At 37.5% G+C, this 72,089-nt stretch overlaps 1 protein-coding gene across 1 annotated transcript; it reads left to right on the top strand.

Moving 5' to 3' along the window:
• The first annotated feature begins 17,494 nt into the window (after nt 1-17,494).
• Nucleotides 17,495-51,366, top strand: MACC1 (MET transcriptional regulator MACC1). Its single transcript, XM_083860122.1, has 5 exons — nt 17,495-17,613; nt 37,152-37,266; nt 39,331-41,369; nt 44,132-44,320; nt 49,247-51,366. The coding sequence occupies exons 1-5, from the start codon at nt 17,611-17,613 to the stop codon at nt 49,457-49,459; spliced, it is 2,559 nt and encodes an 852-aa protein (XP_083716248.1). The 5' UTR covers nt 17,495-17,610; the 3' UTR covers nt 49,460-51,366.
• Nucleotides 51,367-72,089: the final 20,723 nt, after the last annotated feature.

Below are 72,089 nucleotides of genomic sequence, written 5' to 3'. Positions count from 1 at the left end.
GGTTTGTAGTAAGTTTACTTTTATCCATGGTCTGATTCTAAACAATAAAGACCAACACAGAACCATCCTCATGCAAAGCAGTAATATCATACTTCATACTTGAGAGATCTGCCTTCAAAACATTTAGCAGCTCCAGCTGGCAACTGTAACTGTTTTGGCACTGAGACCTCTGGAAAAAAAGGAGATAGCAGGATGAAAAACTGCGAAAGAAGACTAGAAGTGGAATAGTTTTCCTGTAAGTGGGAAAGTTTCCAAGGGTTACTCATACTGAAAACAGAACATTTTAATTGTATATCTAACTTGCTACCATCAGCTCTCAAGATCAATACTTCCTATTTCTGAGTGACAAACTGTCCTCACAAAGCACAATAGAACACTCATTTTTAAATAAACAAAACAATTTTTTTAAGACTGCAATTATTGCTGACAGACACTGCAAATGTTTGCAGTTCTGTTTAATTTCACAAGTGTTTCAAAACACATATTCCAGAACCATGGCTGTAGACTACCGATGGCCAATAGCCATCCCTACTGACTGCTGAAATACATACAAAAGTCATATTTTTGTGCTAAGAGTGCTGATTTTCCATGGGAAACCTGAAAATTGATAACAGTCACTTGTCTTGCATGGCACTAGAAAGCTCTGTTCAACTCAGAGTGGTGGAGATAGACAAAATATCCAAGAACCAAACATGCATTAAGGCTACCTTAACTAGTTTCCTGAGCATTTCCTTGTGGCCTGAAAATGATAATTTCTTCTCAATGGTCATTAGCAAAAGGAAAAGATGCTACAATTCACATCCCACAGAGGCTTGGCAAATGTCCTAATAAAACCATGTTGCTTCCACCTAATTAAGACCAGAGAGGTGATTTGTGTGCTCACTGCTCTGTCATTCTCCACTCCATTGAAAATTTACGTTCCAAAATCAAGGGCTTGGGAGTTAGGAAACACTGCAGCTAAATTGGTTTTGGTTCACAGTTATATTATCCCAAAGAATTTTTTCCTCTGTTCCAGGAGGCACTTTCTTTCCAGATCTTAACCCATGGGATTAATAGGTCTCAAATTGCCTTAAGGTCCTGTTACAAGTCCTTCCATTTTAGGAAACCCCAAATGTCCTCATTCTCTTCCTCTTCTCTGTGGGTTTCTTCTGGAGTATAATTATTACTACACAAGACAGCAGATGCAGAACTGAAACAGGTAACCTACCCCCAAGTATTTGTAGGCTTTCTGAAATGGCGCTTGCAGCTTTTTGTAGTGTTTCTGGCACTGATCAAGTGTGAACCCATGAGTTTTATCTTCAGTCAGTACTATGAAAAGAAAACAAAGAAAAGCTGTCCTGGAACAAGAAGAAAGGGGTTTTTTCTCCCTTAAGACAACATGTGCAGTCTGAACATCAAAGACAATGAATAAAAAGAAGCAAAAGGATACATAAACTCTGCTACATTAGAGACATCTAGCAACATCTCACTTGGATAATTGGGCGACATCATTAACAAAACCCACAGATCATCTGCATTTCATAGGAAGAAGGTATCATAGCAATGGAGCCTCAGCCCTTGTCATCCATGACTCCTGAAACTGGTGAGGTTACTTCAGCCTCAGGCTTCTGGACCACACTTCTTTGCCCATGGCAATGTCATGACTTCCACAAAAAACCTTACTATGTGCCTACTGTGTTCACCCTGTTTGGTAAGGAATGATATGTATGGCACCTAGTGATAAATTATGTTCAGCACAATACTGGTGCAAAAAATCAGTCTTCAAGTATTTTTTAGGGCTGTGTACTATTCTCTGCAGCCCAATGGGAATTTAAAGTAGGTTCTCAGGTCTTTTATAAATAAGACAAAAAAAGCCGAAAGGCTGCCTTATTATTAATCATTGCATGAAAATGAAAATTGTGTTATCAAGAGAGGTCTCTGTAACATGTCTTTTCTTGATGCATCTCACTCAGTTAGTTATCACATGGCCCTAGAAGCCTTTTTACACCTTTCATTCCATTAAAAGTTCTTTCATCCCTTTCTCTCAAACACTTCAGCTGTGTTAGCACAATGCTACAAACCATGCCTGGCCTGCTCTCTGTTGCTGTAGTATATTAAACCAGTCTTGGCTCTATAAATTTTCTTCACAGGCTTGGCCATATCCTTGTCTTAAATACTTTTCTGAAGTTTATGGGATCCTTCATTTTTCATGGATCGTAAAGTTAGAATGAACTGTTGAGGTATCTGTTTTCCCCCCCGCCCCTCCCCCAGATAAAATATTCCACATGATTCCTCTGAAAGAGATTAGGGACCTGCCCCAGGCTTATCTTACAGCTCTGCGTAGGCTCCTGCAGAAATGCCAGGCAAATATTTTGATGGAATACTTTCCTCACTTTCTCGACTCTTTCTTGCCTGTTGGCACTATTTCTGATAGAATCTCAGTAGTACAGACCTGTGTAGCAAATTACAGGGTTTATCAGAGGTGGCAGGGTGCCAGGACTGCTGGGTGCGCTGAAGGTCGTCACCTGCAAGCAGTTGCAGCGTGCAGCATCTCTCTGCTTCACTCTTAAAAAGCTCTGATCCTGGAGAAAACTTTGGAAGGCACAAACATGCCTAATTTACATTGCTTGCTTAATCTTTCATCTAAAAATACCTTGGAATGTGTGAAACAGAGATTGATTATGTTTTTTGTTTTATGTAAACAAAATCAAAACTTCATCAGGTTTTGGAAATTCTAGGTTTGTTAGAATATGCTTTATAAACTTCTCTTTTACTTCAGTTTCCTTCTTCAAGAGTATGCATTTTACGTATAATGACAAGCATAAAATTTTTATTTAAAATGTAAGTTCACTGACTGAAATATCAATAAAAGGAAAATATACTTTTATTTCTAATTGCATTATCCTGTTACAAGGAGGCTCTGTGAAAATGTACATGCTTTTGTGGTGATTGAGTACACTGTGTTTCCAGCCTTGTATTTCATAGGGAAAGCTGTGCTGTTTCCATAGGAAAAAAAAAAAAAAAAAAGGAAGTTGGCAGAAGAACATGCTCTGGAATAGAATTATTCCACTATCAAACTAATGTGAGTTTCCAAAAATTTCTGTGTGTGCGTGTGGAATAGAGCCCTGTTATAGCAGCTTTTTTATTGCAAAGCTTCAAAAATATGACTCATGGGTGTTTTGTCAGTGGAAATGTTTGTAAAATATGTTAGAATGTTATTTGTTTTCAAATTGTCTGTTCACTCTGATTTCAAATGTTTATATACAGATCACATTCAAGGATCTCTTGATTCAAATCATCTGAACACAATACAGTGTGGATAAAAACCACTTCATCACATTTTTTCTTCACCTTTCCATGTGATATCTGTTAGAGAACAGAGTCCATTTTTTAAAATAATGTGTGTTATTGTAGACGTTGAATTTAAACACTTTTTTGATTTTTTTCTTAAATATGACATCAGAAAAGCATGTAAATGCACACATCAATAAATGCAAACTTTTCAAGTCAAATATAGAACTTAAAACCTTTATGGTCAAAGGGTAAATTAATAATAAGGCTATCAGTACCACTGACCAATGAGTAATTGGAATAGAGTCTTCATAGGAAAAGTAAGAAAGAAAAAATTCATATTATGAATGTTATGATGTATACTTAAAGTCATTATGCATGTTGAAGTCAGAATTTTATTCATTATGTAGAATGACAGTAACATCAAATTACACAAAATCAAAATCCTAAACCTCTATGAACTTCAGAACTCATAGAACAATGCAAAGATTTTATTCTTTATAGGTGGACTACTGCTAGTCTTCATGATATTGACTGAAGAAAGGACACTTTAAAAAAAACAGAAGGGGAAGGAAAGGGACATGGAGAAAAATACACCTTTCATACTTCATGAATTTACCCAGATTTTCTATTTCTACCTGTTTTTTTTTACTTTATAGAACCACTGGATTCCTGGTGATGGAATGAAGAAAGGATAGTTCATTTCTGTTTATTTCATTGAAATCTTTTTCTTAGTCCTCTAATACATTAAATAGTGTTTTATGTCTAACAAAGCATTAAACAAACAAAAAATCATTTCAAATTATGATTTGGCAGCATATATTTATGTCATTTCTATCACTCTGGTTCAATAATGTTTCACTAATGTTTAGAGCTACAAAGACATATTTAATTTATGGTAATAGTGCTGCTTGTCATGAAAATGAACCTGAAGTATTTGGATATGTTCAAAAGTAAATAAACAGTAAGGAACTTTGCTTCGTTTTGGTTTGGTTTTTTCCTAGGCATAGCTCTTTTCACAGTTTTCTACTTTTCAAAAATCCAACATAAAGTAAAATGGCATTTACAGCCAGGCTGGTACTTACTGAAAGTTTGGCCAATGTTCATTTGGGAGCTTTGTGTGAGATACTTCTTAAGAGTGGACCTTGTGGTGAGGTTAGACAATGCTTGAAAAATCTGCATCACTTTCCCAAGATCTGTTGTGGTTTTAGGATGATTCATAAATAGAAGAAGAGATCAAAATTTTTAGTCAAAATGTCTGCTTAATTACTTTATTTGTCTTGGGAGTATTTTTAAGTAGAAGAATTTTTCATGAAGTTCCATTAACTTTTTTAAAAGAAAAAAAGGTTTGCTGTAAATGTATTTAACAGTTTTTTAATTTCTTTCTCCTCAAGTAGAAACCTAACTTTCTCTTTGACATTCTGCTGAATTTCAGATTACTCCATAAACAAGAGTTAACAGATAAATCCAAGTTCAGCTAGACAGTTTCATTTTTCAGGAGGTCTATATATTTTTAGAAATATCGTTAGTAGAGACTGATCAAAATAATGAGAAAATATAATGCTTTCCTGAAGATAAAATATATTTAAAATTGAATGTATTTTAAATACTTTAATTAAAAAATGGAATTATATTTCTAACCAAATGTAAACCTTTTTTTATTGGTGCAGTAATGGACTGTACTTATGTACCTGAAACAAATAAAAATAAAAATAAAATTGATCCTAGGAAAACAGTTCAAACATTTCATCAGAGATAGCTAAAGCCTTTTCTTCCATGCACCTCAGGGAAATGAAACCCTTTCTCTGCCCACCGTAATTTCATTATTTTTAGGGTTTTTGTTTAAAGTCTGTGACCACATGCTCCATCTCTGTGGTCATGCGGCTTTTAATTGAAAATAACTTCTGATTAAATGCATTTACTTGACATGAGTTCCCTAATCAGAAGAAAAAGTTTTAGGCACCAAAGCTGTTACTTTTCAAAAAACCACAAGGAATACCAGAGACTAGATAAGCTTTCAGTATTCAGTGGAGAAAGAATGAAAAAGGCAAATTGTAGCAAAATTCTATCTTTGTGAGACAAAGATCTTCATCTCAAGGCCACTGTATTAAATAACCCGAAGACATACCAGTCTCTCAGAAGCTGAGTACAACTTGTTTCAACTGCTTTTTGCAAGCGGCTGTGATCCTGGTACTTTACAACAACTGGAAAGGGGTAAAAAACAAATGTACAGTTCCAGTTACTCAAAATTAGACAACAGAAATAATGGATCTTAAGACTTGCAATAGTTTCTTGTAAATGATATCCAGTTATGGTAGATGACAGAGCAAACTTTCCCAAGAAAAACTAACTTTATTGGAGCACAAATGGATAATGACAACGAGTTCATATGGAGTCTTAAAGACTACTCCATGTAGAGAAGCTGTAGTGATAAAATTCCAGTATTTTATTCAGCCCTGAGACTCAACACTTGTCATGGAAGCTTCTGTAAAGGTTCCAATACTGCCGAGAGCTTGGTGACATAGGTAGAAAAATGGAGATGGCAAAGGCTCTATTTGCTCATTATAATGCCCATGCTTGGAATTTGGCATGGTCTCAAAGTGTAATAATAATATTATTGTATGTGACAACCCTGTGGAGGTTTAGAAAACTATAAAGTTTAATTCAAATTACACAACCAAGATGTTATTTTGCAGGCCAAATAAAAAAACAAAGAGTCATGACAATGATATAAGGAATTTAACCAAAAGGATAGCATATGTGTAGAGGAGAAATGGTTTTAATTTCTGAGCTGACTAGAACAAGTCACAATAGGAAAACTTGGACACATACAAAGAAAGAATTTAAAATGATTGTTTGAAATGATTGCAAAATTTGCTATGAGCTTTAAAAATCACCTTCTTTCATACCTAGTTATATGGAAAAATTCCAAAGACAGTAGATCTTTCTAATGCAAGTTGCAGCAAAAGAAGACAGATCTTATTTGTCTACACTCCCAAAACCTAGAAGTAAGATATCAAGCAAAGCTTAGCACCTTGTAATTCAAATGGCAGGACAGGCCTGCTGTAGGAGGTTTTTCAAAGTACAATTTCAGATTATGTATGCAATGAGGAGCACTCACTTGATATGTTATGCCAGAAGAGCTCCAGCTACAGAATCTTTGGCAAAGAAACAAGGCTAAAAATCTGTGAAGGGTGTAATTTCCGAACTGCCACAGACATTTTGGCAGGAATGATTTGTCAAGGGCAAATCCACCAAGGAGTTGTCAAGTGAGGAATTTTTGAAAGTGCCTAAGATTCCAAGGAAGACGAAAGTTCCAAGGAAAGTGTGTCTGACGAAACTAGACACTGGAATTCATCAAAGTATTATATGACATTTTCCCTTGGCTCATAAATACATTTCCCAATGTCCAGTAGTCAGTCAAACTTTGAACAGAAGTAGCACCAATTATAGAAGATCTGGTCATTCTGGTCATAAACTTAATAGAAACATACATGCAGACATCCTTTGGATGAATGGCTTTAAATGCAGCTTTGATTGGCAGATTTTATAATCTTATTAGTGTTTTCCTGTCACGTTTTGTCTGATGCAGTGCACAAGGAAGGTTCTGGATAATTGAAAGAGGGAAGTGAGATTGAGACCTGAATTGAAGGGACTGGTATCATGCAGCACAGTTTTGACCAGAGAAACGGGTCCTGGAAGAAGTGGTGCCACAAGAGCAGTCCAGCATGCTCTGCTATTCCGCAATTAAATGCTCTGTGTGCAGCTGTTCAACAAATAAACATTGGCAAAGGGCCCAGAATGAAGGCCATGCATGGCCAGTGCAGGAGATGTGGCCCAGGTTACCAAGGAACAGGAGCCTGGATTCACTCACAAGCCTCGACCTCTCAGTGTGTGGGGCGTGACAGGTTGTACCTGTTGCAAGACACTGTGACCTCACAAGGTTGTTAATGTCAGATCAGAAATTTGTGTATTTGTTCAACCAAACAGCTGCAGTGTCTGTATTCAAAAGCAGCAACGGCAGTAACAGCGGGCCTGGTGGCACTGGTAATGAACACTCTTTGTGGGTGTATTTAAATACTCTCTTCATCATAACAATCTGTGTCTTTGATCCACAATTTAAATCATGACTGAACTTGTATATGATGTTACATGTTTATGAGGGGAAAAAAATTATCATTTACAGCTTGCAGATGTTGAACAATCCATTTCAAGACGCTCATCAGGAAGACTAGTCTCTGAACCTTTTTTCAGTTTTGTTAGTTGTTCTTTTCCCTCATATTTAAAAGATTAATATTTGAAAAGTATTTTGCTATGATTAAACTTGTCCACTGTTAATAAAGTGAGATAATGATCCACTATTCCAAAAAAGTATTTTTATATTTAGAAATTAAGTCCAAAATGCCAGTAAACTGACCAAATGAAATGAGTTGCTAGTAATATAAAAGCAAAAATGTAGGGTTTTATACGTGCAAGTATTTATGAGCATTTCTTACGTCCTTTTACATCTGCATTACTGTAGTCTGTATGCTTTGTTGAAGTATGGTAGCATCACTGTCCAATTCATGCATGCCTTTGAAGCTCGCCTTCTGCAAGAAATGCATGCAAAAACAATCCTCATAGATCCTCTGTGATCCAGTTACTCCAAACTATCTTAGACTGATGAATTTTGATGCATGCATTTACTGAAATGGAAGTGTTATTTTTTTCTTCCTGTTTTGAGGTAGTTTTACAACTCTTTTTATTTCTTGTTCCTACCTGAACTTGCAGCCATAAGGCAGCACCTCTGCTGATTGAAACTCAAAAGTTGTCTGAAGTCCTCAAAGTTGCAGCTGTTAACACCACAATCAGCAGAACTGCAATTTCATTGCCTCTGAATAATCACAGCTTCCTCGCTGCACTGGATTTAAAAACCAAAAAGATTCGTGTGTGACGCTGGAAGATGCCAGGTTAAGCATTGGTTGTATTATTTTGATGGAAAATATTTACTGAAACCACCCATGTAATTTTAAAAAGTTTAAAGCAGTTCATTATTTGATCTTATCTGCTCCTGTAGGTGTCAACAAAGATAAATCATTGCATTCAAACTGAAGGCAAGAGGAACAAACCTTGCAAGATTTTTGAGTGAGCACTCCCTCGAGCTAGTCAGTGCTCAAAATATTCAGTGATTTGCAGAGACCTGCCTTCCAGAACAGGTCCAATAAAGACCTCTAAACCAAATATTCTTCTATTTCCACATCTTTCAGTTAACAGGCATCTAGTGTACTGAAGCAATGTTCCATGTTTAACAGCTTTAGTAGGGATCAGATCCTCAGAAAATGCAAACTGGAATTATTCCCTTCACTTCAGCAGCTGTCCTGATTACTAGCAGATCTGGCATTATTACTTTTTTTATGACTGCATTCTCAGTGTATGCTGTACTTAAATCCTACTGTTTATTGCACCTTGTAGGTTTGCTCTAAGCTGGAAAAATCATTTTTAGTCAGAACCTTTGAAAGCCTGAGAAGAGAAACCAAGAGAAATACGATGTTACTGGAAGATGAAGTCAGAATACTGTCTTCTTGCATTTCCATTACTCCCATATTAGCAGCCTCAGTGCAAAAATGTCAGTACAGGCAGGGAGGGCTCAGCAGCCACCACCTCATGTGCTGCAAAAATGTCTGGGGTGCCAGCCATGGGTGGAGGGCTGCTGGACCAGTGCACACTGCTCTGGTGGTGTAGGCATTAATTACAGTCATTATGGTAATCAGAAGCAACTGAAGGTATTACTGAATAAGAGGTTCTTCTTTAAGCACCATGGGCACAGAGGTAACATGGCCCAGAGCTGGCCAGGTCTCAGAGTTACTTTTCAGCTAAAACGCTCTTGGCTTCCTGCCCTATTACTCCTAAGGGAGCCAGAAATGATCTTCCCTTTTGGCAGGCAACATCAAAGACCGTCTCGGGGCCTTTACGTTGAGCTTCAGGTTAGCCTTGTGAGGTCACTTGGGAATTAAAGCCAGGTCCTGCTTTTAAGTTGCAAGGATGACAATGCCAGGCCTTTTCTGAAAGGAGTGGGGTCACTGAGTTAGGAGTAATCGTGATGTATTCATACTGCATGAGAAATTCCTTGTTATAGGAGAAAAGTTCCAGTTACAAAAGTCTTATCAGGTCAAGTGGGTGTTGGTAGAGCTTTTTGAAAATTGCATTTCAGTTTTTAAAAGGTGAGACAGGATAATCAGGATGGTGTTACACTAATTGCTTGTAAAGCTGAGAGATACATACTCCAGAGCTCAGATTCTGGCTCAGAAAAAAACATACATATGTAATGTAAGTATGATAATACCGTTCCTAAAGAATAAAGCATCAAAATACATGGTTAAATACGAATCAACAACAACAAGATTAACTGATGTCTTGCTGACTCAAAAACCTGATTGAACACCCAAGTGAATACACAGCTGAACAGTTTCATTATCAGTGGTGAGGTTTTTTTCCTTTGCATTGTTATAAAAAGTTTTGTTTTGCTTTATGTGCACAATGAGAAATGGAGTGCTTTTTCCCAGGAAATGAATATGGAAAAGTAAGAACTCAGATGCACAGTCCTGTATCACAAATATGTGACAAAGGCATAGAAGAACTTAACTGATTAGAGTCACTATAAAATAAATATGATCAAATTATTTAAGGAAAATGCAACCAAACCAGTACCTTTTTAATCTTCAAAAATGATGTGTAAGTAATTGATGAATAAAACGTGATCAATCCAGGTAACTAATACAATTCTATGACAGTTGTAAAGATAATTTTTTTATACCACAGACATTATTGAAGGCCTAACTCCTATTTCTAGTTGTACACAACATTGGAAAGGTAACCTTTACACTTCTTTATCTACCATACCACACAGTAAATATGACTAATGAATACTTAACGTATTAGACATAAAGTACCGGATATGATAGGTCAAAAATGTTGTAACCCTAGAGTAATGTTTCTGTTATTGCAGATATATGCAGTCATTTGGCTTATTCTAACAGATCACATTTCAAGGATATGTCACAGTGAGCAGTACTATGCTGTTGAATTAAGGAGGTCAGGTGATTGTGAAAAGGGACAAGAAATCAGCTTTCAGCACCACTCACAATTTCTCCCTGACTTCTTATTTATCTACTCTTTAGACCACAGTTCATACAAAAAAATTGCATTTGCGTTTCGTATTAATACAGGATAAAGCATCCTTAAACTTAGGAGAAATGTTTTCTACTAAACTGAGGAACGGTTCTCAAATGGAGGAATAAACCCCAAAAACTAACTCTCACTTTACAATGAAGAGAACAATGATTTTGTGGGGTTTAGGTTTTCAGGGCTTATTATCTCCAATATTAGTGGAGATAAAATCTGTTTTAAAGGGATGAATATCTGATTTAGATAAAAATCATAATTATTATGCAATTGATAGATATTTAGCAAATAATTATTCAAATTGATAAGAAGGTATAACCCAAAAAATTGAATACCTTTGAGCCCTTCCAAAACTGCATTTTTATCAAGCTGAAGCAAAAAGGAGAAACCCAAGCTAGTAAGTACTTAATTTCAGCCTTAAATTGTATAAAGAATATGAAACTCTTATTATTTACATCAGTTTCCAACCCCTATCTAACATGAAGAAAATCAATTTTAAGCTTTTAATGGTGCTACGATGCATATTCAGATTTCACCCTGACGTCCTAAATCTGATTTTCAGAAGCTCCTTTCCATACAGCCACCTAAACAAAGGCTTGTCTTTCAAGGGCATCTGGTATCTCCTGACTCCCAGACTGAGGCACCCATGGCCAGATTTTCAAGTTCTTTACATACTCATTACTGAAAAACAGGTCTGTGCTGACAACATACACGGTCAAAGCGAGCCACCTACTACTTAATTCAGCAGAGCTGCTTGGGATCTACAATGAGATCAGATTCTGGCTCTTGATGTCTGTGTGCTCCTATGAGTAAGAGAAGCTTCAGGATTCACATTTCTTTTGAATTTCTGTTTTGAAATGGATTTTTTTTTCCTGTTAAGAAAGGAAACCTCTGGATTTTGTGCTTTGATTTCAGTCCCTCTTCCCTTTGTCATTTTCTGTGAGTATCTGAGGTCTAATAGTAGAGGAACTTTTCCTCCACAGATATCATCAACTTTATTTTTTCACTTGGATGAGCCTTTTCATGAAACCTAGTGCTCTACCCAGTCTGAGACTTCTGTGCCTGCATTAGGCTGAACTGGATCATGAATTCACAAACTAGTGGTGAGGATCAATTAGAGTCTTATATAGAAATGGCATGATCATATAGAGTCTGTTTCCTGAGAAAATCAGGCTAAAAGTAATAAGAAAAATCTTATTTTCTCCTTCTCTCATAATCAGCTATATTCTACCCCAATGTGGCTGAGTACAGTGTGCTAATAATTTCTAGAAATATAATACAAGAAAACCTGAGATAGAACAGTATTTTTCTCGCCTCACTTCTCAGTGCTGTTTAAGACATGCACTTTTTGACCCTGACCCCGATCTTTTGCCTGCAGATTTTTATTTACTGTCCCATGGAATATTTTCCTTGGTGACAGGTAGTACAAGTAAAGTGGGATTTAATGAGAAACTAGGACTGAAATAGGGTTTTCCCAACCTGAAAGATGTTAGTGTTTTGTCTAGTCTAATGCTACAGGAAGTGCCATGAGCTGCTGCTGCTTTTGCTTTGGATGTGGAGGCATCAGTTCAAGGACTCCAGGACTTGTCTCTGCAAAACACTGCCAGGGGGGTCTTTGCCTTTGTTTTACTGACTGAAATGGTAGGATTGTAAGCTCAAACTAAACATGTTAGCCTTCTTTTGAGGTTTCCTTGTACCTTTTTCCTGTAAGAATGGACCAAGTGAACCTTCCCTGCAGAGTGCTGCAGATTTGGCTGTGGGAGGGAGAAGTTTGCTAGTGACAGAACGAAAGGTATAAACAAAAAACCACTTTGTTTAATGAGCAGACTTTGCATAAAGTAATCTAGCAACTAACCAAACTAAACAGCTTTAGTTACAGAGAGGAAACAAATGTGTTCATGGTACAAAAGATATCTTGTGAATCTTTCCCTTGGGCACAAGTTCCAACCCCCTTGTTATTTCAAGAGAGAAAGAGATCTTTCTCTACTACTTTCAGGCCTCTTCCTCCAAGTCCCTTTTGGAAACCATATGCTCACCATTCAGGAATGTTCCTGCTGTGGTATTCTTCAGTCCAGTTTGCCAGCTATTTATCACTGATTGAATGATCCTCTTTAAAGTTCTGTTATTAAAATAAAAAATATATTCTCCTCTTAATATAATTTCATGTTCCATCAGCATTAATACATAGTATACTCATTCCTTCATTAAGATAAATACTAGAGGAAAACAGTGGTTTTCCTTGAGTTGTTGATATATGAAAACCAGAACAATTCTGTTTTCTGTAGAGCTGGGAGCTCTTTTTTAAAAAAACAAAAACCAACCAAATCTAACAAACAAAATCCCACCTCAAAAAAAACCCCCAAAATACAAAACCAAAACAAACAAAAAAACCCACCAAACCCAAAACCAACAAACAAAATCCAAATCCTCCACAAAAAAACAAACTCACATTTCAGTTCTAGGTCCAGATTACCATGGAAAAATGACTTTTTTTCCCCAGAGTACAAGCAGATCTAGTAAGTACAGATATAGCTTTTGCTGCTCAATATAGCATCTTCCTTACAAATTTCATTGCTGCACAGTGTTGTTTCAGTTTGGTCTGCTGCTGCCTTCAGCAGTTTCAGTACACACTTGTGCTTTGGCTGTAGCTTCCCATACTATGGTAGTCTTGCCACAAGTTCTATGTATTCATTAAAGACTGGTTAAAGATTTCTTTAAATCAAATCTTGATGTTGACTAAAGCCTAAGAGACAGCCTGCTGGGGATACAACACACTTTGAGAGCTGGTTTTTTCATGTTTAACATTGCCCAGAACTGTATCCTGCCCTTCAGAAACCAGGTAAAATCTTTCTGATTCCTTTGGTTCACTCTTTATCAGGAAAAGTGGGTTTGTCTGCCTGGGTGGAGTATTCATTAGAGTTTGTAAAGCATGCTTTGTTTTAGATATATGTGTTAGTGTAAGTCATATCTCTTAAGAATGTGACTTTTGGCAGTGTTTGATACTGGCAAGAGCCCTAATGTGATACAGGCAGGAGTGCTTTTGCTGGTATGGAATATACTCAGAGGCCTGGAATCAGTAAAAACAGCTAGAAGTACTTCTGCCAGCATTACTATATTATTAAGTATTTTCTAGCATAGACCTGTCAGAAGACCAGTTTTCAGCCCCACTTCTCTTGGTTATTAATTGTTATTTTATTGGGAGGAATGTCCAAGCTGCTACCTCATGTGTAAATATCTTTAGCTGAAATATTTTCTGCCAGGGAAGTTTTTCTACCATTTGCAGGAAGGGGTAGGGGAAGAATAATATATTTGACCATGTCTGAGTGGATTCTTTATATCCAGAATGTCCTGACATTGAACCTTTTTCTCCTCTCCCAGATGCAACCATAAATCATAGTGTAGTGACCACAGCTAATTTGTGTTGGAAATAATTATAGAGGTAACTGTCACGTAGCCTAGGGTTAATGGTGCCCCTCTTCTAATGTCTTGATGGGCAAGAAGTTTGTATTTGTTTTTTCATGAGCTTTAGGAACAATTGAAACAAATGGGATGAGAATTACACACAATGTAGAGTGAGGCCTTGGTGTTTCCCATTCTTCTGATAAGAACTGCAGCAAACAGATGCAGATCCAAGAGTATATGTTGCTTTTTGCCCCAGCTATTCCATCTGCTGCAAGTAAATAAAATATGTTTACACACAGAACCTTTGACCCTACAGTCATTGCTAGGTTTAGCCATCAAAATCTGCAGTTATTTAAATACAAAATCAGTGAAGGGGAAAGTATGGTTATATACTGTAACCAGACAAGAAGTGAAGACATGGCTGCCACTTCCCACATGTGTTATGTTACTTCAACCCAGCAGGTGACTGTTTATGCTCTCAGACTTTCCAGGATCCTGCCACCACTACCAGTAAGGTTGCAAAAGCTAAAGGATGTGGCTTGGTGGCATTCACCCACCTCAAAAGTGAGGTTAAGTATCCTGTGGTGTTGCTTTTGCCCTGGAGTTGGCAGCTGCTGGAGACCAGTTCTACTGCTGCACTTTTTCTGGATGGACTGACCCACCACATCTGGATTTCATCCAGAGCTTACCAGCTTCCAGACTTCCCATCTCGGAATTATCCTCATTCATTCCTCTTCTGTTCCAAGAGATTTCTCTTTAAATTCCACTGATTTCAATGACAGAAATATATCTGAAAAGTGGGTAAAAACTTGGCAAAATAAAAAAATCAAAAAATCCCCAGGCCAGCCTGTCAGCATCTGCTATTGGTTTTGTCTGTGTACAGCATGTGTGTACAACCAGTGCAGTTAATTAAACCTATGGAAGTGCTTATTAACTGTCCACATATTATTTAGCATTCCTAATGCCTAAGAATTTAAAACTCTTTCTGGAAGACTTTGCTCTGAAAATGAGTCAAACTGCAGAAAACTGCAGTGTCTCGTCAAATGAAAAAAAACTGTTGAAGAGTCTGGGTTTCTGAGGAGTCTGGAAATGAAAGATGACCCATCAGAACTGTTTCTAGAGTTGTAGCAGCTTATGCCGTGCTGTCTTTTAAATATCTGGTTTAGATGCCTTCAAGGTAAACTTTATTATGCAACAAGAAGTGGCAGACTTTAATAAATATGTGGGAGCTAATAGATGGTCACCCTTGTAGGGAAAACCCAGGTAGACTATGTTAATACTTGGGCCTTTTTGTAGTTAGGAGTTTTCCAGTGCCTGAAGGGATGCTACAAGAAAGCTGAAGAGGGAGTTTTTAAAGGAGCATATAGGGATAGGATAAGAGAAAATGGCTTTAGATTGAAAGAGAATAAGTTTAGATTAGATATTAGGAAGAAATTCCATGCTGAGAGGGTGGCGAGGCACTGGAACAAGTTGCCCAGAGAAGTTGTGGATGACCCATCCCTGGAAGTTTTCAAGGATAGATTGGTTGGGACTTTGAGCAGCCTGATCTAGTGCAAGATGTCCGGCCCAAATAATTTTATGATTCTATAGTTTTATGAGACCCAGAGATCAACTCAAATCTTGTAGATAGATGCTTTATGTGAGTCACCAGGGTCCCAACTGCAGCTTTATGGGTTCTAAACTAATTTTATACCTGAGAAACAGCTGGAAGGGATACTATTTTAATTGAGTTTTGATTCATCCCTATAAAAAGGGATGTTAAAAATCATCAGCCTAAACTTAAAGCCTTTCTGTTTAAGGTAAAATACCACTAATATTTTTTAAATTATTCTTTACTCAGGAGAATGTAATGCTAAAAACATCTGGCTCTGAAAACACTTCTACTTTTAACCAACATTTCTTTCATGAGGTAAGTGTCCATTCAGAGAAATGAAGCCTAGGAAAGGTATTTTACCTAAACAGAAATTTTAAAGAGTAGTCTGAGATAACAGAAAAGGGATTGAAATTTAGAGTTTAGGTCACCAAGGGCCTAATTTATTGTTAGTTTATATTAGTATGACAGTGAGTTTCAACTGGCTTGAGTTGTCATTATCATTAGAATTACACACATGTGATAGACAATATCTACCTCAAGAAAACTCAAAAAACCCAGAAAATGAAACACATAACAAAATTTAAATACTTGCTTTCTTAATATCTCTGGGTAAACCACTAAATGTTACTGGAAATTTTTACCTTCTCCTCCTGGTGTCTAACAGAGCTTATCTGTCCTACATTTTCAGTTACCAGATCTTGATTTTCCAACCTATGCCTTTAGAGAAGCAGTGGTAGTAGAAATCACCTAATTTTTCTGTAACTGGCAGTTTTAGCACGGAGTGAAGAACCATGTTATCTTACTCTAACATCCTGCTTCTGACAGCAGGATAAAGCTCTCTCAAAAATCCATCTGGTTGCTTAAATCATCTGGAGATGGGGCATCTCTTTTTTCATCTTTGTCACATACAGTGATGTGGGAAAGGCTATTTTCTGGATTGGGTGGGAGAAAAAGTGTTCAGTTCTCCTAATGGTGCTGTAATGGAGTTTATTTAGGGGAAATACTTGGCCATTTCAGCTTCATTTTTTTCAGGATGAAATTATTTTCTGAGTTTCATCTCACTTTGCTGTCAGATCAAACATAACCACTTGTTTTGGCACGTTGCTTATTTGGGGGAAATTGTCCACCAAATAACACTATTCATAAACAGCCAGGATTCTTCCTTTTTCCATTTTTTTTTTAAATCCTGTCTGAGTTATACTTCAATTTTTTGGATGCAGATTTAGCAAGCCTGTGAAACCTCTTTCCATGAAAGGGGGGGTTTCAGCTGTGAGTCTTTAGTGTCATAAATCCAAAGGCAGCAAATAAAAACAGGGTAGGCAAATCAACCCTTCTCCAAGTCCCTGTGACATTCCTGGCACGTGTTTTCTTATCTCTCTGTTCCTGTGACCTTTGTCCTTCTAAATGCTATTCTGTGAAATTCTTAAATCACTGAAAAAAAAAAACCCTGTAGTATAAGATAAGGGAAAATTTGCTATTTCCTAAAGGACATGCAGCTAAAAAGCAACATTTTCCTCCTTACCCAGACAAACATCTCTGTATTCCCTCCTGTGTAGATATGCTAGGCCACTGCCACCCCTCCTTCACTTGGTTCCTTATATTCAGTTGTCTGATTCTCTGACATACACAGAGATGCCTAAACCGGTCATACAGGTTCAAGCAATTTCAGTCACTGTATTCACTGGCAGTAAATCTAATTATTTCTGACTTGACCTTAATCAGAAGGCCACTCTTTGAACTCCTCCCAGAAATTCAATATATCTGCAACATGGTGTGTGAAAGTAGAAAACGCTCAGTCTGTTCCAGTGGCACACAAGGAGCACATGCTTCCTCCTTCTCCTCTGCTTATCTCTCTCCCCCCTAAGGTGAAACTTGCACACCACCTCTCCTGGTTTCAGGTGTAATCATAAACCAGCTCAAGGCAATTATGGGTAATGTAGTCCCCTGGTTCACGCCTGTCTGTTTGAACAAGCGGTGCCAGGTTCCTGCCAGACTGCACATTCCAGCAGGCATTGCTCAGCACTCCCGAGAGGGAGGCTCACCAGGTGTGCTCCAGCACCACCTGAACCCTGAGCACGCCACAGCGTCTCAAAGCCAGAGCAGGAGTAAGGGCTCCTTCAGCAATACTGATGTCTTGAACAAAAACATAATTTGGATCTAGGGAAAAGCTAATAGATTCCAGAATGGTGAGTTTGCTTTTTTTCTTTCAAGTATCTTTTGCTGCTTACATTTAAAATACGTTGGAAGATCTGAAATATCAGAGTAGTTTTTCACCTTGTACTATTGCATCACTCCAATACTATCTTTTGGCCGTTGCTAGTTAGGTCCAGGTGCTACTGCAGAAGGTGCAGAACTTATGTACATTTTGAATTGCATGATATTCTACCCTAGGGTGACTGGGCATGTGCAGAGAAGGCACTTGATAAGTGCTGGTGATTGCCTTTGCTGAGAGTGTAAATAATGGTGAACCTCCTAAAATTTTTAATCAGCCTTAAGCTCTCCTTCTCTGTCTTTTTACTTCTGTGAAACAAGCTGCTGTAGATCTGTGTGTGTGTGCGCATGCACTTCCATGGGGTTTGGTTTTTTTGCTGGTTGATTGGTTGGTTTGGTTTTATTGAAGCACTGTATGAACTAAAACAGTCCACACATGCAGCTGTTGGGTTGCCCTCTGGCTTTGTGAGTTGGAGATCAGAGCGGTGAACACCCCCTGACAATCCTCCCTATGAACAAGGCAGCCATTACAAATTAGAAAAAGAGAATTTAAAGAGCACATATCCTTCTGAACACTAAAATGTTCATTCTCTATTAAAAGAATCCTTGGAAGTTAATACCTCCAGCCTAAATGGAGGCAAGACCTATCATGCTGACATACCTTGAACCAACTGCCTTTATGGCTAAAAAAAAAACCAGCACAGCTGGTCGGTCTGTATAAAATAGAAAGATTTAAGTGAAAGACAGAAAAAGAAACAGTTCTTGTTCTTTTCCTACCTGTTATTACCACTCAGCTAATACCTCTTTTTTCTCATATAGTTGTACTTTTTTAAGACAAAAGAACAAAATTTTCACAGCTTGGGAATAGTTTTTGAGTGGTATTATTATGAAAGGGAAATAGGTGGCCTCCTGAGTAACAGATAGAGGGAAAGAAGAAGTGAAGGAATTATTTGTATTAGGTAGATCTTGGGAGGCACAAATTGCCCCACTGGCAGCACTTTCCCTGGCCCAAAATCAGGTATTTGACAGAGGTTAATTAATTCCAACACTGAATTTATACATTGAAAACAGTTGCGCAGTGTCTGTGTTGGGTGGGACATACACAGCAGGATTAAGAGCACAAGTTCAAGCTGGTTATTGATATATTAGAATCCAGAGAATGGTGTTTGCCTTGGGTACATTAAAAACAAGGAATACCCACATATATGTTCACTAAACTACATAGTACAATATCCTGTGGAAGTGTGTTCACCAGGCTAATAACATAGAGTAATGGAATCAAAGGATTGCTTAGGTTAAGCAAGACCCTTAAGAATATAAAGTTCAATCATTGCACCAGCACTGCCACGTCTGCCACAAAACCATGTCCCTGAGAGCCACACCTACACATCTTTTAAATACCTCCAGGGATGATGACTCCACCACTTCTCTGGACAGCCTGTTCCAAGGCTTGACAACCCTTTTGGTGAAGAATTTTTACATAATATCCAATCTAAATCTCACCTGGCACAACTTGAGGCATTTCTTTTTGCCTTATTGCTTGTTAGTTGGGAAAAGAGACTGACCCTCACCTCACTACAACCTCCTTTTCAGGTGGTTGTAGGGAGCAATAAGGTTCCCCTTGAGCCTCCTTTTCTCCAGCCTAAAAAACCAGCTCCCTCAGCTGTTCCACAAAATACTTGTGTTTTACACACTTCATCAACTTTTTTACCCTTATTTGGATTTGCCACAGTAATGTATTGTAATAGAAGGTTTATTTAGCATTTGAATATTTGGTTTAAGTTCTTGTGCTGTCTCACTTCCGTATCTTTCTCCTGTTATTATGAGAATGGCTAATTGTGTTCAATTGTTTTGTTCACTTTTTTGTTATTTAACATTTTTGTAACTCTTTATCATAGTGATTTCCCCCTTTGGCCCAGGAATATTTGTGTTTGGTGGACTATCTGTGAGAGATTTCTATGAATGGTATCCAAGAAACATCCTTTGATGTTCACTATCTCTGAATTTGGATGCCATTCCTCTCTATTTTTCAAAATAGATGAACTCAAGATCCTTGAGAAACTACATGTGTTCATGCTACTGTAGACTTTGGCACAAATCCCTGCAGGGAAGTGCACCCTTGAAACATAGATACAAAACATGTGGAACAAACACCAAAAAATGATACCATGCAGAAATATAAATCACACTGCTGTAAAAGTCAAAAGACTGGCTTTTTTTGGACAGAACAACCAATTAGGCAACCTAATCTGATGATCTCTAGAGAATGTCTTCCTGTCTGAAGAGCTGAGCTCTGAAGTAGTGGCAGCTGTAGTTCATTATATTTCTACACCACAAACATGGTGCATACTTGTAAAAATTTTTTTAAAACAATAAACATAGTTCTGCCTGGAACTATAGGCTCTTCTATCACTTATAGATAGAAGAATTCACTCCATAGAATTGTAATTTACCTCACAGATCCCACAATGGGAAATAAAACACGATTTGGAAAGATAAAAAAAACTACTAGAATATAATCCCTTTTCTGATGTCTATATGCTGCTGCTATTCCCAAATATTTAGTCTAATTTTACCTTAGATCTTTTTAACTTTTATGGAAGTCTTCTCCCTCTTGCCCTCTTTCTGGGATTATTTTCGGTTCATCTCCTTCAAGTCTGCAAATTCAGGAGAAAACAGTTGGGTTTTTTCAGAAACTGAATTCCAGAGTAAAGGTGATATCATACACTAATGGAAAGTGTGCACTTCAATTAGCCTTGCAATATTTTACCATCTTTTTGTCTGCTTCTCAGTACAGATGAGAATCAGTATCCCATTTGCATTTCTGCACATCCTTTTTAAACTGCTGAAGGTCATGCTTAAGCTTTTCCTAAGAAATTTCAACTAGATTAGAAATCAATGTTTATGAGTAATTTCCAATTGTTCCTTTGAGACCGCCTCTTCTTACCTACAACAAACCTAATCTCATGCTGTCTGATTTATTAGGCTTTCCCACAGTTCTTCATAGTCTGCTCTAGTGTTAATAATCTCAGTAATTTTGGTTTGTGAGCAAACACAGTCAAGTCACTCTCCACTGACTTTCTCTTTCCACTCTCCAGAATTTCCTCGAAGCTCCTATTGTGTACTTGGATATGTGAAGCTACTGCAGTACATCCCTACCAAGGAGCAGTGGTGAAGCTGAATCAGGGTTTTGAAATACTGAAAGCATCAGAAAACCGAGATAACTGTATAGCTTGTGGCAAGGGAGGTTTTGGGCTCTGGTTTGGTGTCCTTTTGGTGATGAGAAAAAGTTTTCAGGTTTAGAGGTACATGAAATTTAATAGGAGGTATATACTGATTAATTACTGTAAGAGTAGGAGTCCTTTTCTTGCGCAGCTGAACTTCACCTTGTAAGCTAGCCTGACCAAGGAGAAGATGGCTATTTGGCTGTAAACTATATTATATGCTGCCTCTCCCTTGCTGTGAGTGACTCTGAAGGCTGAAATGCTCTGGAATCCCACAGCCCAGAGGAGAATAATTGAGGCCTTATGTGTGGTATATGTATTTTTGTACAAAATTTGTATAAAAGACTTTAGATGACAATTATCTGAGTCCAAAATGTAGAGTAGACTATGTTGCAATTTTCTTCAGCTCTCTCAATGGGGAAAGGATCTTTTTGAATTATTATTGAGTCTGCTTTCACTGAAGACTCAACATACTTACAGATCTTTGTGTTCTTCTTTGTTGCATACATGTGACATGGAAAGCTGACACTTTATTTTGGGTAACCCCTTGAACTCCATTTAAGCGGGGTAATGGCTGTGTGCTGCAGAATGGGGTAGTCCCCTTTCTCATTCCCAGCCATTGTTTCCTGCAGGCCAGTGCAGGAGAGCACTGAGTCATTGTGCCTGGACCAGCTCCTGGGGACACCAGATAAGCACCAGTGTTGATGCAAAGGAGACATAGGACTGCTGTTTTCTGGAGCAGCCAGACAGCCAGCCACCAGTCAGATGGCATCCCCAAGACCAAGCTTAGCCTCAGGCACAATGCCACATGATCTCATTTCTTTTCTAATACTTTGAAACTTGGGAGACTTGACCCTTCTTCTATTTCAGGCTTGCTCTGAACTAATTCTTTAATCTCTCTCTCTCTACGGAGGCATATAATATTTCCCTGCGTTAAATGGGGATTCACAAGTATTTAAATTGATTAAAATGATCCTAAAGCATATTGGTTTATACTTTAATCTGCACTGACCTCTAGTTAGATATAATGATATAATTTCAGGTTTCATCTTCACCTACTAATAACTGCCAACAGCCTTGCTTGCCCATTGTGCCAGCCATCCTGTGATCAATGCCAAAGGAAGCGGCTCCTTTCCCCTGGCTGAATAAACTGTATCCCAAAACATTCGTGTAACAACTTGCCAAGGAGTTGTTCAAGCTCTCACCTGAGCCTACATCTGTAAAACATCCCAAAAGTTTTACAAGTCAGTGCAAAGCTTGTGACCCATAAGTAGCAAATCCTAAAGCCTAATTTCTGTCCTATGATCCTAAATGGGACCAAGTTTGGATATGTATTTACATTGAGAATAAACTGTTTCTCTACATGCACTAAGCTGCACAATTAAAAGGAAAGGACATTGTCTGAAATAACTTGAGGGAAGGACAACTGAGGACACTTTGAAGTGATTTCTTTATATTCATACATGATCTTACACAAGACCTCTGAGCCCTGGAGAAAAGGCTGTGATGTGATGGGTTCTCGGGTTAGTTTTGATCCACTTAGCTTTAGCAGGATCTCTGTAAAGGTGGGAGGTGTGGGGCACTGCAGAGAGACAGGAAATATCAATTTACTCATTGGACTGCCCTAATTCCTGTAGCACTAATTGTTGCCTGTTGTTATGTGTGAAATTACCATGTCTCGAACATGAGTAATGACAGATTGTTCTGCTCAGGGACTCCTTTTCTTTTCTTTTCTTTTCTTTTCTTTTCTTTTCTTTTCTTTTCTTTTCTTTTCTTTTCTTTTCTTTTCTTTTCTTTTCTTTTCTTTTCTTTTCTTTTCTTTTTCTTTTTCTTTTTCTTTTTCTTTTTCTTTTTCTTTTTCTTTATTCTCCCCTCCCCTCCCCTCTCTGGCTTGCACTGAGCCATGGATACAAATATGGCAGAGCAGAGAAGTTTCCTACTAATCAGGAAAATTTCCTACTAATCAGAAATTTCCTACTAATCAGGAAAACGTGTAGGAGAGCTCTTTGCACCTTGGAATTCCCTGGTGTATTTTGACCAGTAATGATTGTACTCTAGTCACAAAACACACAGCAAAAGGTCTTGTGTGCACTACTCACGTGCTTCCAAGGTAACTAAGAACTTCTCTAGACTTTTCCTCATCTCATGTAATAAATGGTAGCAGAAACAGAAGGACAATATTTTGGAAGTCTGAACTTAATGGAAGCTGCATCTTCCACCTCTGCAATGTTTTTTTTTTCCAATAATAAATAGTATCAGACTTCTAAGTTTGGCTACTATAAACCATTTTACTGTAAGGTCTTACTGTGTGTGTGTGCGCATGTATATATCAGTAATTTTCTGCTACATGTTATACATTGCTACAGTTTACTTGTATCTGATCTCTGTTCCTAGCTGGAAAGGGAAGACAAACACAGCAGTGTCAAAGGCTGCCAGGAGATCTTATGAATACCTGCCTTACTCCAGTTAATTGCCTTTTCAGGGTGTGAGCCCTTGAGAGAAGGGCCCTCGTGATTTTTATGGAATTATTTTCATCCCTTTGGTCTTACTGACAGTTCTCTTCCCATGGCACTTTCAAGACGTGTTCCCATCCACTGATTTTTCTGAGTGGTCTGGGACAAGTTGTTTGGAGATGGATTTTTAAGGAGTTAGTACATGTTTACACAATTCTTACTGTAGGGGTGGAAGACATTGGTATATGGTTATCAGTTTATTTGTGGTTTAGTCTTCCCATCTTAGTTTGGAGTTCAGAGTAGTTAACCTTCAAAGGTTACCTTCAAAGGTAACCTTCCAACCTGAGCTATTCTATGATTTTATGATATGTACATTTGTCTATGTCCATTTCCCTCCATCCCTACCCTTCCTTATCTCGTGCATTAAACAGTCAGTTTGTTGGTACAAGGCTCTGCTTTTTAAGTATTTGTACAAAGCTTAGCAGAGGGATGCTCTTCCAGTTAGTTTTACCAGAATAGCAATGAAAAAGTAAAAGAAAACTATGATTTGGGACCCAGCACAATATAAACACAAGCTCTGAGGCTCAGAATTGTGGTGGATTTTTTTTTGTTGTAGTTGTTGGGTGGTTTTTTGTTTTGTTTTGTTTGGTTTGGTTTTTGTTTTGGTTTTGGTTTTGGTTTTGGTTCTTTTTTACATTTTCAGTTCAATAAAAGGTATTACAATCACATAGTTTGTCCACAAGAAAAGCTAGGTAAAATTCTATGGCCTTGATTCCTCATAGGAAGAGGAAAGATGATTGTTTTGTTGGGTTTTTTGCTTTGAAATCTATGAGTAAATCAATTTTCATGATTCTGAAATTATCAGCCATAGAATTTGCCAAATTTTTATGCCTGTGGTGCCAAAAACTGTCTTGGCACAGATATGTCTGTGAGGCTGAAAAGTCTAAATGTCTTCTAGGTGGCAAATCATGTGTCTCCTAATACATAGAAAGTGTAGTGAAAGCTCACCCTGTTTCCCTGTAGGCAAAAAGTTCACCTACTGATCATGGGTTAAGCCTCAGGTTTTTTTAAATGCTAATCTCTAAAGAATTCTAAAATTAAATTATTGCTTGGGTGCTAATGATTCAATATACTGTGTGATGATGATAAACAGTGACTTATCATTTTGAAATATTGCTAAAATCAGCAATTTGATAAGAATTGGTGCTGTAAAATAAAATTATCCAACCCAGTTTTCACAACAGAGCAAACTATTTAGTTACATTTATCAAGACTTTTGGGGCATAACATCATTTCTTTGTGGTGTGGAGTGAAATCTCCTGAAGTTCTGAAGATTAGAACTTGCACTATGTTAGACAAATGTTTTCTTACATTCTCACTGGTGACCTTCTATGTGACACTTTTCACTTCTGGTGAATGTGACATAGCTGTATAATAGATAACAGAAAAACTCCACATTATAGAAGGTGTCTAAGGGATAATGATTGAAGTTTTGAGCACAATTGTACATATTTCTATTTTTTTCTATTTTTGATGAAGGAAACTATGCAAATACAACACTGGGTGGTGATCTGTCAGGAGCTGACCTAAACTAACTTCACGCTGGCCAACTTTTGGACCATGCACCTCCAAGAATATTTGCCAAAGTAAAGCTTAGAGGAAGTTTTGGAAGCAGAATATATTTAATTTAAGTATCAACTGACATACTTCATGCTTTTCTTTCCCTTTCTGTATTAAACAACACTTTGTTGGAGAATCTGGTGTTCTGCAAATATCTACTTGTCATCATCAGTGACCTGAAATATGGACAAGTAATTTCCACAAAAGGGAGGCTGAAAAACACGTTCAATAAATTGCACAATCAGGATTACATGTGTCTATATGATAGAGATAAAACAAATAACAGGAGTCTCCTGTCTCATTAAAGCCAAGGAAAAATGCCTTTAGCAAAGTTACTTGGTGTCATGCAGCAAGGTGCACATCAAGGTGTGTGCTTGATTTTCTATTTGTAAGCTAAATGTTAAAAGGATGTTTATGGTATTAAGGACACCATGACACTTGTATACTTTAATCAAGGAACCACTGACAGTGATGGCAAGGATATATGTGCAGTGGTTGGAGTGAATTGATTGAACTAAACAGTCCTTCACCTGCACTGTAAACATATTGTATATGTTGATCTCTACAGAAAAAAAAATCCCTAACAAAATAACAAATTTGTTTAGGAAAACTAAACAGTGGAATTTTGCATGTGTGGTTCTGCAGAATTTCACATAACAAAATACACATTTTGAACCTTATTATCTTGAGTTGTAGGAGTTGGTTAAAGGTGTAAAACTCAAGACTTGCTGTCAAGAAGGTGAGATGGGTAAGGGAATGCTTTGATCATCAAAGTCATTGACCTTATGGCAGGGCTGTGAATTCTTCCTCCCACGTTGTGGTACAAGTGGAGCAAGGACAGTAAACTTATGAAGGTGAGACCAAAAGAAGCTTTTCTTTAGGGCTGGCATTTAGAAGGTGTTCCTGAATAGGCTAAATTCTTTGAGCTAACACATGGCAGGTGCCTTCAGGTTCCTAACTAGGAAATCAAAGCACTAAAATGCTATTGTAAGTGAGGTCTGGATTTTAGTTTATTTCACTTGTAACCTTGTATTTGGTTTATTTCTGTCTAAAGCAAAGGCTGCTCTGCTGTTACTGATCAGACTGAAACAGGCCAGCTAGGAAAACACTAGCTTCCCAGAAACACAGATCCCAAAAGAACAGGCTTGTGCTGTACCTGTAGGGACTTTGTGCCCTGGGCTATCTTGTGATAATTGAGATGTCAATCTGCTGTAGCCAATGTGTGGGACACTGTAGGTAGTTTCCTCCAGCAGGGAGAGATTATCCTCCTTTCCTGCAAGCCAGGCTGTCAGAAAAACAAGCCTAGAATCACATGAAAATTTCATTTCCAAGTAGTAGTTCTGAAATAAATGTGGTTTTGCATAATGTTTAAATATACTAGTGGTCTCAAATAAATTTTCTGTAATTTCTGGAGTCTGACAATAGCCTCTAGAGAGGCTTTGCATACATGTCACTTTCACTTTGCATACCAAATGATTATTTTTTCTAGTGAGTGGAGCATCACATGGCTACAGAGGTGGGTTTAGATGATAAATGCCACCCAGGTTTGGCTGTTGTTGGTTTTTTGGTTGGGGTGGTGGTTTAGTGTTTTTTTTTTTTTTTTTTTTTTTTTTTTTTTTTTTTTTTTTTTTTTGTGTGTGTGTGTGTGTGTGTAGGAAACCAGTGAAATCATGGAGTTTCAGCTTTTTCAAAGACTTAATAGTATAAAATATTGAACTTCCTTAGTCTATATAAAATCGAAAGGCAAGCATGCTCAGTGTCTGTGAATGGTGAGGCAAAACAAAGGATTGACACTAGGATTGTCACAGGGCTTAAGAGTTCACAGTTCTTTCACCAGTTTTCTTGGTGAAAATTAATTTTCTGCTTGTAAAAGTTCTTGGAAAAATGCAAGAGTGGTTGGAGTGATGGATTTGTTTTGGTTTAGGTTTTTGCTTGTTTGTTTGCTTTTTTGTTTGTTTGGGTTTTTTTATTGGAAGTGGGAAGGGAACAGGGACAGACCAAGGAAGAAGCTGGACATAACATACCATATAAATGCTGTAAATGCTGTGATTCTATCTAAGAGTTACTGATCTACAGCCTTTCACTTCTGCTGCAAAGGGAATAACTTCACCTGTGGTGAAAAACAGTAAAACGTGCTGAGACAGAATAACTGAAATAAAAGTCTGGGCAGATATTTTAAATTGATAGATTATAATCAATAGCATATCTGAATCATTGTCCTGGAGATTTTCTAGAGGGGTGTCTGAGAGGCTCTCTTTGGGAATTTGTTAAGTTTGCTTTCAGTCCAACTTTCTAAGCAGTTTGTGACTACATCTCTTTAGCCATTGCTTTTATTTCAGGATGTCAGCCAGATTTTTTGGGACAAATGAAAAATTTTCTGTGACTAAACTGACTTTTGTATATAAACTGACATTTTTGTACGTAAAAGGATGATATTTATGATAATTTAGGGGTTGGTTTGGGGGTTAATTTTGCCCTTTGACATGTGACTCGAGTGGAGAGTCTTTTCTGTTACAGAGCTTGAGCCACTGACATCCTCATTTTCTGTCCTATGCTCATTCCCTCAAAATCTTACTGTGACACAGTGTCATAGCCAGTGAACTTGTGTGAAGATAGGGAAGGAAATAAGAAAGAAGGAAACAACAGCTTTGTGCCTTCTTTCTCTTTGCACCACTGCCATATTAAATGCAAAGAAGAAATAACAGTAAGTTATTATTGACATTAAGCTTCTTCATGGCAAATGGTATGGAAATATGTTATAGAGCTGTGTGGGATAGATTTCTTGCATCATTAGGCACCCATCAGTGTATAGTGCCAAATCTTACTATTCCTGAGCAATTACACCTCTTTCAGCTGCTTTATCAAATTTTGTCCTCAGTGATGTTGACTCAGAAGGAAGAGCAGGAATCAGTGGGAAGGTAGGGTGCCTGTAGCAGCCTGATGGACAGGGATGCCAGGAAAAGCAAGATGGAGCTCTGCTGTTGCTTTTGGGGGGAATAGAGACAATGTGAGATAAAAGTCAGCACAGGAATGCCTGGGCTAAAGTGGCATCCAATTCATTGTACAAACATCTCACTGATTGATTTTGGAGAAGCCTTAAGAAGCTTCCAGTGGGTAATCACAATACAATAGTGTGGTTTTCCTGGATGGGAAAACTGGCTTTCCACTGAGAGATACTGCATCTAGGCTAATGGTGTGCATCACCAGAAGGAGAACTGCTGCTGAAAACACAGTTGGATACTGTGGTGCAGTGAAAAGAATGCAGGTGTTTAAAGAATATAGGGATGGGAGGAAGAAGAGACCTGGAACAATTATCTCTTACACTTCTTGCTTTCACTTCTGTAAAGATAAATTTGTTTAAGAGTAACTGTAACTACTGCAAAAAAGTAGACGAGATTGAACATGTTATTCTGCTTATGGTACCAAATTAATGACCAGAAGTATTAGATGCCCTCCTCTAAACATGTAGGAATAGACAATTCAGTAGATGAGCCTGTAAAGTAGCTAGATTTAAAAACTAAGTTTAGACACATAAGAGCATGCAATTTTTTATTGGAAACTTGTTTCCTCAGATCTTCCTTTAGAAGAAGATCCCCAGTGACAATGAACACTGTATTTTTTATTTTTATTTTTTTAATAGAATCACTGTCTTTTTGGTTCTAAAATTACTAGCAACACTTGAAGTAACAGTTCCTCATTTTCATAGTTAGGACGTCCTTTTTCTTCTGAAATGTGCAGTCTTCTGTAATTAGAGATGGATCATTAAATAAGACCTGATATTTCATGGCAGTTTCTCTTTCTCTGACTTAATTTTTGTTACTGGATCTTTACCATTTTAGAGTCAATCTGGCAGTCATATTATTTCAGTGAAAGTATTCAGTTAACAAAACTATTAAAGAGTCGTAGTTGAGAGTCCAGTTCAGAGGCTCAAATGTCCTTCATTAGTAGAGAAACTATCCATTTAAATGTATCCTATTTGATAGAAATAATTGGGCCTTTTCTTGTCAAGAGCATGTGTGATTGTTATGTAAAGGGAGAGTCTGCAGTATAATGAGAGGTGCTGGTTTTGGCTTTTAGAGAACAAAATGCATTTTTATGAACTCCCCTCCCTTCTTCCCTGCAAAATTACATTGTCAAAAATAACTTTAAAATATTGGCAGGTGTAACTTAATGGACAGCTCAGACTATTATTAACAACACAGGCACAAATGTTTCAAATGCAGTGATGTCTCAGTTCTGGAGAAAAGATCCAACCAAACTTTGGGAACTGTACTTGCCAAAAAAAGCAACAAAGGAAAAGTTCACTTTCTGCAGTATATCTTAGAAGTTGTCTCTGTGATTAAGACTCCCTCTCTGATGCTCTTTTTGCCATGTTCCTAAAGTGTCAAGGATTATTAAATGAGTCCTTCAGTCAAAACAGATCAATACACAACAAATAGGTAACAGTCTTTCCTTGTGAATATTATTGTAATCTATCAAACATACTATTTGTGCTGGTACATGTTCCCTGTGTCTGTTATGTGGTCAGTCAAGTAGAGCAAAATGTAATTTGTGGATGCTTTGAAGAATTATTATGCTTGGAGTTATTAACTCCCTGAACTAACCTCTAATTATAACCAGAGGAATCCTTGCCAAATGGATTCTTCTACTATATTTAATACAATTTTTTTCCCAAACAGATAGTTACCTGTTTTATTATTTTTTTCCATGTTGAGCTGATCATGTGTCACATATTTTCCATTATTTCTGCCATCTCAGTATTTATCTTCCTTTATATTTCCCAAGAGGAATGGATTGACATGTTTCCCCCCATCTTCACCATGCCATTCTTGCCCTACACAACTGGGGTACCTTTTTTGCTAGTTTATACATTTTGAAAGATTGCCCGAGATAGTTTAAACCTCACAAAGCAAATTCTTCATGTGTGTTACTGTGTAATTTATTTTTGTATTGGTATGTGTTGGGGTTTTTTTGTCCCCATTCCAAGTTAACCAACATCAAACCAAAGCTGTTCCATGTAAAAAGACCCACCTGACAGTACAGACTTTCTGACATGTTTTTCTTTGTGTTGAGGCAGAATTCTGTGATGCTCATGGAAAGAAGCTTTTCTAGTACCTCATCTCATCAAAGGCACAGCACATTGTAGTCTCCCTCTGTATCCTTCTCTGGGCACTCACCTCAAATTGCTGAAACCAGGATGCCAGAAGCCTAAGGCACCTTTTACATGCCTGGTTATCAGGTTCAATTTCCTGCAAGGCTCTCACTGCATATTTTGCTCATGCATCTTTAATCTACACCTGTCCAGAATAAAGTGTTGCTATCCAGGCAGCACATTGCCAGGCAGTTTAGTTCCACAGTTGGATGTTCAAGACTGGATCCTGACATAGTGTCAGCCACGTCACTTTGTCATATCATTCTTGGACTGAAATAGCAGAAAAACCATTCCACATATTTGCAACATATCCAGGTGATTTGTGTGTTTAAAGTCTGTTGCTAATATTATTTACAATAAGAATTTCAAAAGCTTTAAGAGCTATGAGCAACTAAGACGCTCTTCTGTGAGTGGTTTCCTTAATGTATTCTGCCTTACCATGATGCTGTGAAGAGAGCACAGCTCTTGCAAGATTTTTTTTATCTCATCTCTGGGCCAGACGAGACATTTAAATGTTGAAAGTCAAGAGGGATTTCTTCTCTGCCTGTGCTCAGCCCTTAAATTTAAAAGTAATTATTTCTATGAAACATGTAACTCACAGTGCCTGATTGCCAATTTCTATGGAAGAATTGAAGAAGGACTTTGCTACTTGACCTGGGTTTGATTGTCTGGAAAGTGAATACTTTGCTTGCTTTCTGACTGGATAGTTGATGTGCTATTTTCTATATATAACTGGAAAATCTGGAAGAGTGTTGCCAGAATCAAGTCTTAGGGACAGAGGAAGGGGTTTTTTTTCCTTTTTGGTTGTGCTCCAGTGACTCTGAGGCATACAAAGGATTTTAGTTTGCGCAACTCCTACTTCTGTCCCCCACCACTGCTTCCTGCCCTCAAAGACCTCAGCTCATATCTGTCCTGCTCAAAGCTGACTCGTGGCATTAACAGACTCAGACACAAGCCTTTCTCAGGGAAGGGCATAAATACAATGCAGGGTTGGGAGCACTCTCTGAGCCATGCTAGTGGGCAGATGTTTCAGCCTTTATCTCCTCTTGCCACTGACAGGCAAGCTGCTCAGTTACAAACCCAGTGTAATTCCTGTAAGCAGCCTGGATGTGAGAAAAAGTCTAACTTAGTGGAAAGAGAAGAAGAAATCAGGGTAATGAAATATAGAGTACTTTGGAGGGATCATGTACTTAAAAACCTGTGATCACAGCTATAGTTCACAGGGATATAAATAGCTAACAGAGAGTTTGAGAATCCTGGTAGCTCCCACTTCTCTAGGTTGATTAAAAATGTTGATAGCTGAGGTTTCTGTGTCATCCTAGAAAACATTAAAAGTACTTAAAAAAAGCAGCAGGGCTCTAGTTCACACGCAGTACATGGTAGATACAGGCTTTGCCTTGCTCTGAAATGTTTAATGCATTAATTATGGTAGACACTGAAACACTTGTGGCACCTAGAAACAGAGATTTTATTTTGTAATCAAACTTCTAAATTAAAGGTGTTCCTTACAGACTACTTTCAATATCTACTTTGAAGGAACAGCTGTTGGCTTCAGTCAGTAGTACAATATTACAATACTTGTAGTATTGTAATCTCTGTGAACCAAAAGTTGTTTCACAGAACCTCCAAAAATGAAGAAACTCTGCTTCCAAAGCATGTCCAAGTATACACACTACGGGAGAATCCAGTGTGATTTTTAACTATTGTTTTCACAGGTGTAAGGATATCCATAGAAGATTTAGGTTAATAAACTTGCAATGTTTTCTCTGTACATGAAAAAGAAGAAATATTGCAAATTCATAGAGCAAAGTTGGATCCTTTAATTATTTTGTTAGTGAGATCTTTGCTTTCCATTTCCTGTTCTTTAAGAAGTTACTTAGTAAAGTAAGTAAAAAGCAACACATTTCTTTTTTCCTGAGGCCTAAGTGAAAAAGGGGAATATTTTAGAGCGGTAGCTAACATCTAGAAGACAACATCAAAACTTAACTACACATTCCTGAGGCTTTTGGAAAGCAACGTTCCCAAAAGTGAAGTTTATAATTAAAAATAAACACTCTACCAGTTATGCATATAACAAGCACTTTTAGAAGTGTAGATGTGTGGAAGGGAAGGATACTTGCCTTGTGGAGCGAGTGTTCTATGGTATAGCTGTTTTTATTTGCATAGTGTTCCCCAAACAGGCTAAAAAGCAGTCAGTTCTGGGTTGTGCAGACCTGAGCAGAGGCTGTAAAAACCCACCTGCAAAATCGTGGAAACCTACTGAGAGGATGACCCACTTCAATTTCCTTTTTTGTTGTGCTGAGAGTACCAGCTCTACCCTTTAGCTCCAGCATGGGTGAAGTATTATGAGCAGTGATTGTGTCAGTTCCAAACAGCCATTCAGACAAATATTGGGTCTGCAGAAAGTCTAAGCCCTGGGTTCAGTGTGAATGGCTCTGCTGTTCCCACAGGGTAGTAAATTTTCAGAACATTGAAAAAGTAAGTACCAAACTTAGCAACTATGTAATGACAGAGTAAGCAAGTAGATACATCTATTGAAAATTCCTTTCTATAATTACAGTCAAAATGGCAAGGTATTGGGTCATACTAAACCATTAATGTTGCTGCTTTGTATTAGCAGGTTAGGGATTGACTACTTTCAATGCTGAACATTAAAAGCCAAATTTGTCTCTGTTAGAAGTGGGATACAGATGCATTTCCTTGACTGCCTCACATGTATGAAACTAAAATGAATCAGAGACTTCTTTACTTCAGCTGAATGTTCCATTTGCTATGCTGTATGCTGTTGCATACAGTACCACAGTACAGCTCTGTAATCAAAGATTGGTAACTTGGGTCCAAGAGTCTCTCATTGAACTCTGAGCTGCATAAAGCTGTTCTAGGCCTCAAGAGCCAAGGGAAAGTTAAAATACAGCTTATTACTGTAGCTAATATTTACTCAAAAATATGTTAGTCTGCTGAGAATGGGCAGTGGCTTAAGTTTGCTGGTGATGTGCAATCCTACTGAAACAATCCCTCTTCTGTGTATTGCTGTCTCTTTAGAATTCCTTTTCTTCTCTCTATATAACAGAATTTAAATAACTCAATATACTCAGTATTTGGTTAGATGAGGAGCATTTATTTTAACATTCTGTTGCATTTACATTTCTCCTTTTTCAGAAAGAAACTTGAAAATCTAAGAACCCAATCTGTATAAGTAGGAAGTCATTTTCCCCCACGTAACCCAAAAATGAGCCTGAGGAATGAGACACATCACCATCACCTGTGTCTGTTTCTTGCTCTGTTGCTGGTAATGCATAAAATTCACCCTCAGGGTACAAAGGCCATGAATCTTTTCAAATAAGGGTGGCACGGTCTGTGGGGAACATGCAGAAGTCCATGGGGAGATGTGGCCACAGGAGAGGTTCTTAGCAAAACCTTCTTGAAGGATTAAGGTAGAATGGAATATAAATTGCTAGTGTTTTGCTCTGGGATGTTGATACTTAAAAAACCAATGGAATGTGTGCTCTCTTATTTTTGAAGGCAAAGGCAGTGGGAAAGTGTTTGCCTTTGGGCTTTTTAAATTTTCTTCATTACCACTGTATTAGACACAGCAGGATATGGTTTTTTTGGTAGTGAGACTGGGAAAAAAAAAAAGGTGCACTTGAATATTGAAAGACCTGGAAGGAATTTCTAGAGGCATTTTCTGGAGGCAGCAAAAATGCTGTCTGCAGCAGATCTGTCTCCCTAATTCTGTGAAACTGAACTTTCTACCCAAGACTTTCTTCTTCCTCTAGGGCATCTAGTGCATTTTTCTTCCTCTGTAACAATGCTGCCAGCAGCGCTCTGGGTCCTGAGTTGCATGCTGTTATGAGTCAAGCAATCCCCAGCAGAAGGCACCTGGCTAACTGTTTGCTCTCATACAAAAAGTGCCACATCTCTCAGCAGTCATTCAGGTTCACTCACTGGTCACCTCCACAGCTGATCTCTTTCCAAGCACTTCCTTTCTTCATTCCCTCCTGACTTCCCACTGTGAGTTGACATGCTGTCAGTCAAATAATGCCTTGCACCATTAAGCACTTGTCAGTTTACATCTTTCTTATTCAGTTGCTACAGCAAATGAAAAGCTTGGTCTCTGGTTCTTCCTATAGAGAGCTCCCTCTTTTTGCATCAAAAGCTTTTTATACCTTTTCCTTTCGATGTTGATTGGCATGGCTGTATATCCCACATGCATTGATCTCACTTCTCTTTTGAATGATTGTTCTTCAGAATTTGTTCAGGTAATTTCCTAGTTAATAGGTTTGTGCTATCAATAGTTTAATTTGGGATGCTATTTTATCACAGGATGTATCCATGGAAAAGGGTAAGCATTTGGTTTTCTTATTTTCTTAGTCTCATAGAGAGAAACTGGGGCTTTAGCCATTCCCAGCACTCAAGCTGGAACAGAGAAGAGGTGGCACCCAACCCTGGTGTCAGTACTCCCTGTGCAGAAGACACACTGCCCAGTACCCAGGGATGTGTGTACAGCTTGTCCACAGCATTTCCCACATCCTTTGACATGCTGGCCAAATGTGGTCATCTTTTGCCCAGGAATGTTTATATATTCTCCCTTCTCTCATCCTCTGCTTGGCTGTCCTGAATACATGACTCAATCACAAAGGACCCCTCATCATCCTGTCATACCAAGAAATGCTTTCATGCGGGTAGAGGGTTATTTTTGAAAGTGGTTTTCCTTTTCAGTATCTGCCTTTTCTATCTTTATGCCAGTCTAGTGATGAACATTTTGAGGAATTCCCAGAGGGAACTTTTAGGAAATGGTTTATTCTATTTGCAGAAGTCCTTATTGTTTAAAAAACTTCCAGATGCAGTTTTGTTGTCATGTTTCTTTCAATATAATCCCCCTGTGTAAAGAGATTGTTTTTCTTTCTCTCTTCCTCTCTTCTTCTCCCTTCTCCATGGGTTTCCTATTTTAGCCCCTGTACATTTGCACTCTTGTGCCCTTTCTTCATCTTTATTTACTGCCTCCTACTTTATGTAGTTACTGAAATAATTGTAGGTGTTTAAACTATTTAAAGAACTGCTCTTGAATTCACTTGTGAATTATCAGTAAATTGTCAGTCAGAGATTAGTGCTGGCAAGAAGTACACTGACACTGTAAAATAAAGACTTACTTTTTGAACATTTATTGAGATTTTAGACTATGGATACTGTATGCTGGCATGATTAAACCTCCACACCGTGTATATGGAAGCCAGAGATGAAAAAAAATTTGCATATTTATACAATGTGTTCAGTTTTTCTGCATTTTGAGATACAGCAGCAAAGCAAAATTTATTTCCTTTGGAGTCTGTAGATGCTATGAAATATACTCACTTATCCTTCACAGAAGAAACGGTGATATCTTTATACAGATGTGGAATGCCAGATCTTGGAATCAATGGTGTTGGGATTAAGGAGGTATTTTAGTTTCTGGTTTTGTCCTGGTGGGGTAGTAGTAGTAGAAGCCAGAATGTATTGGCATTGGAGGCTAGCTTTACCTACTAGCTCAAATCAGGACTCCAAAGGCCAAATAAAAGAGATTTCTGGTAACAAAGGAGAAGTCCACACAGCCTTTGGAGGTGCTGGGTGACTGAGCTTTGCCTGACCTCAGCCTTGCTGCTTGTGTACAAAACAGCACCTGAACAGACTGCCATTAGCTGAAGGTAACTCTTTTGGTAAAAGCAAAAAGTACCAATTTACATTTGCAGTGGAAAAAAGAGATATCTTAACCCATGTATTGTACAATGAAAACAAACAGCTGGCTTCTGCTTTCTGTGCAGTAATGCTTGGATGTACAGTATACTTCCTTTTCCCATAACTCACCTACTAGAACCAGAACTGAATATTCCTTCTTCTTACAGCTGCAGAAAAAACAGGCCCAAACCTTTTATTGTCTTCATTGTAAATATGATAAAATGAGATCTTCTCAATCTGCAATGTTTGCTGCAGGAGTAACAGGCTGCAATATTTCAGACTCCTGAATAAAGCTGACTATGGTATCGCATGTATGGACCCAAAACCTTCTGGATTTTTTCCATCTCTCTTCCTCTCCCTTTGTTGTTTCTTTGTTTGTCTCATTTTTTCCATACATCTTAATGTATCTGTTGATGATCAGCATTTATATCTCACTACATATAGAACATGTGAGAGGATTCTTGGAAAGTCACTAGGTGATGTCTTGCTTTTTATCACTAACTTGAAGAGATTTTCTGCACAAAAAGTCTCTCATATTTTATTTCCTCTAGCATCTGTTTCTGGGATACAGTAATTTCAGCATGTAGGATACTAAATGCTCACTTGAAACTTCTGTAAGTCCTTTTTCTTTAGGAGATACAACTCCTGCTTTCCTCAGCATTAGGCAATGTACTTTGAGAGGCTCATCCTTCTGTTGCCTGCCTCAAAGGGACTGCACCAAAATGAAACAGAACTTCTTGCTGCCAGAACAAGGAAGAAGAGAGACTTGAATATCCTCTCTTAGGCCGTTGCTGTGCTGGTGTGGCCTCTAAGGAAGGATACTTTAAATCATTTTTGGACAGACTATAAAGAAATCTGACCTGATCTTTCAGGAGGGAATATAAGAAGAATAATAAAGCAGAAAGGGATGAAAATACTTTCTATTAATTGGCATGGAAAGCAAAAGACCTAGATCTTCCCATTTAATGGTTCTACTCAAACTTACCTGAAAACAGGATATCTATCTTATTTTTAAAAAATATTTTATTCAAGACCTGAATGGACATTATTGTGCAATTGGCTCAGTTCCAATTACAAGACATTTAATTTTGTGAGTTATTGGATTTCACTATGGGCTAGGGTATCACATTGTACTGCAGCTGTAGCATCTGCTGGGTTTGATGCACAAACGATCATAAGACTCACTCAGGATTGTGACACTCTTGGGCATAAATTTACTCATAAACTTTTCTTCACTTTTTTTTTTTTTTTTCCATGTCACAGTATAGCACAAAGTTCAATTATTCTTCAACAATTTCCCATTTTTCAAATTGCATAATTGCTGATGTTTTATATGCTTACTTGTCTTCTAGGAGGAAAATTCTTCCAGTAGTGGAACAGATTCCCTAAGCAGTGGAGAGATTCCACGAAGCCGATCAGAGGGAACCTTGATTGATGTGGATGACCGGGCGCCTTCAGACAGCTACAGTACGGCTCTTCTGCTATTTCCTGCACTAAGGCTCTCCAACTAAAGTCTTTATTTCTGCAAAACTCTGGGCCAGGGAGGTGGGGGGGAAGAGTTGAAATCTTCAACTATGTTACTGGGGGTCAAGGTGGGGAAGAAAAGATGAAGTTCTTAGCCAAACTAGATTAATTTAGGGTTTTAAGAACATGAAGACAGGGTCATTTTGAAGTTAGCTCAATTTAAGAACTGGAGTCTTGGCAAAGTTGATATAATCTCCTTGTTATTTTAGCCCCAAAGCTGAGAAAACTTTGTCCTCCACAAGGTAAGCATTGTCTTTGCTTCTTGTCCAGTAGCAGATACAGCAGCAAGCCTGACACTTGCTGTGTAAGTTGTGGAGCAGGAATTATTTCTTTGCTGACATGCTGCACCCCAGTAATTGCGCTGTTGCCTTGGCATGGGAAAGCATCTGTCCTAGTGACTCAGGCTCTGACAGTGTTTTCTGCTCATATTTTTCTTGTTGAAACATGCCCTTTAGGATGGGGAAGAAACCCAAACAAACCCCTTATGTTTATTTTGGGCTTAATTAATCTATATTTTTAATATGCAATACTGACTTGACTATAATAACATCACAGCACAAGGAAAGATTTTGGCCTACGGGCAGAGACAAAAGAGCTTTTCAGTGGGTGCCTGAACAGTGTATCCCACTCTGGCCACCCTGGTCAAGGCAAGGTGCTCGAGGAAAAGGAGGCTGTCCCTGGGATCAATCCCCCTGGCAGCTCACCTGGAAGGCTCTTGTCAAGACAGTGTTAGAGCTTTGTAGGTAGTCAGCTGGCAAACAGGTAAATTACACCCTGGTACTTCCAAACTGGGAATTTTCTGGAACTGTGGAAAGATGTCATGGTTTTGGCTTTTTATTACAATTTGAAAAAGGAAACAAAAAGAGAAGTACTAACTTTTTTTTTTTTTTTTTTTTTTTTTTTTTTTTTTTTTTTTTTTAATATGGTTGTATGCAGTGTCATGCTTGCATTTGAGCAATATAGAGTAACCTTGGAAATAGAAAGTATAATAATGTAAGCTATAGATATGGTAAAAAATAAATAGAAATAATGACTTTTCCCTCTAAAATTTACTCTGCAAGAATGTATGAAGAAGAGATGGTATAGCCACTATATAAAGAAGAAAAAAAAAAGGCAAAATGAAGTAATAGAAACCCTTAGCATAAAAAGTTGCAGATATTCCATTGCAAGAAGGGTGAGTTACAATTAACTGTAAACCAGCTTCTCTGAAAAATTGTTAATATAAAATGTGAAGATGTCTCTTATTCATAAAAGATATATATTACTGCTAATAATGAGTATTTTTATTAGAAAACTTATCTAAATATCACTTATACACCTCTACTTGTCTATTCAAATGCAATCTCATAAAATTGTAGTCACACAAACATTTCTCTCCAAACTTCAAGTTGTACAAGGTCTCATAAATTATATCAATGAATCCTTTCTAATGGAAAGCTAATATAACAAATTCCACACACATGGAAATAAATTGTAAGAATTCTGTTATCAATTAAATGCACATGCACTAGCATGAAAAGGAATCTTGAATAATCCATTTATTTATCTGTACAGTCTGCAGTGTTTGAAAAATGAAAATACAATTGTTTGATCTTTGCAAAGAGACAGACAGACACAAAGTAAAGAAATCCACAGCATTTTGTAAGAGCCCAAAGATTAATGGAATATAATGGTTTCGAACCTTATGGAACTTTATCATACTCAATGCCAATTAATAATCATATGAGTTGATAATGATCAACACCTCGATGAAGATGCTTTACATCCTTCAACACTTATTTGTTATTCAGCACTAATTTGTTAGCACTCTTTCTATTAAGAAAGATTCTTAATTAAATCAACATTGATAACTGTTTAAAAACCTGAAGGAAAAGTACAGAAATTATCTATGTGTATTTGAGGAGGAAAATTTAGGCACCTCTTAGTTTAACAGACTATCAGTTGGATATGAATGGAACATCTCAAGTCTCTGTGCTTTAGGAAATGCTTCTTTTTTTTTTTAAACAGATGCCAATGAAAGTAAACTGGATTTGGATATTGACTGGCCTGGTGTATTCAAACATGCCCAAGCTGTTTCCAAGACTAATCCTTTCTGGAATGAGCTGTCAGGATCCAACCCGTTCGTACATGACATAGCTGCTTCCAATAGAAATGAAAATAATAAACGTCTTTCTATCTTAAAGGAAAAACCTTATTTGTTCTCTAAAATTTCTAGCAATAGGGACTCTTTGGATTCCTCAGGTGATGAGCTGGATATTGATTGTCTCCTAAGAAAGACTTCAGCAAGAAGATCTGGACGATCTAAGAGTGTTTCCGACTTCCTGGATATACTTGATAACAGAAGATTTAATCTTCACAAGACAGTGCCTCAAAAAGCTACAGCGTCTGATATGACATGGCTTCAAAATGACCGTGAAGCCTACAAGATGGCTTGGCTGAGTCACCGACAGCTCACCCGGTCCTGCCTGGATTTAGAAGCCATGAGCCACAGCCCCGGGTGGGCACAAACACAAGCTACAGACATTCATGTCGTTTGTAAACTGAACCACGAAGGGGGTTCAGTACAGCTACCTGACTCAGATATCAACATTCATGTCCCTGTGGGTCATGTGTTACCAGGAGAATTCCAAGAAGTTGGTTTAAAGGCTATCCTTAACCCTCCATTGTCATGCAACAATGAGCTGTCCAGCACAGTAAGTCCTCTGATAGAGCTTACACTGAGCAACCTCAATACGAGCAAAGCCATTTTCCTAGAAGTGAAAGTTGCGGCTAAAGTGAAGAATGATCCACTCAGCCAAGTTATGAGTGACATTGTGTGCTTTTTCAGTCTCAAGAAAGAAGGACCTTTTAAGAAGCTAGAGAACTGCTATATTTATCAAGATACCATACAAGTGAAGCTAACGGACCTGAGTCATGTGATGTATGCAGTGATTGCTGTACAAGCAAGCAAAATCCAGCCTCCAGCAACTAATGTGTGGGACTATGTCCATAGAACAGTCTCAGTTGGAATTTATGGTCCCAAGCATATTCATCCATCTTTTACAGCAGTTTTTACAGTCTTTGGTCATAACTACATTCCAGGAAAACTCACGATTTGTGATATAAAAAAAGGGGGGAAAAGTATGCCTCCCGTGGTGTTTCAGCTGTGGGGAAAGCATACATTTCTGCTTGAAAAACCACAAGATCTAAATATTTCTTTGACATCCTGTGATCCAGACTTTCAAGTAAAGATGGAAGATCAAAGCAAAAATATTAAAAAGGAGGAGTTGAAAACTGGTGAAATGGTCCGCCAACAATTCCCATTTTCCATGCTTGGATGCAGGGAGATGCATTTCTTTGTTTTTCGTGTTCAGATTAAAATCTTGAAAAGCAGCCAAGTAACACAGTTCCATGTTACAACTCCTGATCCAGCTCCAAAATTAAGTGGAATTATTAATAGGCCAAAGTGCCTACAAAACCGCAAAGAAATCAAGTCTGCACCATGGCTTTTGATACCAACAATAAGATATCCAAAGTTTCAAGACAAAACTTTGAGTGTCAGTACCTATGGAGTGGCTTTGAAAACTGTGTTACGTCAAAATAAGATTGACTATTTGCTGGAATATTTTAAAGGAGACACAATAGCACTGCTCGGAGAAGATAAAGTTAAAGCCATTGGACAAACTAAAGTGAAAGAGTGGTATGTGGGAGTTCTCAGAAGAAAGATTGGTCTCGTACATTGTAAAAACATAAAAGTGATTTCCAAAGAACAAGCTATGGACACTGCTGATAGTGAGCTAACAACCAGGAATCTTGTTGAACAAATTGCACTGCCATTCAAAAAATTGACTTATATTTACTCAATAGTTCTGTCTACAGTATCAGAGAGTGTTTATGATTGGAGAGCTTTAGCCGAGGTGTTGGGATACTCACATATGTCTTTGGATGACTTTAATGAGGCACATATTGATAAAGAATCAGAAAGAGTTGCACATGTTGTGAAGAAGATGAAGCAAGACTGCCATGCTAACAAAAAAAAGAGACTATTTCTTTATGAACTCATTGTTGTAAGTATTGCATGAATTAACTGACTTATTGGGAATGTATTCCCAAGAAACAACTCAGTAGTAATGTAAGGACAAGAAAACACGATTCTGTATCCTTGCAGGATCTTTATAAACCTGAATATATTACTAAAAGTTGTAGACAGCAATAGGTGGAAAATACATCAAAACTCTCACAAAGAATAATACTTTGATCAATTAATTCTAAACAGTCTTCTGTTAATGCTCCAGGAACTGTGTTCATTTTGTAGGTTGACTAAGATGACTTCTTTGTTTTTAAATAGCCACAATTGGAATTGTTTTGCCTTTTGTCTTGGTAAATTGCTTTCCTGAGAAATTCACATTCCTGTTATGAAGTATTAAGTAACATTATTATACTGTGGGAATTCCCCTATACATACATAGATAAAGATAGATATCATCTATATCTATATCTATATCTAGCTATATATCTATGGCTATATTTATATGTCTATATTTATCTATCTATCTGTCTGTCTGTCTGTCTGTCTGTCTATGCTAAGCTGCATGTCTAGCTTAGCTTCATATGTTTAAAAGGGACATCTTGATCCAAACGCTGAGGGCAAGATTTTTTATCCACACCTTACAACTTCATAGTCAATGTTGTAGTGGCCTAAGAAGGATATTCAAGTATTTCAGTATGTATTTTCATGGACCTCTTTGGAGGCTGTTAGGCAACTTCTATGTGGCTAAATACTGCCAAATGTGAATCAAAAGTTTATTCTAATTACTTCCAGTTAATAAGTTGCACTATTAACAATCCTAGTTTACTTACTGATCTGTGTGCAAATTAATTTGAAATTAATGGTCACTTAATACTCTCCTTGGCTCTGCCAGAAAAGTTGACTAACCTCTTAAGGGACAAAAGATAATTAAATTTCTGATATGAAAATAAAGTATTACAAAATGGATGTTAAAAAACTCACATTGTAGCTATTAATCTAAAGCCTTTTTACTATCCTGAACTGTAAACCTCCACCAAGTTTGCTTCTCATAACTAGTCTATCCCCTTTGAAGTGTTGACAGAAATTTCAGTAGGATTCAGAAAATTTTGGTAGCAGTGGCTACTTAGAATTCTTAAGAGCACATCAAACTTTGTGGAATAAAACTGTAAGAAGTACAGCAGTCTGTCATGTCTCTTTATGAAAAGGAGAGGGAGACCTAAAGGTGAAAATCATCCAACTTTTAACAGAATACAGTGAAACTGAGTTCATTACAAACCAGGCAAAAAGTGGGGCATAATTACATTAAGCTTATAGAATCACAGAATCACAGAATCACAGAATGTGTAGGTTGGAAGAGACCTTCAAGATCATTGAGTCCAACCCAGCCTTAACACCTCAACTAGGTCACAGTATCAAGTGCCACATCCAGTTTCCTTTTAAACACATCCAGGGATGGTGACTCCACCACCTCCCCGGGCAGACTATTCCAATATTTAATCACTCTTTCTGTGAAAAACTTCTTCCTAATATCCAACCTATATTTCCCCTGACGAAGCTTAAGACTGTGTCCTCTAATATCATAAAATGGCTTGGGTTGGAAGGGACCTTAAAGATCATTTAGTTCCAACCACCCTGTCATGAGCAGGACACCTTTCACCAGACCAGGTTGCTCAATGTCCTGTTTTTGAGATTTATGTATTTTTGCTAGGAACTGCCAATGAAGGTCCTTGTGTTTGTAGAGCTAGATATAAATCTAGATGTCATTCATGTGATTTTTGGGTTGAATTTTCAGTTACTCCTTTTAAGAAATCTCCATTTTTTGTGTTTTTTAGGGTTCTTGCTTTGCAGAGCAAACAGAAATTGAACAACTTTTTCTCCAATTTAGGGGAATTTTATACAATACACTGTAGTCAGCTTCTCACTACTTTGTCTACCAAAGTTCTGTTGTTTGCTGTGAGGATTTTACTTGTTAATACTTTAAAATTAAATCACATGTATGTCTGATTTCTGCAGAAATGCTTGATATTTCAGTAAAAATCAGTATTGAAAAAAAAGGATAATTTCTGTATTTTGGTCTCAATCTTTCCCTGAAAACCTCAACAGTTTCATTGGAATATTTTGGTGTTAATTTGAGGAGAAGAAAAAACCCCAACACTTATTTTTCCCATTAGCTCTTAACCAAACAAATAAAGGAGAACGCAACGTATCTACATTTCAAGGTTTTACTCCTTCAACCGTTTTAATTTGAGTGCCATTAACTGCTCATTTGGCAAGGAGGAGGGAAAGGTTTCATGTTTGCATTTCTCCTCAAGGTAAAAAAATTATTAGTTTTGTGGGAGGAGTAAATCAAAAGGTGCTGGACAATTTCACCAGTGATTTTCCATATAAAGCCCTAGATGAAGGACCACACCTTAGTACAATAGTGCTCCAACTTAATTTTCAAGTTTCATGTAATACTTCTAAGAAGCTAATTTTATTTTTTTTTGTCCCAAATACTTTTGTTGGAGAAGTATGTTTTTCTTTCAGGATCTGTAAGCTTGGCAGGACCCATTTGACACTGGAATGCTGAAGCAGCTGAATGCCAGCTTGATTTTTTTCTTAAGCTTGTGGGCAGTTTTCCACTGAAAGTGTTGGCAGCATCATTTTGTAGAAAAAAAACCCCACGTATTTGTAAGAACGCAAATGTAAAAACAAGACTTCCTGTTTGTGTAGAAGTGCAGAATAGTGCTATAAAATTAAATTAAAATGTTCTGTTTGCAATTACTGGTGAAGGATCACTAATGAAAATCATTGTTGCAGGCACTTTTGAAAATAGATTGCCAGGGATTAGTGGCACGTCTTACCCAGGACACCATAATCTTGACTTCAGCTGTCAAGCTTGGCAAAAACTGGCGGGAGCTGGCAGAGAAGCTGGCCCGACTGACAAAGCAGCAAATAGAGGCTTACGAAGGGCCCCACCAAGGGAAAAATGGAGCTGTAGCTCTGGAGGTAAGGGTCTGGTGTAACACTGCATACACATTTCCTCCTCTGCACAAGCACAGCCAGGGGACCTTCCTTCTTCCTTGTTTTGCAGGCTTCTTACCTTTTGCACTTTCCTGTGAAGGTCTCAGTCCCTGTCTTGAGCTTCAGGGTTAGGTTCAATCCTTTTTTATTGTCCTGTCCACTTGTTAACCTTACTCACACCTCTGCTGTAATTTCAGACATGGTGACAAATACCAGCTGGTCCTTGCAGGAGCCACTTCTAATCATGTTCTGTACAGCTTTTGCTATTTCCACAAAAGGAAGCTGACTTCTGTCATTAATACTTTTCTATGCAGTGTAACTGTTTCCATTTACTTTAAGTAGTATGAGAAGAGGTTGGAAGCCCTGACACCAATTTTACTTCTGATGTATGAATGTGGCAAATCTATGCTTTAAGTTTATAGTTTGTGAGGTAGATCATGGTAATTTTTTATTTCCTTTGTAAAGCATATTTTTTATACATAAGTTTGAGGTCTGTATAAAAGTGAATTTATCCTCTCAGCTGTATGTGTGCATACACATCTAAGGAGCAATTTAGGTGCCTAATGAGATCTCTAGTGCCATTCAAGGTGACCAGAGAGACTCATGGCATCCATGCAATGTCAGATATGCTACACGGCTTGGGATGGGGATGGACCCTTGTCCACCCTGCTGAGCTGAGTGTCAACCTCTGCCCCGGCATACCTTTGCCTGGGCAACCAGCGTAATTCCTGTCCTTCTCTCATCTAACACCAAAGTATGCATTCCATTCTTTCCCACAGAGTTATCTGCCAATGACTTCTAGGTTCCAGACTGGTTTTTACTCTGAAAATTCCTTTTTTATGATCATTGCGGAATGATCTTTCTGACTTGAGAGCTTACATTCAGGCTTGACTCTCCCTCTGGCTATGCCATCATCTCCTGATTACTGCAAGTAATATACATGATCCAGACTGCATTCCCTCTTTCCCATCTCATAGTGCCAAAGGAATTGCTATTTCCCATTCACAGGTTCACAATTACTCCGGATAATTTTTTCTTATTTTTTTATTTCCCTGTAGCTGATTCTTCTCATTCCCTCCCAGACATATTCTCCTTTTGACTGTCTGAATCCATTGAATCTGTCATCTAATTTTTATCTTCTTGGGGATAACTATCAAGATATTTCTGCTCTAATCCTGAACTACTACCTCTTTTTCCTTTTGAATGTCCTGCCCTCCCTCCCCCCCCAGTCAATATTTGATCAAAATTCTATGTGTTTACTCTTGTGCTTCTGCACTTTTCAACAAAATTTTCTCCATGATTGTTGTTTGCAATCACTGCCTCCTTCTCAGATCCAGTTTTTATCTTTGAGCTATTTTGTGTATTTTTTTCTGTTCTGGGTACTTAAGTCTTCCTCCTATTTTTTCTCATAAAATTATCAACCATTCCAATCCCATGTCTACTCTCTTGTTTTTTTCTTTTCTACTGTTAGGCAGTGGCTTGTCTGATTTCCTACGCTTTTGTTCTAGTTACTATGTTTTCTGTGTTTGGCTAACAAACCCCCAGCTTTCTACAAAAGGAATTATTGACACGAGCAACATACAACTCTGCTGGTCTCCATGTAATTTGGGAATGTTTCCCCTTTGCTAATAGACAGCAGTAATAAAACAATCTTATAACTGTTTTTTCCAGCATCATACTTATTTATTTTTATATATTAAGAAAATTTATATGTAAACATTTCCTTTGCTTTAAATGGGTTTTGATTTTCCATGAAGCCTATCTTCTACCTCATACACCCTACTCATTTGTTTTCAAGAGTTTTTTGCATCATTTTTATGGCAAACTATCCAGAAAATTCTCTGCCTTTCAGTGACAGTCTGCTGACAAAACACAGTGCAGTCAAATTCATCATAATTAAAACTCCGTAATACAGTACACTACTTTTTCAGAGAACATTCAAGAAGCAAAGATCAGATTTTTTTTTTTATTTCTGTGTCATTTCTCAAGGATTATATTGGGCCTATGGAGGATTTATTGGTTTTGGGTGATCTTTTTAATTGTGCTTGCCCACATGAGTGTGAGTTCACTAGTTTAACATGATGAGTATGTAGATTATTGCTGAATTAATTATGCATCAATGGTGACCAGTTTGCAAACTTTTGATCCCTACATTCTCCTTTTTCTTCTTTCTTTCTTTTCTTTTGTCTTAGATTAAAAAACAAACAAACAAACAAAAAAACAAACCCAGTTGTGATAGATTAGAGGAAACCAAGGTTTGTATTAAGGCTATTTCAGCCAATTGTCTTATTAAAATGTCAGACTGACCTTCAGCAAAAGTCAAAGCATAACATCTTTTCATATTCATTGTCTTTTCACTTTTTAGTGAAGACAGAAGACTGTACCCTCATTCTTTGATATCCCAGTCTAACAGGAATGTAAGAAAAGGAAGAAAGAGACCCAGAAAAAGCATAGTCAGTAACAGAATTTTAGGAGATACCAGCTTCTCTTGTAGGAAATACCAGCTTCTCTAGTTGGCTACTTTGACTATCAAGCTAAAAATAGGAATACAGAACCTTTCTGATCCCAGCATAGATACAACAGTGGTGACCTGCTTCAGTTCATTAAAATATGTTATAATACCTTATATTGACAATAGTACATTAAAAATTATTTTCAATTTAGCCTCTCTAAAAAAAACCCCAAAAATTCATCAATCTCCTTCTTCCCACCTACCACCAATGTACTTTTCTCCTTCTGTAACCTCATGGTTGTGACTTAAGATAGACTTGCTTAAATGAAAAAGTAGGCACCATTCATTTGGGTAAATGATGATACCTTTCTCTCTTGTAGACCTAAAATAAGAAAATTCATTGAAAGCATAGGTACTTTTTTATTACCTAAAGTCAAGGTAGAAACTAGACTAATCAGATAATGAGACAGTAAGTTTAGATTAGACTAGACTAGTCTAATCAGACTGTGGGGCTGTAAGTTCAATGGTTTTTTTTCCATTTGGGTATGGTAGCAGGAGTTGAGGGAAATGTTTACAGAAACATTTACAGAAACAGAATCAGTCTTGGGTAAGCTGGAAGATCTTAGCCCAAAAATATGGAGAAAAGTTCAGAACTATGAGCAAAGAAATTCTCCTCCTGCTCAGTTCCTCTAGGGATCAAGTAAATAAAGCCTAAATCAAGAAATTAAAGCTTTATGTTGTGCAGTGTTTATAAATTAATAAGATAATAATGGAGAAATAACCAATTTCCTTCAGAATTGTCCTTGACAACCATAAAATAGAAACCGTTTACTTTTGATAAAAGAGGAAATGATGCTAAAAATTCTCAACTTCTTGATCACTTTTATGTGCATATATATGAATGTCCAGTCATCAGTCCATATACATTTATTACTATGCATAAGTATGTTCATGTTAAAACAGTGAATGATAACCTTTTACGAGAGTCATGGGTTTCTTTGTGAATTCCTGCATCATCCCTGCAACTGTTAACTCAACTGCTGTTTGCAAAACCTTTATTGCCAATGAGGAAAGGGAAACCAGAATTTTGATTGCCCAAGTAACATTTGGAAAAGCAGTAGCTGGAAAAATAATTATTTTGTTTGTTAACTGAGCAAATTTAGTCAGGACTTTGAAGGAGAAAAGTCCAGCTTGGTATCTGAATCATGCTGCTATAACTTAATTAATGTTGTTATACCAATGACAAATTACACCTACTAAGGATCTGCTCCATTTGTTTGGCATAAACCAAATAAACTGTAGTTTGAAAAACAAAAAAGCATTGGTAACCTATCTTTTAATTTCCTTTGTTTCTTGCAGAAAAAAAAAATATTTTCTGATTAAAAAAAATAAAAGCTTTTCACTTGCCTGTTTTATAGTGTTTTGGTTCTTTCTTTGTAGTGTTTTGGTTCTTTCTCCCTTTTTTAAAAAAAAGTATTTTACAGATAAACCATGTTAGAATGATAGAATCATTAAGGTTGTAAAAGACCTCTAAGATCAGCTAGTCAGATTATTTAGAGCAACCATTACGCCAGCACTGCCAAGTCCACCACTAAGCCTCGTCCCTAAGTACCTGTCTCTTAAATACCTCCAGGGATGGTGACTCAACCACTTCCCTGAGCAGCCTGTTCAAATGTTCCTGACCTACCTTTCAGTGAAGAATTTTTTCCTAATATCCAATCTAAATTAATTAAGGGACTTCATTCTGCTGGCTTTCCTTGTTTTCCAGCTCAGTGGAATGGATGCCCAGAGAGCAGCTGGGCGGGGTATTTAAGCCAGAGGCAAGGAAGGCATTAACTACCCAACCTTTCTCTCATCCTTTGTCACGAAGTTGCCCCCTGTATCCAATAAAGGCTGGAGATTTTCCTTAGCCTTCCTGGTGATGCTGACGCCTTTCTGAAAGCAATTTTTTTTGTCTTTTACAGCAGTAGACAGATTAAGTTTCTGCTGCTGTTGCCAGAAAACTTTTCCGAAAGGTAGAAAGCATGCTTAAAATTTCCAGGCTGAGGAGAGGGACAGAAGGATGTTGATTAATGGGGCAGTAACCATCAAGACCACAATCAAATAGGGAAACTCCTGTGGGTGTATGCGTTGCAAAAGATGAAAAGTATTTTCCTTCCAGTCTTGTTCTTTGAATTATAGTTTCAGACAAGGATATATTTTGACTTGGTGATCATCATCTGAATGAAGAATTTATCTATTATTTACCTCTCTGAGAATTTTAGTTTCATGGAAATAATGTAAATAAGATTACTGGAGTTTTTATATCAACATCCCTCCTTTTTTAAACCATTTCAGCGTGCCTAGTGATTAAACACTTATTTTGTCTTTTCCATGACTTTTCAACTATTTAGCTATATTTTTCTCAATAATTAAATTTCTGACACTAAATCTTTTTTTTTTTTTCCCTTTATTTTCAGATGATGTGGAAACCTGCATATGATTTTCTCTACACTTGGGCTGCCCATTATGGAGATGGTTACAGGGATGTCTTACAAGACCTGCAATTAGCCTTGGATAAAATGAAAACCCCAGTAACAAAAGAGTGGCGAGAGATAACTGGAGCTCTGATTCTTGTGAATTGCATGGAGGTGTTAAGAGCAAGTGCCTTCTCCACAGTGGAGCAAGAGTAGATGGCCACAATATGTTTTTGGAAAATCTGTTAGGAAATATACCCCTGTGTAGAGTTTATTTGTGTACATTTATGTTTCAGAGATATTTGTAGAGCACGACAGAACAAAGGGGTTTTTTTAACTGAGTTGATGCTGGGTCTAGCCCTACAGTTCTCAAATACAGATTGCCAGAGAGTGCTAGTGGCTTCTAAGTAAATAAGAAAAGAATGGGGAATTAAATTAATGAGGTTAGCAAAAATGGCTTATATTCTATGGGGTATTTTCCAAATGGAGCTATTTCTGATTGCACTGACTTCTAGGCAGAGATCAGTTTTAAAAACAGAACTATTCATGGATGAGTTCAGCATGTGGAGCCTAGGTTTACATTGTTTTCAGTGAAGTATTAAAATCTAAATATTTAATACATTTAATATTTGGTGCTCAGACCCCTCAACTCTAATTCAGTGGGTGCAGGTTAGCCTACAAAAAACCCCTTAAGATTCTTTCATCCTCATCTGGGACAAAACTAATCTAATTGTGTCACAATACAGGAATTCAACTGTTCCTGGAAAAATAGGTGTGTTCTGCACACGCTCAGAAAATAGGTGTGTGCTGTGCTTTTCCAAAACAGCTTCGGGTGTCTATTTTAAAGACTGAAAGAGAGACAGAAGATAAAATCTCAAAAGTGTTTGGTTTTGACTTATTTGTTGATGTAACTATACAGGGTTTTGTCTCTTTTCGTTTTTTTTTTAGTTTATATTTCTGCAATTTTTTACTACATTCTGCTGAATGGAAATTCCAGAAAATTCCAGGAGCCTTCTTTATTTACACTGTCCATCTCTCTGATCTTTTGTGTAGTCCTTCTCTGTTGCTTTTAAATAAGTACATAGGGAAAGACTTTGTAGGTAGAAGGGCTAGAAACAATTCATACCTGCATCTGTTGATTGTTTTCTTCTACCTCACTGGATATGGGAGATGCCTATTATTTTCTCAAAAAAACTTAACAGTGGGGTGCTTTTTAAATTAATTTAATTATGGAGCAATTAATTGTAATTAGTCATATGTTCTAAAAAGAGCCCTGCTTAGATGCCATCAGTAAAGATTTTTCAATTATTGAGTACCTTATTATAAATACAGAAAATAAAGGCTGAATAATAGTTACAGGCTGACCAAATTTTTAACATAATTTTTTTAACGTATTAAACATATTTTAATTTAAGTGGCAGACTAAAAAGCTAAATCCATTTTGAGCTCCTTTGATAAACATTCATTCAGAAACATCAGCAAATACTCATGACAACCAGTTGAAAAGAAAATTGGCATTCTGCCATCACTTGTGGTTGAGAAGACAAAGCCAAATTCTTTCAGGAGTACCGAAACAGCATTTTAGACCAGAAACTGCGCTTCTTCTGTTGCCTTAGCTCATTTCTACTAAGGGAGGTTTTGTGATTCTAAGATAAAACTACATTTAGACATATTTTTTATTCCCCTCTCCTTTCTTCTAACCTTTTTCTTTTCTACTTTCATTAAGTTTTCTCAAAGTACCCATAGCTCAGGAAGGAGGCTGAGGAAGGAGTACTTGCCCAAGTAATAGGTAAATTCATTCACCAGAAGGTCCTCTAGCATCAGGGCCTTGACTGAATTTGCATTCGTGCAAGTTATCTGGCTTCAGAGGACTTGCCCTTGATTTGCAAGACAATGAGGAATTCAGCCCACAGAGCATTCCCTCCTATTGCTGATCAAGAAAAGGTGGGGAAAAAGGAGTCAGATTATCAAAGTTCCCTGTTGTTTCAGGTGTCAGCACCGATTTTATACCTTTTCCCGCACAGTTTTAAGAAGAGCTGCAGAGAAAATACAGATTTCTCTTGTGATCTACATTTCAGTGCAGAGCCAGCTAGTCCTTCTGCAGGTAATGAAGCCCCTCAAAAAGTGAGAGAATAGGTTGTCCTACTCTTTTGCACTGCTAGGTAAGGAAAAGGTGAAAAATACATTAGTAGGCATCTTTAAAGGTAAAAAGACATATTTTATATTAAAATATAAAATATTAAAAACTACTACAAACTCCCTGAGAATTTTTTTTTTAGGTTTCCCAGACTGTTTCTGCTTTCACCTTAGATCCTGCTCATAGCAGACTGTGAAACCTGAGTAGGATTTTGTAGTGGTGCAAGAGGCCACATACCAGATCGACTTAACACCTCAAGGAAATACATTTTTTGCTTCGTCAGAGCTGAAATACCACAGATCACAAAGCAAATCTTTCAGCTTTACTTGGTTGTCTTACTATCTGCTTTTCATGCATCCCAGCAGGTCATGCTCCCTTGCTTAAAGCCCTGTTAAGTCAAATTTTAAAATGTTTTCTTTCATTTTTTTTTCTCTCTTTTATTAACCTGGCTGCAATATCTAAACAACTCAGCTTCATCCGTTTCTGAAGATGAGTTTCTGCTTCCATCCTTTTTTGCACGTCTTAATTTTTTTAGTAAGTGTGTGTTTACTTTCTTTTTCAAAAGAACATGTAATAATTTCTTTGTTCAGTCCTGTATTTTTCTGTTATGAATACTAGTCAAAAGGGTGGAAAAAGCTACCAGAAGCACCAATTCCTAATGGCACAAGTCTACTGAATATCAAATATAAAAGATAAGCTGCCCAAAGTCTTTGAAGCTGAAGGAAACGCCTTCCTGGGAAGGTAGTCATGGCCTCAGGAAGAGAAAGTCCCAGGGATCAGAGGCTGTTGCCTGTAACTCTCATAGCCAGGCCCTTTCTTTGCTCAGAAAATATTTTCTGTCTTGAACGAGAGTTGAATTTGGCCCAGCAAATTTAGCAAATATTGACTCAGTGAGTCAGTGTACTCCTTAGCTTGCAGAATTATGCAACCGGTCCTCCAAGTATATTTCTTTAAAAGGAAATTTATATCTGCCTCTAGTTGTGCTGTATTCCAGGGCCTTTGCTGGTTCTGATTCCTAATTGCACTCCCGTTTTTGCTTTAAGCTTCTGGTCATATGAATGCAATGTGCACTCGTGCAATATTCTGTTTACTTTAGCAGCCCACACTGGATATATTTTTTAAAAAAGGTATTAAAACCCCATATTTTATTTAGTGGTCTAGTATTCAAAACCACAAAATGCCAGCTCAGAGTGAAAGCAGCTGCACTCAACAGCAACACACAGCTTGGAGCACATGGCTTAGGTAAACATGCTCTGTTCTTGACCTTTTCTCTTTTCCTCCCACCCTGTCAAGAGAGAACAGTTTTCCCATGAGCCTGCATACATACATTCTTGGGTTTCTTCAAAATTAGATGAGATTAATAACTCCTTGGGACGAGGCAAGGAAAAATACCAGCCGCTGGTCTTTGCCTTAAATGACCCTCTGTTTCCAGGTTTCCTAATTTTTTTTGTGAAGAAAACAGCTGTGTCAGACAGTTCCAATTCCCTTTGAAGTTGTAAGCAGAAAAACCTCTCACTTACCTCCATCCTGCTATCCTCTAACTAGGTGTTTCTTAAGCAAATGAGCAAATAAAATTTGTGAGTGCATCTGTTGCTTTACGATTCCACCTTCCCATGGAATCTGGAATCGTGGCTGAGTCAGCGCCTGAGTGGGGCAGCCAACTTCCACAGTGGGCAGTGGCAAGGAAAACCTGTCACTCATGCTAAGAATGCTATTTTTTCAGTGAAGTTGGAAGCCATTCATCTTGAAGTGCAGAGGCTTCATGCCATTTAATGACACAGTGCAGTGATATATTTTTGAATTAATAACAGTCAGGATTGGAGAGAAAAGGCAGATTATCTCCCCCTGGAAGTTCCAGCCCTCCAGCTAGGTTTGGGGAAGGGTTCAGTTTCTTAGGTTTCACTTGCTTTTTTTGGAAAGCAGAGGTTTAGGGAAGGAAAAGGAAGTTTCTTTTAAAATGTAAGTAAAGGGCTACCCCAAGCCAGGCTCCAGGCAGCAGACTGGTGCCGAGACCAAGCTACATGTTATGGCGTGTTCTTTGTGGAATTGTCTATGGATGAAAATGGGAGGAGGCACCAGCCATCTTTCTTCCTACTGAGAACAGAAAAATGTGGAAAAACAGGCAAGTGTTTATTAGGGGTTTTTTTTCATGAAAAAGGCTGTTTTTCACAAATTCTTTCTGTAAACCTAAGCTGTTGGGAAAACAAACACTAGGCAGTTCCAAAGGAGTAACTCATTTTTTTTTGTGTTGAGCTGAATCTAAAGAGCTACTCCTGAAGTATCTCTGGGCTCAGTAAGTGATCCAGCTGACAATGACCCACTAAATAAGAAAGGCAACTGTGTAGAACTGCAGATGACAATGCTGTATTCTCATCTAAATCCAAGGATCCTGCTTTTTCATCATCTAGCAGCTTGTTCAGCTATGGACAGCTGTACCAAATAGGAATATAAAGCTATGCGGTTTTGTTGTGTTTGTGTGATAATACGAAAATTTCCTGGGAAAAGACGGGAATAAAATACAGAACAAAAGGCTGTATTTCCCGCCATGCCCAGGAACAGAATGCAGCAAATTATATTCTTCACATTAGTGTGAGACACCAGCCGTTAAATTCTCTGGCAAGGCCCTAGAACAATTGTAGATATGTAAAGAAAATGTTAGTCTAGTTTGAGTGATAACCATTGTTCTTGATAGTTTTGTTGCCAATAAATATCTACAGATGCTATGGGATATTCAAATAATTTGTGATTATTCTTAGTACAAAAAGTGCCATTTTCTATTTCTTGCCAATGTATATATATATGTATATAATCTATTTTTTTAGCTTACAGTATATATTTTTAAACAAAATAAACAAAATTATATTGTCCACTGGAATCCCTTGTGAATTTTATTTTGGTTTTGTAAGACTAAGAAGAGCAGGGGAAGAGGCCAGGAGGTGAAAGATAATGGTTCTGTAAATACCAGGAAATGAGCAATGTCTTTATACACATTTCTCTTCATTTTTAAATCCTGTGTGTTAAAAAGATGAATGCATGCTCCTTTTACTATGTTCATAAACAAAAGTAATTTGCTGATATTGCTTCCAGAAACAGAATGATCTCACTCTGGAGAAAAGGCCAGTCTATGGACATTGTAGTGGAAACCAGGCCTTCTCATGAGAATATACTCTTATTTTTTTTTCTCTTTTTTTGTTGGAGAATCTTGAATGTAAGTTCAGAAAGACAAAACCTGATTTGAAAAGGACATTCAAAACTAATGCAAGCTTCTGAACCTTCCATAGAAAGAAATAATAGTGCTGATTCGTTTTTTAATTCAATTTTTATATCAGTTTTTTCAAATCATATTCTTATGATCCTTTCAGTATAAGTTGGACAAGGAACACAGCTTACATCTTAAATCCCAAATTTATGGTTAGGATTTAAATTTAAGACTATGTATCAGGAGTTACTGTATGAACTGAAAGGTCAATTTACATATCCATTCTAAATCTCAGGTTTTAAAATGTAAATTAAGTGGCCTGGCAGGAATAGGGATGGCAGCACAATAGTCCCAGGAGGGCAGACAAAGATAAAGTGCATTCAGCTCCACTCCACAACTTCAGAGCCTTAACCATTATGTTTGTGTTAAATTCAGTACAAGATCTAAAATACAGCCTTGTCAAATACAATACCCCGGGAACAATGGGAATCCGGAATGACAAGGGGGAAGTGAATATGCAATGACTGCTCAGTCTTTCTCATAAGAATGAAGTTATCAGGCAATGGGTTTAAAAATAAGCAAAAGCACCCTTTCATACAGTGAGGAATTGGGGAATGTGTTGTTATGGGATATTGCTGAAGACAAAATCGTACATGGATGCAAAAGAAAATCAGTCAAATTTTGAGAGAAAAAAAGCGCCTAGTGGATGTGGTGGTTTGTCTACAGCCACCAGCTACATATAACACAGAACTGGATACTGAAAATGCAGCAGGGAGAAATACTATCCTCCACTTATCCTGTTTCTCACCATTTCCTCTGGAGACTCTGCATCTGGAGTGGGCAGATGCCTGCTCTCACCCAGCCCTTCCTGCACTCTCATAACCATGAAACCACATGGGCCTTCCATATCCCAGCAGGCTCCTCTCCAGCACCTGCCTCCCTTCTGCCCCAGTGCAGGCAACAGTTCCTCAATTTATTTAGCAACAACCATGGCCCTTTTCCAGCTCTGTGGCCTTGAGTCCAAGAGCAGCTGGACTGAGCTGTGATCCTCTGATGTGCTGCCTCTGGCAATGGGGTCATTGATAGCGGAGTACAGCTCTCAGCTTTAGGCAGGGAGACATCAGCCTCCTCAGGGCTGGCCCTGCTCTGTGGACTTTCTTTTTCTCTCAGGATCCAACAAAGCCTTATTTTATCCACCTGAGGGAAAAATCATGAAGTGGAGAAAGGATCAGTTGGAGAAAGGAGTATCAGATTTTGAACAAAATTTTAGACAAGAAAGCTCATTTCTTAGTTTTACTCACAAGCAGGAAAAGTTATTATTAGGGTCTGAAATGATTTCATATAATGCCACCCTCTGTTCTTCATACAAAAGGCTCTATTGCTATTAATAAAGGAATTTAAAAATACCAAACAGCCAATGGATGATTTAATAATTCTGCTTATAAAACTAATTGTGTGTAACTGAAAAGCTCTCCCTGGGGTCCCTTTTGCATGAGGGTTAAATAGAATTATCAAATCTAAAAGAATGAAAAAGATAAAAAACTCCCAAAGCCCCGAAGCCCCAGGAAGAAGGACATTTTGCTGGGACATTTTGCTGAATAAATTATAGACCTCAGTCATTAGTACCAGGGCATTATCTCACAGAAACAGAAATTTGAATTGGTTCCATATGCCTGCAAGCTTCTTTAAAGGTTTTAGGTCAGAAGCTTCATTTCCATACACACAAACAAGTCTTTTCACCTGGGCACCTCCAGCCAGGAGGATGACTTCAGTGGCAAGCCATTTACCCTTCATGTCAGGGTATCAAACACAACAAACTACTGTAGAAAAACTAAAGGGACCTTATCCTTTCCTCAATTTTTATTTGCCTATAAAAGTCTTATATTGCTCCATGAAGCAAAAGTGATGGTGTGGCTGAGATGAGGAGAATGAGAGTGATCAGTGCAGATCCATGTGGAGGCTGTCCGGTACAATTTCCCACCACAAGTCTTGGTTGGAAGTGTTCACCTCAGTCCCACAGAGGCGCAGACCTCTTTGCAACCCATGCTACAATCCTGCCTTCCCAGCCTTTCTCATCCCCTCAAACCCTCTTGCCCTTCTCCCCAGAGGTGTCCTCTCAGCCTAGCTGGCAGTCATTCATCATAGACTCCCACTCCACCTCACCCCTCAGCTGCTCTCCCTCAGCTGCTCTGGGTCCTAGGAAATCAGATACTCATTTCTTCTGACTTCCAGTCCTCGGTACTTTCTCCAAAGCTTCTCCTAAGCTGGACAACCACTCCCAACAGCCTATAGCTCCCTAGACTTTCTGCTACCTGTAACACGCCTCTGTGAGCTTCTCTCCAGCTCTTGCCTGCCCCATGCCCACCCATCTCAGCCCTGCAGGTCTTTGCAAGACCTGTGTTACCTGTTGCTCAATCCCTGGCCACTCGATGCCATGCTCTCCCACTAGCACCACAGTGGCTGAGCACAGCCCTTTGTTGGGCTCTGTGCTCAGGAATAGACTTCAGGATCCAGCCCCTGATGAGACTAAAAACAACTGCTGCCGCAGCCAAAAAATCTACCCACAGATGACTTTGAAGGCAGGAGAGCTGAATATATCCAGACAAAAATCAAAAGAAAACACAGAAATGTGGTAGTTGTGCCCTTTAATGGAGAGAAACCAAAGATAAAATATGAATGTTGACCCTAGGCTACAGACAATTTCTCATAGTATTCTGGTTTCTTGCTATTTTATAGATTTTTAAGGAATTAAGCAAAGATATTTAGGAGAAACACAGTAGTTAAGGCCAGTATCTGTTTAAGACAAAGACTTTAACCTCAGACAGCTTTTGTCCTTTTGAAAGGCTTCTAATAAGGAGGATTTTACTTTGGAGTTTGGGCTGCATAAAGGTAAGCAGTGCTGGCACAGAAACTCAGCATGTTAATCTAAGAACAATGTTGATGGACTATTGCTTTTCTACAGAAATTTGTGTCAGGTTACTTCATCAGAGAAGGAAAATATGACAAAATAAGGATATGGAAGACACAATAATTAAAACCACTACAAGATATTAACAGCCAATCAACACTACTTCATCTCTACACATTTCTAGTCCTCTTCAGTTTATTTTTGCCTACTTTAAAGTATGTCTGGAGACGAAAGGAAGAGAAAATAGGTGAGAGAAGAAAAAGAGTGGTTATTGTTACTTGAATGATTATGATTGTTAGCTATTTGTGCTACATCAATGGCTGGTTTGAAGTTGAAGATCTACTATGCAGTGATCTTCAATAATGGAAAGTGAGAAAAAGCACAAGGAGCAAAGTGGAGCTAAGAAAGCCTTTTTCAAGGTCACACAAAGGATATCTCCAGGACCTTTCTGTTACCCCACTCCTTTAGAGGGGCAACACGTTGCGAGGTGGGAGCGGACCTTCACAGAGGACAGCATGCAGCAGCTTGGTGAAACATGGAATGCTCCTTTATTATCTGACTCCAAAGGCTTATATACATTTTGTACAGAGGGCCAAGATTGGTCCAAAGAGGTTACAACCTCCTGACTCCATTGGTCAATATGACCATCAGTCAAGTTCTCTCTCAGAGAACAAGAATGCAAAACATACAGATAAATTCTAAGAATACAATATTGTTTACATGAAGCAGCGTGAGAAGCTGCTGCAAAGACTCAAACACTTGAAACCAAGAAATGCAGGGACGACATCTTTCTAAACTCTTGCTCAGGCCTTGTCCATTAAGCATTACTACCTTAATAATTCTGGGGATTATCATGAAGCTGTGCATTAAGAAATACTTGTGGTTTTGCATAACAAGGTTCATGGGTTCTTCCAAGAGCATTTGCAGGCTATTCAGAGTGTGCATGTTTTTGTCATCCAGACACATATTCTTCACTTAGCCAAACTGTGGGAATCCTCTGCACATGAGATGCATCTCACTACACTGGAGAAAGTACCCTCCACCTGACTGGTGGTCACTCCTGAGAGGGGTCATTGATACCTGACCACATGCAGATGTGAGATGAAGCTTTAGGAGAGAGGAGCTAGCCTGCATTGCAACTGTAGGCCAAAACCTGTGATGAACTGTAAGATTAGCTATATAAGAGATGCTTTTATTCATATACTAATGGGCATCTAAGATAAGACATTGTTGTAGAAACCCTGACTGTTGTACATCTTTTATTTCAACGTTCTCAATGTAAGTGTGTCCAGTAAAAATAAAAGCTGGGAAATATCTTTAGTAGACAAAGACATTCATAGAGGATTCCCAGTTTCTGTGTAATAGTCAGCTGCAAGTATCACCAGAAACCGTGAAACACCAAATCAGGAAGTTTATCTTCAGAAAAGACAACACTTAAATTAATAATCCAGACTTTTTTCTATGTAATGTCAGGTACATCTCTAGAATGGGCAGCAGTGAGATTTTTGATCACTTTTTGTCAATTGAAATATAATTTCATATTTCACAATTCTCAAAGTGAACAGTTTTCTTGTAACAGTTTTCTTCTATTCTTTTAGATGAGCTTTTTCTAGTAGACTGCCTCTTTCAAACAAATATCATTGATTATAGGAAAATAACGTCCCAGGCTACTTAAACTAAATGAGAATCTGAACACACCTACAAGTCTCCAAATAAGGTACTGGCTTTACATAATTTTTTTCCTCTCAAATCCAATTATTTTTATCCTCAGGAATACACATTAACTTAGAATAGTGCTCCTAGGTCTCTTTTTCTAATTAAGGTAAAAGGGACATATTAAAAGATGTTTACAAACTAAAGATTGTTTGGATGGCTTTATTATGTGCAGTAATAATAATTTTCTCTGTACTATGAAAATACTTAAATAACAACAGTGGCCTGTATTCTGATGGCTTTATGTCACCAAACATTACAATTTTAGGACTGTAGTGTTGCAAATGCTGGCAAACTACCCTGCCAAATCTCATACTATATCTCTGTATGTACCAATATCAAATGGTCTGTACCACAGATGATCAGGGATTTTTTCCACTTTTTTAGAAAAGGTACTTAAAAATCTAAATTTTCTCTCTCCTCATTCTCCCTCCTTTTCTGTGCACAAGGATGCAGCACTTTGTACACAGTACAAAGAAACATTTTTGTGGGAGGTACTTATTGAAATGCTGGCAGTACATGACTAAGATTATAAGGAACCCAAAAGTGCTTACACAAATGCTAAGAGGAAGCCAGGACAGTACAGAGTAATAGGCAGAAAAATAATTGCTGAGGTTAGTTAGAGAGTTCCTCTATGTTGTTATTAGTTATGGCCCACCTAAATTTTGCAAAACAACTTGATGGGACAAAATGAATACTGATGTCAGCCATTGTCTCAAGTCACAGACTAATAAAAGCCAGAGTGATTCTTTGTCTTTCTGGAGGTTTTTCTCTTTCCTGTGTTTCATTTAGTGGAAAAGCCTCACAGTTTCCATGCATGAATGTAATAATAGAAAAATTCCTTTTTCTAGCCTTGTTTGGTTCATATACAGTTCTGGAAAATATTCTCCTGTAGCTGGTACTTTCCCTAAAAAACCTCAATCACTTCTGAGAACAATACAGTAACCATACTCTAGCTTGTATTATTTTGCCTGTGCTCCTATTTGTAATTAGCTTAATTAATGAAGGAGAGGATCATAGAAAAGTTTCAAAATTTTAAGTAACTATAAAATACCTACTGAAATTAAAGTAATTGCATTCAAAGTCAGTCTTCAGAATTCTGTCCTTTTTTTCCTTTTTCTGGTCATTGAGTTCTTAGTTTTGGATTTTGCTTGCTTTGTTTGGTTCTGTATAGTTTACAGACTGCTTTAATTTCCCCCACTTCACTGCCATATTAACATCAAGACTCATTAAAAATGCTTTGAAGGCAACATATAATACTATAACAACACTGTCTTTGTGTTTCATTACTCTTCCATTACAGCTAAACCTATTCCAGCCTCTGACACATCTTGGCTATCGATGTAAACATTGAAAAAAGCCTGTGGAGAATTGTAGTCTGATGCTGATAGGACACAGCTGAAGGTCAGGAGATAATTTAGACCAATGCATTAAAAAGATTTTATTACTGTGCTATTTGTAGTAACCGATCCAGAAACAGGCAGAATCAGTACTGTTATGCTAAGCACTGCACAAAATCAGAGCAAAAAGCAGTTGTCAAGATCTCCTTGAAGCAACCACAGAATTCAACTATAAAGGGCACAGAAATGCTTTTTATCTATGCTGAAAGGTCACAGATGTCCACTAATTTACAACTGCCATAGTCCCTTTGATCATGACTGTTATTTTAATACCATTAGCCACCTGATTCTGCAACAGCAATTTGAGAACCGTGGATTTAGTTCTCTTGCAAACAAGGACTTTATAAATGAATATTCATAATTGACTGCACAGGACAAGTGAAGGTGACTGACATGAAATAAAGAACTGAAAATCACATGTTCTAGCCACTGTACCAGCCATTTCTTGCATTGGTTCCTCCTGTGATGTTTAATAGACAACAGTCAGTTGGAAATTCAGATTAACCCACATACCTTGGTTTGAGCACTATCAGTGTGTCTGCTTTCATTATTCTCCTGTCTGAACTCACAGAACTGGCAGTAGAAATTATCAGCAATAAAAAAATCTGTCTCAGTCATCTGACTAGGCCAGCTTCCAGACCTGCCTACTTCACTGACTTCTGTGAGTTGCTGCTGCAGAAAAACTGGAATCTTACGATCTCATGCATCTCACGATCTTGCTGCGAAATGAATTGTTTTCATCGTTATCATCTTCAATTGGAAGAAACAGCTGTGGTGCCAGATCTTTAACTGGCCCGTGCAGCTGGAATTGTGCTCTCACTTTACAGATCCTCTGGAGGGACCCAGGGTACTCCAGCACTGTTATGTAAGGAATGCCCTCCTGCTATTTTATTACCATGAAGATTCAGTTCATTCGAGGCAATTCAAGGTCAAATTCAAATGAAAGCATACATTCACATAACTCCAAAGTAGACAATGCAGTTATACTTATTTATACAAGAAAGCTACAAATTTGAAAAACAAAAAAAAAAAGAAAGCAAACTCAGTGCGCTTAACAACACTTAAGAAATTAGAAACATCACTCTTTCTACACCTCTTATGAATCTGGCCTGCTGTCACATCTTTACAAGGTATTGTATGCCCCAAATTCCTGCTGTTAAAGTCAATGATTAGATAGATCTCATCAGCAAGCACATTGTGTCAGTGTGGGATGCTGACTTTTACAGCCAGTCTCCTCTTCAATGCCTTTTGAAGAGATTTGGATAGGTTTGGCTTTTTAAAACTCAAGGGGGAGATTTCCAGCTGGCCAGCTAAATTAGTAATTTCTTCTTAAAGGGGCAAATGCTTTCTTCTTGTTTTGCAATGCTCTGACAAATATGTGAAATTTACTATCCTGAAAGAAAACCAATCCCTTGTTTTCCTAAATTAGTTTTCCACTCATTCAGTGAGTTGGACTGGCTAGCTTCATTGTCGGAGCACAACTCAGCTGCCCTGTCAAGTCCCACCTTGAAATAGTTTCTTGGCCTGGAGATGTCTTTCCATTCTGAATTAAAATAAGCATGGTATCATTTAGAGAAAATGGCAATGGAACAGAGGAAAAAGGAAAGGGACTAGGGTGATCAACACTTTTAGGACGACACAATACATGCTAGTTTAGCTATTGTGGCAGATAATCATAAGCACTCAACTGGAAAACCTCAGCTGGGCAGCCTGTAGGTCAGCACCCTGCTGCTATGGTCCTTCTGAGCTTGGCTGTCTGGCCAGCTCTGCTCTTCAGACACCATGCAAACGAGTTAATCCTTTGGGTCCAGATTTCAGACAGAGACGTGACCTTGCTTGGAAGAATGGAGCGGACTCACACTTGGTGTTACTTAGGAAGGTTTAAATTCAGGGCGAAGACCAGATGGTCAAATCGTGAGTGGTTGTGAAAGTTCTGTCTTGCCCTTATCAACATGGGCGTTAGAGATGGAAATGAGGGGGAGGGGTTTAGGTACAGGGGGGCTGGACTTCGACATGTAGTGGGGAAAAAGGGTGTGGATGATACCCGAGGCCTGGCAGAGCCACCTGGCTTGGACAGCCATCAAGTACCTGGGAGTGTCCACAGATAACATACAATAGGTCTGCAATGGGCTAGGCCAAGCCATCAGAGACATACAATGGGGATGGCTCGGGCCTATTATGTGACTTGATGACAGCCATTAAGGGAAGGGGGTGGATGAACACTTACAGAAACTTATTAACAAAAATTACAGACATTTTAGAAAACCCAAAATGCACACTGCAACATGCTACCATCTCAGGGTTTAAGGTAGCAGTGGTCCAGACAGAAGAGGAGAAGAAATATTTCACCAAGCATGTCAGCATCGCAGGTAAGAAAGTTATTGCACTGAATTGAGAAGTGTAAAGAAGGAGTTACAGCCCCTGTAGAATTGCACCATATATTTGTGGGTTATTCATTAATTATCAGAGGTTACCTTCAAAATTTTCTGCTTAAATTTTTGGGCCTATAAAACAGATATAAAATCCACATGACTATTAATTATAGGTCAGATGTAGAGAATCTGTATATATTAATCCAGCATCACTAATGGAAGAGTACCCTAAGTGAGGCTTGGATCCAAAGTTTTTAAACTGGCAATAAATATATACAAATTATATAACAATACACACACGCACACACAACTTTTAAAATAATTTTTAAAGTCTCATTGGAAGTGTGCTTCAGTTACAACAGTGACAAACAAAAGCTAGTTACTCTCTTTGCCATCCAAATGAGAAGCAGGCTCTAAAGCTCTTAAAGGTGCCTATTGGTAGAATTAACAAAAGTGATGACAAATTTCAGTGATTAAAATATGATTCCTTAATGCTTATTGAAACTGTTTTATTAGATTGCTACATTTCTGCAATGATATTTAAAATATTTGTGTACATTATATTGAGTTTTTAATAACCTTAAAAAAATAATTCTGACAAGGCAAATTGGAAACCAGTATGATGATTTCCATAAATATCAGAGCTGAACTCTGATTCAAATCTTTAAAATCATGGATCATCTTGTTATAGTGTCATAAAGACAATTAAATTATCAAGTTGTCATGCAATACGTCTCTATGTTTTAATGATATGAAATGGAAAATAACACGGTAGGCTCATGTGACAAAAGAAAAAGCTCTTCTTCCATCATCCTCCCTAGTCTTGTTCTGATGAGCAAAGCTTTACAGATAAGAAATTATCCTATCCCAGATGCCTAATTAGCCCCACTGTCCATTCAGTCTTTGAGCTGCTCAGCAAGACTGCCAACAATGGAATCAGTTTTGACAGTGATTTTTTGCTTAATAGTGGTATTAAGCCGATTATAATTCTAAAGGCTGGGCTGCATACACACATATATTTTAAACAGAAAATTGAATACAGATAGGCACATCTTTAAGATGGGGGATTTATTTAGCAAAATCTCTTTGACAGAGAAATCATCCCCTCTCCAATTTATTCAAAATTTTTGGACAAGATTAAGAAAACTTCAGGAAAAACAACGAGGGGTAATAAGAAAAACCTCCTGAAGTATCAGAATATTTTTTGACATTTTCTAAAGAGAAACAAATTGGCTAATTTAGACATTTAGACATTCATCAAAGAAAAATACCTTTCAAAAATGGATAATAAGGTACATAAAATTCATGGGTTTGGCTTTGGTTGTTTTTTTTTAACACTTATTGTTTTATCTAGAAAAACATCTTTTGAATCCACATAATAATTTTGTTTGAACTGAACCACAATAAACTAAATCAAATAACTATTTGTAAAACTGCTGGAAAAATGTTGGGATCCTAGAGCCAAAAGGCAGTCTGTTGCATTCTGCATCAAGTATGCGGGTCTGGTCCTACTTTTGGGCTTCTAAACTTGCCAAAAAATTCAAAACTATGAGAATTTCACTAGTCCAGTGCCAGAATACAGCTGGCATAGTTAACACAAGATGTCTTTTGCATTCAGTGCATTTAGAAGGAAAGGATAAGATCTTTCTCTGATGTCTGTAACATCCTCCCTTTCCAAAAGTGAGACCCAAGGTAACCACTGCACCTCATTTCTATTTTTAAATCCTTTCCTGTGATGGTAAAAGCAGGGTTCACACAATGCACTGCAGCATGCAGTAAGTAGGGCAGCACAGGAAGGGTGATGCTGCCTCAGCTTGGGGGTCTGTATTACAGTATTGATTTAATTGCACAAGGTTAACACTGAGCCAGCCCTTCTATTCTGTACTCATTTTTCAGATCTTTAACTGTAGCAGAATTTGTGCCTAAGCTGAAACTTAATCTCCATGACTTATGCTGTAGAAATTGCTTACATTAACTATCACGTCCCACACTTCTGAAGGAGAGTTTATAAGGAGCTCTTCGAATGGATTAATCAAAATATGGTGATCTGCTCTTAAGCCAAGTCTGAGATTTTCAAGATATGGTAATGAACTGTCTGTTTTTGAACCACCAATTTAAAACAATTTTATAGGATTGTGTTTCAGTAAGTGTTCTTTTAAAATTTGGCAATTTAAGTGTTTAGTCTTCTAAAAGCTTGATCAGAATCTGTGGTTTGGGCTACTCTGATAACATCATATTGGTGCCATGAAGTCATTTACTGTTCTCAAGTGGGTTAAATTACAACGAAAATCTAGTTACTCTTCTTTCAATTTTCAGTATATTCCTTCCCTAAAAGATCCAACTATCAATAAGTCTTCAGAATGTTTTCAGATAGGATAGATTTCCACCTAGTATTAAGCTTCTAAAAAGCATCATACAGAACATTTTTGGAACTTTTCAGATTACCCATATAGTCTTTCTTGAGCATCTGATGTATACATCTTTTCCCAGCACTTGAAAGAATGGGGAGTTAGGTTCATCTTTATTTTATAGTTGGAAAACTGATGCGCCTGAGACCAGATAGGAAGCCTGGGCAGAGGAGTGCCTTGAAGTTGTCTGCTCAATTTCCCTGTCAGACTAAGACCTGGGAAAGTAATTGTTTGGCCATTCTGCACTAGCAGTACTGGCAAGAGGATGGCACTGTATGTTTCCTTACCTCTGCAGTTATCAGACATACAGGATGAATATCACACATTTGACAGTTCAGATGTCGTGGATTTCTTCCCCTTCAGCAGTTTTTCCTGTCATTCTAGAGAAGTAGCATAGTAAAGGTAGAAAGGTGCAGGAAGCAAACAATTCACCTTTGCTCCTGACAAACTGAGTCAAGCTAAATGACAAGTTTTATTTTCCTCACTGCAAAATGGCTATTAAACAAATTACAAGGGTGTTAAAAAAAATTCAGTTCAGCTTAACTTCCATTTTTGTGTTCTTTGGTAAATTGACTCTTTACCATCAGATCTGTAATTCACCAGAATTAAGTATTTATATAGCACTGTATATCAACCTTAAATTATCATGCTTCTAATTATTTATTTAATAAAAATTCATTTTTAACATGAAAGTGGATGTGTGAAAAGTCAACCTTGCAGAAGCGTTTACAATGGGTTCAAAAAAAGAATCACAGATAAAATATTTGGGTATTATATAAAAGCTATTTTGCCCGATAAAAATCACTAGTATGCTCCATTATTTTTTTCAGCCTTCACTCTGCAAAAAAATTTATGGAGGGCTTGTCAAAAACTACAAAAAAAGATTCTGTCTAGTTTGATTTGATGTGATTCTAATTGGGTTTGTACATATTGGATATACTGTTTTTAGCAAAGGTATGACTGTCACCAAACACAATTATTTTGAAAAACTGGAGTTCTGCTTGATTACTTAAAAAATACAATTAGAGTACTGCAATTATCTGAACTATCACATTACCAGCAGAAACCATTAAGTGCTACATTTACTTTTCCCCTGATCTATTTTTCAATTGTACCTTAATTAAAAAAAGTTAATTTAAAGGGTACTGTCAGAATCCTCACTTTCTACTTGCACCCGTGTTCCTACCAGCAAAAAAAATGAACTCGATTAAAAGAGAACATAATTTAAAAAATGATGCATCTCTTACTGATCATTGCTCAGTTTTATAGCAATACAGTGTGCTGGAATATATTACTAAGGCAGGAGCAGTCGGAACACCTGGATGAGCTTGTCTCAGAGGAGAAAACATGGAGGTTCATTATCAGGAATAACCTACTAATAAAGAAGAACCCGCTGCTGAGGATGTGAGATCTCCACTTCTAGAATGCCACACACCTGGCTAAACCCACCCTAAGGCAAAGGAATGGGGCTGATGACCTTTAGGATGCCTTCCAATCCCGTTTATCCATAATCCTATGATTTCATGACATATAAATCTACAAAATATATTGACTGGCCTTTTAAAATATTTAAAATGAGCAAAGACACTCTGGAATGAACATCCACTTGCCTCTAATCCAAGCATTAATTTTTTGTTGTCCAAAGGTGTACTTATCATACAAGCAGCAATTTGAGTGGTTAGGAAAAGACTCTCTTAAAGCACTTTCCCAGTTAACTCAAAAGAGAAACTATAATTTAGGCAGGGAAAGGGAAAAATTGTTTCTGTAACATCATTTCAAAAGAACATTAGCGTAGGTTGTTCTGATTTTCCAGACGTGATATTAAGGAAAAGAAATCAAGGGTCACAATATGGTGTTTTTGCAAGCCCATTGGCTGGTATTTTTGGAGAGTGAGAGGTTACGCATAATTATTCCCATGGACTGCTCTCTCTCTACTCATACCTCTGCTGTCTCTTAGATGTCCAACTACTGCATTTTTAGTTCCTCTGTGACAAGAATATATTCCTATTATATATATATCATGTATCTGATATGCCTGGATGGCTTCATAGCTGGATTTCCTAGAAATTCACAAAGAACAGCAACCGTAAGATACAAGGAAGAGTAGCTCCTCAGTAATGCAAGCAATAATTAAGTGAAGCTTTCACATCTTAAGCAAGTTTCCTAACCTCTGGCTAATTTTCACATTTAGTATCTTATTTGATCACTGTGTTACACATCTTTCAATATCTTTTTATAGCTCAGATAATCTCTGTGCAGAAAAACTCCTTTAGCAGTGCTGGCATGTCATGATACAGTTATGGGGTGGGTTGTGACCAGAACTGGCATGGACACACAAAGAACTTTAAAAGGTCTATTGCATGCCGTACAGATACTTTGATCTCATGTAAGATTTTTGATATATTTGGCTACCTACCATTTCTGATCAATTAGTTCATTACATGTCACTGGGAGATGGTGAGTTAGTCTCAGTTATAGATGTGTAGGTTAGCACTTGGATGTCCTACACAGATATGAAATGAGCACAGAAAGTTGCATTGAATTTCTCAGGAACATATTCCTGACAGTTTATACTCATTCTCCATACTGGTCTGAGCAGTCTAGCAGTGAGCTCTGGAAAGCAGATCAAAGCTGAGGCTTGAGGACTACAAAAAACAGCTTATTTCTCTAATATGAGGGGCATCTGTACAAGAATAGAAGAGTCTATTTGTGCAAGAGACAGAGATTTATGGGATACTTCTATCTTTTCCAGAGGGCCTATGCATAATAAGATCAAAAATAAAATAAAACCTGAATCTAAAAAAAACCCCAAACCACCCCCAACCCCCTTAGAAAAAGTACAGAAAAAAAAATCTGTCAAACCCCAACTCTATATTATTCAAGACTTATGCAGGGACAATGAAGCTGCAGAACAAGCTGCAGTTATTATGTTACTTGATATGGAACACTTCAGGTATCAAGCTCAGAAATTTTCATTAGGATTTCTCAAGTTGCAGAAAATGGTTTTTTTAGTCAAAATTACTGGGCTGTCACATATTTTTTTTTCTTGTACTTTGGACATTCAGATGAGAAGTAAGAAACTTTGTGTTCAATGCCAGAGATGTGATAATTCAGACCAGGAAATCTGAGTTGTATTGCCTGTTCCACGCTTTTGTGACTCACCTGCAGCCCAAGTGTCCTTACAACAGAAGTTCTGGGTATTCTGGATTAGATCTAATAATCCAGTATCTCAGAAGTGGGAGAGAAAACTTAGGAAGGTTTTGCTTTCATCCTGTTGCTGATTAGTGAATTTTCCAGAACTGTCACATAATTCTATAAGGCAGAAATAACATTATGCCAGTAGCAGCAGGAAAAATAAAGGTGGGAACATTTAGCAGTACAAGATTCAGACCTGGGTGATGTCCCTGCCCTCCACTGTGTGATGCTGAATAACTTGGACGAGAGTTTTTATGAAAACCCCAACTGCAGCACTTGCAGTATGCTGCGGGCCAAGGGATGGCCTTGGGCATACCAGATAATAAGAACAATTCGCCTGTGTTTTTGTGAAAAATGCCAAATATATCTGTATTCTTCAGGCTTGTTGTCTATGGTAGATAATTTTTCCAGTCAGATTATCAAAAACACTCCATAAAGCAATATGTTATTTTAATGCAACACATTAATGATAGTTCTTCAGCTGCATAGAGGTTGTTCTGTGCCAATGTTTTAATTTATTAAATTTGTCATTTTTAGCCACAGTAAGCTACAAAGGTATGCTTCAAATGATTTTCTTTTTTTTTTTTCAGGCGATAAATGTAAAATTTACCATGTTACATGGAGTAATTGTTTCCAGCATCATTTCTGCAGTGCTGAAATTAAAGCCTTCACTGTTTTTAGCATGTTTATTTCTTTTTTGAGCATACTAGCAAAGAATGCAGACTGTAGATGAAAGAATTCAGTAATTTGATGTTGCTATATTGCATCTCATACTTGAAAATAAACCGAGTGCTTTGAAGCCAACATTTTGTCCCTGAAATCTCACTGACACAACTTATCTCAAATTTTCGTGGTTTTCTAGCCATTAGAGTAAAAAAGAAAATTGATAGAGAGAAAGTCATTCCACCCTCCCGTGTTAGAAAATAAGCCCATAATCATAGGTCACTTAGTAGCTAAAATCAATACAGCACTAACTAAGAAAAATTTGAACACCTAAACTCTGAAAAAAAGTCAGAATAAACTACCATTTCCCAAGCATCCTAATATCATTGAATCTGTGGAAACGTCTTTGTGCTTAAAAATCAATGATGTGGGTACTTTAGCTTGAACTTAGCATAAAACCATTTTGAAGAAGTGTCATTAATATAAAAAGAAAGCTATTAATTATTTCTATAAGTCAGATGGAAAATCCTGACAAATTCCTCTGGTGGAGTGTGGAACAGTATATATTGCTGTGATAAAACACAGGATTCTAATCTCGAGTGGCCCTAAGTGTGCAAAGTGAAGAAATGGGTAATTTGATTTTGCTTCCTTGGCTTTTTCAGTAAAGCTGGAAAAGTCTCTTCCAGAATGATGAGAAAACCAGCTACACAACAAGGTGACCCTGTTTGAACACCCCTTTCTTCTACTTAGCGCTACAATGAAAGACATCCTTTAACAGGATGGAGTCTTTCAGTCAATACCCAGGACCTGACTCAAAGTGTAACAATCACTTCTCCAACTTTCAAATAGATAAAAGGGTATATTGCACTTCTAGAGAAAGAAATTATCTTCTATAATTAAGTGGATCATTTTGGTACTAATTTAAAGAAAAAACCATGTTCATATTAAGGAAATAATAGTTCGCCCAAAAGAGTGAAGATTTTTCTGTAGGAAATGATGTTCCATACAAGCCCTAGACTTATCACTGGCTTCAGATATCTAAAATCCTGTAATCTGATGAAGTAACAACATCTAAAATAAACTTTAAAAAAGGAAGATAGATTTAAAAAAAACCCTAAAAAAATTCATGCAACTCTTTAAAAAAAGACTGTATGGAAACTTGTTAAAAGCTTAAAATAAGAATTTGGCAGAGTTGGGGTTATTAAATACTTTATATACCTATTAGCCCTAGCATCTAAAACCAAGTCTAAAAGATGTACATGCAATTTGAGTTGATGTTAATATTATTTTTTCCTATAGCAAGTGAACAATACAGTAACTTTAATTTAGCCATAAATTGGATCTGTTAACCATGTTACATTGATCTTAACTTTGAATAGCATATTTTCTCCTGCATCTCAGAAAGTCACCATTGTAGATAAAAAGAAACCTTATAATTTAATCATTCCCTTTAGAAATTTTTCTAAGGAATAGCCCCTTTGTACCTGCTATTCCGTTTGAATTGTTCCATCTTTATCCACACAGCTCTACTCATTAGTGTGGATCATGAAAACAATAGCAAGTGCCCTTTACTAGCATGGAAAATAAGCAATTTTAAATTTCCAATTTCTTTTGCAGCCTTTTGACTTACATCTTTTTATTATTATTTCATCATTTTTTCATGGTAAATAAGTGCAATAAAATCTCCTTAAAGCACTTATTATGACTTGTTTGCATCACCACTGGGCTTGTTTCTGGTATATGAAGAAGAGAAGCTGGACCTCCTCTATGTTGTATTGTGACTTCGAATACTATAATGAAACCCTGAAATTATTAACAGTATGTTTCTACCACTGCTTTTAACCTTTCAGTTAGAGACAGCGAGTTCTGTTTACACAAGTCCTTGAGACTTAAAGAAGAGACTGTGCTCAAAGCTTGTTTTTCCCCCATGAAATGCATGTCTGAAAATATCTAAGCATTTCACAGCTGGTAAAACAAGTAATTCCTGGATTAATCTCAATTTATTTTGAGCACTGCCACTTGCTGTGTGTTCTGAGAGTCAGCCAGTTAAGTGAATACCACAATTTCCTATTCAAAATAAGTCTGACATAACCTGTCTGATGGGGGCTTCTCAAGGTTACTACAGTGGTCCCAAGTTACAAGTACAAGATACATGTAGAAGAACTACAGGTCTGTGTTTTGCAGAAGGCCAAAATCATGATTTCTCTTGGCTTACAAGTAATTCCATGAATCAAAGTGTTTTGTGCAATCCTGAAATGAAAAATGCTATGTAAAAAAAAAAAAATTTAAAAAAAAGTTATTATTATGAGGTTTTGCCTCAAAGATGTTTAGAGCTCATATTTCTTTTGGATAGAGATGGTTATGAGATTTTAGCTGTAATGCAAAAGAAAATGCCTTGCACTCAGTTGAGCTTAATATTGTCTGGTTGGAATTGGCATAGCTTCCTCATAAACCACAGTGACCTCCAGAAAAATTATTTGCTCAGTGATAAGTTTGAAAGATCTGTGCAATGGCACAAGTGGACCCATATATACCACCCTGGGACCTCAGCAACATATACTGACATTTTTCATAGAAAACAAGATGGAATGGGGACATATAAGAATTTGACCCTTACCAATACTTCTGAAGTATTATTTCAAATACTGGTCATAAATAACATTTTTTTTTATTACTGAATTTTTCTACAGGCTCCAAACTCATGGAAATTCAAATGGATTCCACATTCCATAAATGTTTTCCAGTGTATAGACACAGAAAAAAAATAAATGAACATCACACAATATTAAGGACACATTGATTCTGTCATGTTATTTTAGCCAAATTAATTTTGGAAAGAAAGTTTATTGGA

Source organism: Zosterops lateralis (genome assembly GCF_965231275.1).
Source record: "Zosterops lateralis genome assembly, chromosome: 1".
In the NCBI taxonomy this organism is placed as follows: domain Eukaryota; kingdom Metazoa; phylum Chordata; class Aves; order Passeriformes; family Zosteropidae; genus Zosterops; species Zosterops lateralis.
Note: the sequence above shows the minus strand (reverse complement) of the source record. Positions and strands in the feature narration are given on the sequence as shown.

Bases quoted from the DNA above. Each gene is read 5' to 3' on its own strand.
- MACC1 (XM_083860122.1), top strand. The intron at 37,267-39,330 runs GTACGGCTCTTC...TTTTTTAAACAG, and splicing joins GGCGCCTTCAGACAGCTACA to ATGCCAATGAAAGTAAACTG. The intron at 41,370-44,131 runs GTAAGTATTGCA...TCATTGTTGCAG, and splicing joins TTCTTTATGAACTCATTGTT to GCACTTTTGAAAATAGATTG.